At 42.3% G+C, this 66,691-nt stretch overlaps 2 protein-coding genes, 1 non-coding gene and 1 pseudogene across 4 annotated transcripts; 3 read left to right on the top strand and 1 right to left on the bottom strand.

Annotated features, from left to right (window-relative positions):
• The first annotated feature begins 18,215 nt into the window (after nucleotides 1-18,215).
• LOC106910389 (scavenger receptor cysteine-rich domain-containing group B protein-like) lies at nucleotides 18,216-27,085 on the top strand. The gene is made up of 4 exons (XM_088003205.1): nucleotides 18,216-18,262; nucleotides 22,481-22,795; nucleotides 25,624-25,715; nucleotides 26,049-27,085. The coding sequence occupies exons 1-4, from the start codon at nucleotides 18,226-18,228 to the stop codon at nucleotides 26,148-26,150; spliced, it is 546 nt and encodes a 181-aa protein (XP_087859331.1). The 5' UTR covers nucleotides 18,216-18,225; the 3' UTR covers nucleotides 26,151-27,085.
• A 1,350-nt stretch (nucleotides 27,086-28,435) lies between these two features.
• Nucleotides 28,436-32,752, top strand: LOC106910388 (C-type mannose receptor 2-like). The gene is made up of 6 exons (XM_014977003.2): nucleotides 28,436-28,500; nucleotides 28,627-28,811; nucleotides 30,008-30,227; nucleotides 31,060-31,398; nucleotides 31,468-31,562; nucleotides 32,418-32,752. The coding sequence occupies exons 1-6, from the start codon at nucleotides 28,467-28,469 to the stop codon at nucleotides 32,532-32,534; spliced, it is 990 nt and encodes a 329-aa protein (XP_014832489.2). The 5' UTR covers nucleotides 28,436-28,466; the 3' UTR covers nucleotides 32,535-32,752.
• Nucleotides 32,753-41,771: 9,019 nt separating this feature from the next.
• On the bottom strand, nucleotides 41,772-46,570 carry LOC106910386 (uncharacterized; annotated as a pseudogene). Its single transcript, XR_015762159.1, has 5 exons — nucleotides 46,310-46,570; nucleotides 43,285-43,711; nucleotides 42,935-43,219; nucleotides 42,296-42,328; nucleotides 41,772-41,920 (listed from the first exon to the last, which is right to left on the bottom strand). The product of XR_015762159.1 is annotated as an uncharacterized LOC106910386 (transcript).
• A 19,204-nt stretch (nucleotides 46,571-65,774) lies between these two features.
• Nucleotides 65,775-65,956, top strand: LOC148152610 (U2 spliceosomal RNA). Its single transcript, XR_015762254.1, has one exon. It is a non-coding gene; the product is annotated as a U2 spliceosomal RNA (small nuclear RNA).
• Nucleotides 65,957-66,691: the final 735 nt, after the last annotated feature.

Below are 66,691 nucleotides of genomic sequence, written 5' to 3'. Positions count from 1 at the left end.
GAATTTATTTTCATATTTTACTCCCTTCCACCAGATTCTGATCAAAACAAAGACAATATCAGCTGCATGCAATGTGTAATGATAGAAGCTATTTGTTCTCTAATGAAAACTACAGCTGAACTGAAGACTTGGACTTCTGGAATAATGTCATTTAGATTATTCTACAATTTATTTATTGTCTTCATTATTTTGGTCCCATCATGCAAACACTATAAAGCTATTAACAGAGGCAGCTGAGATCCTGTTCAAACTCATATTTTCTACTTTCACCTAAATAAAAAGCTCTGCTGTCTGCAGCAAACAGGTTGGGATGAAATGCAATAAGATACAGCTGAGAAAACCAAAGAGATGGGAGGATAAAGTATTTTAGATTTTAACCCCAAAATATTACCTCAGTATTTACATTTGTCAGTATCTTCAAAATAAAAATAATTTAATATTTAGATCTCAATTAAGGTTCATTAAAGTAATATTTACTAAGCCTCAGAATTACTTTTTAGGGTGAACGTTCTTCCTTTCGCTTTTTAACTTCACTAGCCAAAGGCTTGGCCGCCATCTTTAGTCACCTGTTCCTGCTTTCTCGAGCAGCATTAAAACAGATTTTCAAACTTGAAACTCAGATTCCAACAACATGCTTGTTGCATCAAAGTGACCACAACAGCTCCACAAACAGAAAACCTCAAGACAGATTTTAACCACAGCAGAATCCTTCTGAGCTCATTTAGCTCATCCACTCTCAGCAGAACCAGAACCTCTCAGCACAAACAAGCCAAGCACGTTAGCATGACGGCAGCAGCTCCTACCTGGAGTCTCTTCTCGGTCCGCCGCTCCAGGAATGTTTCCCCTGCCGTTAGATGAGTCCAGCAGATCCACTTAATGTCCATCTTCGACCTGCTGCTGATTCCTGACGCCATTTTGTTTCTCAGACGTTTCAGCACCCAAATAAACTAAACAATTTACAAAAGGTTTCCGAAATATAATTTACAGGAAAATAATCCGGAGATCTCTAAACTTTGCGTTGCCTGAACCTGGAGCAGCCTACTCGCCTTCTCTTCGCCAGCAGGTGGATTAAAGCATAGACATAATATAAGGATAGACCCTCATGGACCGCTCTCGCCTATTGTCGCTGACGAGATTTAGGGCGGCCATCTTGGAGCGGTCCACCACTCCACTCAGCGTTATGTGTTTAGCAGCACAATGACGTATCAGCGCATTTAATCGATCATAACACACTTTCTGTTACTGTAAACCATATTCAAACATCTATCAAAGCAACATTTATAAACAATTGTATTTTTTAAGTATTTTAATACATAGTTCATCATATTTAAATATGCTTAATGGCTATAACAATAGAAGAGGAATGGAATATTCTGATATCGATGTATGAAGAGCATATTACAAAGCACACAGCCGTTCATAGTTTATTTAATACATTATTTAGTAATATCAATACATATTTATATAACTATACAAACACTAATAAATAAAGATTAATACTGAATTTTATATATATATATATATATATATATATATATATATATATATATATATATATATATATATATATATATATATATAAAGATTATATAGAGGGCCTCTGTGCTGTCCTTGAGTCCAGCTTTCTCCAGCCATTGGTAGGATTTCCTGATATCAGCCACTTCAGTTATTTGTCGGTGGTACATCCCATGTAGGGGCTTGTCTTCCCATGATGGTTCCTCCAGCACCTCGTCCTCTGTTCCCCATTGTCTGAGACATTCGCTGAGCACATCGTCCGTTGAGGCTTTGTCCTTGATGTATTTATGGATCTTGGATGTTTCATCCTGGACAGTGGCTCTCACACTCACTAGTCCTCTGCCTCCTTCCTTACGGCTCGTGTACAGTCTCAGGGTGCTGGATTTGGGGTGGAACCCTCCATGCATGGTTAGTAGCTTCCGAGTCTTAACGTCCGTGGCCTTTATCTCTTCCATTGGCCAGCTAATTATTCCGGCAGGGTATCTGATTACTGGTAAGGCATAGCTGTTTATTGCACGGATCTTGTTCTTGCCATTGAGCTGGCTTCTCAGGACTTGCCTTATTCGTTGGAGGTATTTGGCTGTGGCTCCTTTCCTTGTGATCTCATCGAGGTTGCCATTTGCTTGTGGTATTCCCAGGTACTTGTAGCTGTGCTCTATGTCTGCTATTGTTCCCTCTGGGAGTGAGACCCCTTCTGTGTGGATGACCTTCCCTCTCTTTGTAACCATCCGGCCACACTTCTCTAGTCATCCCAATGTCAGTGCTGTAGATCCTGGTGGTGTGGATCAGTGAGTCGATGTCTCGCTCGTTCTTGGCATACAGCTTGATGTCATCCATGTAGAGGAGGTGACTGATTGTGGCCCCATTCTTGAGTCGGTATCCGTAGCCAGTCTTGTTGATGATTTGGCTAAGGGGGTTCAGGCCTATGCAGAACAGCAGTGGGGACAGAGCATCTCCTTGGTATATGCCACATTTGATGGACACTTGTGCAAGTGGTTTGCAGTTGGCTTCAAGGGTGGTTTTCCACAGCCCCATCGAGTTTGCAATGAAGGCTCTTAGAGTCCTATTGATGTTGTACATCTCTAAGCATTCAATGATGCCAATCCAAGTGGTGCACAGGTTGGTGTGTCGGGTTTTGCAGTCTCGGGTGACTGTGTGGTCTACAAGGAGTTGGTGTTTGGCTCCTCTGCTATTTATGCCGATGCCCTTCTGTGCCGTGTTCATGTATTTATCCATGTGCCCGCTTATCTTAGCTGCTATGATGCCTGACATGAGCTTCCATGTTGTAGAGAGACAGGTTATCGGCCGATAGTTGGATGGGACTGAACCCTTTGAGGGATCCTTCTGGATCAGGATCGTCCCATTCTGTAGCAGCTGGTTCAGTTGAACTGCCAGTCGCTCATGGAGGGCAGTGAGTTTCTGTAGCCAGTAGGCATGGATCATGTCAGGCCCTGGTGCTGTCCAGTTTTTCATACCCGAGACTCTTTCTTGGACATCTGCCACAGTGATGGTTACCGGGGCTTGTTCAGGGAGGTTGCTGTGGTCCTCTCGTAGAGAGGTTAGCCACTGTGCATTGCTGTTGTGGGATGCCTCCCTTTCCCATATGCCTTTCCAGTATTGTTCAGTCTCCAGCCTTGGTGGGTCTGCATCTGTATCTCTTTAGGCGGCTGGCCAAGGCTTGGAGCCTTTGTTTGGCAGTTTCGAGTGCTTCAGGTATGGGCATCTGGCTGTACTTCTTAGGTACTGGTCTTTTCATTGCACCTCTTTGGAGCTCTGACAGTTGGCTCACTTCCCTCCTTGTTATCTTGATCTTAGCCTCTAACCGTCTTTTCCATGATGGATATTGGGTCTCATAGTTGCTCTTATAGCCGAGCATTTCAAGGATCACTGATGCTGAGTTGTATATCAGCTCATTGGTTTCTGTTATGGTGTTGGTAGGGATTGTTCTCAATGCTGCATTCACATCTTGAATGAGACTTTCTGATGGTACTTCACTCAGCCGTTGTAATTGGCGTCGGGGTTGCCTGGTGTTCATTCGGGCCACGATTCTCTTTCTCAGGTCAGTTGCTGTCTCGTTCAGCTTTGATAGTTCGTTCATTACTGGGGCTGCATACCCAGTCTCGGGGTGGGGAGTAGTTAACTCCCCCCTGACCTTACCTTTGGGCTCCTCCCTTTTGCCGTAGCATTTGTGTTGTACCTCGTCAATCTCAAGTTGTGATAGCAGTTGCCGTTTGCGGATGTTGGAACACTGAGCTACTAGTTGTTTGGCAGTCATTGTAGACTGTGGGTGTCGAAGTAACCATTCCACCCTCAGTCTTTGCATGTAACCCCTCTGACTAGGGTTACTTGAGTAGTAGCATTCCAACAGATCCATGTTTTCGTCTCTCGCCCATTTCCGTCTTGTTCCAGTAGCCCATTTTTCATCAAGGTGCTCTGGTTCCCCAGCACCTGACGCAGACCTTGTTTGGCCGGGCGACGTCTGAGCCGGCATGTTATGCGTATCAATGTCTCTCATGGTATGAGGTAGGCTATATAGCTCCAAGGGTCTTGCCTAAGGACCCACACTGCATAGCTCAATTGCACTGTTGTAACTCGCCCCAGCCCGGATTCGAACCCCGGTCTCCCGGGTGGTAGACTGGTGTCTAACCACTGAGCTATACAGTCAGCTGTTCCTGGCCACCCAGGAACAGGCACTAAACACCAGAGCAATAGAAGCTCAGATCTACCACACCAGACAAGACCCAAGGTGTAGGTTGTGCAAGGAGGCCTCTGAGACAGTCCAGCACATAACAGCAGGGTGCAAGATGCTGGCAGGGAAAGCGTACATGGAACGACATAACCAAGTGGCGGGCATAGTGTACAGGAACATCTGTGCCGAATATGGACTGGAAGCCCCGAGGTCAAAGTGGGGAACACCCCCAAAGGTGGTGGAGAATGACCGAGCTAAGATCCTGTGGGACTTCCAGATCCAAACAGACAAGATGGTAATGGCGAACCAACCGGACATTGTGGTGGTGGATAAAGAACAGAGGAAAGCCGTTGTGGTGGATGTAGCAATACCAAGTGACCACAACATCAGGAAAAAGGAGCATGAGAAACTGGAGAAATACCAGGGCCTCAGAGAGGAACTGGAGAAGGCCTGGAAGGTGAAGACCACAGTGGTGCCTGTGGTCATAGGGGCCCTCGGGGCAGTCACCCCCAAACTGGAGCAGTGGCTCAAACAGATCCCAGGAACAACATCAGACATCTCAGTCCAGAAATGTGCAGTTCTAGGCACAGCCAAGATACTGCGCAGAACCCTCAAGCTCCCAGGCCTCTGGTAGAGGACCCGAGCTCAGAGGATGAAAGAGACCACCCGCGGAGGGTGAGAAGGGAAATTTTTTTTTTATATATATATATATATATATATATATATATACTTAGCACAGTGGGTAACACACCAGTCTACCACCCGGGAGACCGGGGTTCGAATCCAGGCTGGGGCAAGTTACAACAGTGCAATTGAGCTATGCAGAGCTATGCAGTGTGGGTCCTTAGGCAAGACCCTTGGAGCTATATAGCCTACCTCATACCATGAGAGACATTGATATGCATGACATGCCGGCTCAGACGTCGCCCGGCCAAACAAGGTCTGCGTCAGGTGCTGGGGAACCAGAGCACCTTGATGAAAAATGGGCTACTGGAACAAGACGGAAATGGGCGAGAGACGAAAACATGGATCTGTTGGAATGCTACTACTCAAGTAACCCTAGTCAGAGGGGTTACATGCAAAGACTGAGGGTGGAATGGTTACTTCGACACCCACAGTCTACAATGACTGCCAAACAACTAGTAGCTCAGTGCTCCAACATCCGCAAACGGCAACTGCTATCACAACTTGAGATTGACGAGATACAACACAAATGCTACGGCAAGAGGGAGGAGCCCGGATGTAAGGTCAGCTAAGATAAGCGGGGATAAATAGCAGAGGAGCCAAACACCAACTCAGAGGATGAAAGAGACCACCCACGGAGGGTGAGAAGAGAATTTTTTTTAATATATTTACTCGTCAGCCGACGATCTTTATAGATTTCTCCCTCTTCTTCCTCACATCGTGTCTTTAGGAAACTTTCAAAACAAAAACGGAAGATTTAGGATGTATCTTAAATCCTAAACCCTAAAGAATATAAATCAGTGATTCTTGAGAATATGACAAATAATGTTTAGAAAATATGAAGATGCTAAGGTACAGGCTCCCAGTTGCGAATTTTTTTTTAAAAATTACATTTTTAATCGACCTGACCCAAAACTTTGTCATCACCATCTGACAAAAATAAATCTAAAATGATTTTTAAAATACCCCATTAGTGATATTTTTACTCAATTTACAGACAAATGCTTCTCAAGAAATAAAATAAATATTATTTAAAACAAAAAACAAGAAAAAGTCCATCTGATGGAGTTGACAGTGCATGACGGAGTTGACACAGAACTGAAGGTGGTGACAAACTAGTGAGTAAAATGAAAAACTTGGTACATGTGAAGTAATGCAATTCATGTAAAATACATTAAAATGAATTAGTTGCACATTTAAGTGAGATTTGATAACAATTTCACTGAAAGAGTCAGAAAAACTCTGACGGAGTTGACGAAATGCCAAACTACCTCAATTTATATGATGTTATTCTGAAGGAGGCCATATTGTAGCTCATCAGGTCCATGAAATCTTTACATTATAGCAAAATTAAGCTTTTATTTCGCAAAATTTCATCAAAGTTTTGTAAATTGTCAGTTATGGAGTTGACACATCATGGTTGTGACAAACAACTTAGGAATAAAACAGAAGAAAAAACTAAAGAATAACTTAAGCTAACCGGAGCTAACTAGCCCTCCTAGCAAAGGAAGAGAAAAGACCATAGACATAATATAAGGATAGACCCTCATGGACCGCTCTCGCCTATTGTCGCTGACGAGATTTAGGGCGGCCATCTTGGAGCGGTACACCACTCCACTCAGCGTTATGTGTTTAGCAGCACAATGACGTATCAGCGCATTTAATCCATCATAACACACTTTCTGTTACTGTAAACCATATTCAAACATCTATCAAAGCAACATTTATAAACAATTGTATTTTTAAGTATGTTTTTAATACAAAGTTCATCATATTTAAATATGCTTGTGGCTATAACAATAGAAGAGGAATGGAATATTCTGATATCGATGAATGAAGAGCATATTACAAAGCACACAGCCGTTCATAGTTTATTTAATAAATTATTTAGTAATATCAATACATATTTATATAACTATACAAACACTAATAAATAAAAATTAATAATGGCACAAATAAATAATGATTAATGCTGAATTATATATACACTGCTAAAAAAAATAAAGGGAACACTCAAATAACACATCCTAGATCTGAATGAATGAAATATTCTCATTGAATACTTTGTTCTGTACAAAGCTGAATGTGCTGACAACAAAATCACACAAAAATCATCAATGGAAATCAAATTTATTAACCAATGGAGGCCTGGATTTGGAGCCACACACAAAATTTAAGTGAAATGTTCCCTTTATTTCTTTGAGCAGTATATATATAAACGTGTGTGTGTGTGTGTGTGTGTATATATATATATATATATATATATATATATATATATATATATATATATATATATATATATATATATATATATATAATTTTTTTTTTTTTTTTTTTTTTTTTCAGCCGATGAGTCCAAAATCCGATGTGAGATCCATCCATCCTGCAGTGAATCCGTCTCTCTTTATAGATTTCTCCCTCTTCTTCCTCACATCGTGTCTTTAGGAAACTTTCAAAACAAAAACGGAAGATTTAGGATGTATCTTACTTTTGACAGAGTGAAAGAATATAAATAGTCTTTACCACCTGTGTAAAAACTTTGCTGGTGAATGTTATAACACATAATATAAGTTTTATAATATGTGTTATACTGTTTCATTTCTAATATAGGCCCTTGTGTCAGATAATCTAAGTCAATGTTAGAGAATAATTAATTTTTTTAGATTAACAGAATCTCAGTTAGCCTTCATAGCGGGGCTGAACCCGTATTACACCAAGCACTGTAGCTAATATTAGCTGGTATCTCACCGGTGGACATAAATACAGTAAAGTAATATTCTAATCACAATATATACACAATAATATGTCCATCTTACTTGTGAAATGTTGTGTGTGGAGCCCTCACATCAATAATCCATCGACCAGAACAACAATATCCCCCAGTGCTGAGGCATCTTCTGCTGTTTTGGTTGAGCAAAGTAGGAGGGTATACCGCTCCAAGATGGCCGCCGTATTTCCTGCGCCGGAGCGGTCCATGAGGCGTCTATGCTTATATTATGTCTATGGAAAAGACAACGTCATGGGGTCCTCAGAAGTTCTGGTGCCCCCCAATAATGCCTGATTTTTTTACATTCTTTTCATTTCTGACGGTGTTGACAAAAACTAAGGACAAATTTTAACGGAGTTGGAAAATATCTAAAAATTATTTTTAATTCAATTTATCGATACTTTTATAATTATTTATATGACTACTTATACTTAATTGTCATAATATATAATTTTAGTATTTCTTTAATTGTTTTAAACTATAAGAATGTATTATGTTCTGCTCCTGGACAAGGGCTTTTACAGGCATCATCCACCGACTACAATGTTTAAAATAAAAAAATATTCAGCAAAAAAAAGAAAAATATACATTGTTGTGCTCACATGACCCAGGTTAGTTTAGTTAGATATTTGAAAAAAATATATTTTGTGTATATTTTATTCAAATTTCATGCTTTATCCATAGGACCTGTTTTGTCCCTATTCTCAAGAATCACTAAAATAATAGTCTTTACCACCTGTGTAAACTTTGCCGGTGAATGTTATAACACATAATATAAGTTTTATAATATGTGTTATATTGTTTCATTTCTAATATAGGCCCTTGTGTCAGATAATCTAAGTCAATGTTAGAGAATAATTAATTTATTTAATTTATTTATTCCACATAGGTTGGTTCCGGGTCCTGCTTGCTCCTATTGTTTTTGGCCAAAGCTGCAAGATCTGTACCATGAAAAAGACGCAAAACTTAAAATATCTGTGAGCTGCTGGTACAACGACTGAGTTTTGTTGTGTGTCTGTAATGATCAGAACTGAGGACCCGAAATTTCAGTCAGACACAAAGTACAAAATAATAAGTTCTTTATTGAAGTTCGGGGTAAGGGACAGGCAGCCACCAGCAAAGGAACAGGAACCTCTGAGGACAGAGAGGAAGGTTAGAGGGTTGTATACTTGGGGGAGAGGCCAAAGCTGAACAGAAAAGAACCACTAACCTACTTAGCGTTTGTGGAGGATGAGTGGTCCAGGTAGCACCAAGGCTGGCAACCAGTGGCAGCTCCAGGGAGGGACGGAGCTAGGAGCAGGCAGGACAGAGTAAAACTAGTCTGAGGGTCAGGCAGAGAGCGGTGGTCAGGGCACAGAAAAAGGGTCCAGCACGTTCAGGCAACTACTAGCAGACAAAATCCAAAGGGCGAGGCAGGAGACAGAGGTCAGAGGACAGAAACAGGGTCGTGTCCAGAAAACAGAAGCCAGTGGAGAATCCGACGTGGGCTAGACAAGGCAGGCAAATCCGAGGGGCAGAAAAGAGTTCAGAACGGGGTCAGGTCAGGAAGAAATGCTGGATATCTACTCACTCTGAGGCTTTCAAAAATCTGGCACCGTCTGCCTGCCTGAGAGCTGAATATAACTGCTGTGCACAGGTGGGAAACATGAGCCTGATTGCACTCAGCATGCAGGTGAACCAGATGAGCTTGATGAGAGGTGGGAACTGCGGGGACAAACATAGCAGGCAGACGGGCCAGAAACATGACAGTACCCCCCTCCTAAGGTCCGGCTCCTGACGGACCCTTCGGCTGATCAGGATGGAGGCGGTGAAAGTCCCTCAGGAGAGTCTTGTCAATGACAAAACGACCAGGAATCCAGGTCCGCTCCTCCGGTCCATAGCCCTCCCAATCGACCAGGTAATGGACGCCACGTCCCCTTCTCTTGGACCGGAGGATGCGACGTACGGTGTAGAGTGGGTCCCCATCCAGGAACCGAGTGGGCGGGAGGGGTCTGGAGGCAGGCTCAAGACGAGGTGAGGTGTAGGGCTTGACCCGAGACACATGGAATGTTGGGTGAATCCTCATCGAACGGGGCAGCTGTAGGCGGACCGCCACAGGATTCACAACCTTGGAGATGGGGAAGGGACCAATGAAACGAGGTGCCAATTTCCGACTCTCCACCCGTAGGGGGAGATCCTTGGAAGACAACCAGACTTTCTGGCCAACACGGTAGGTGGGTGCTGGGACTCTGTGGCGATTAGCAGATCTGGATTGCACCTCCGACATCTTGGTCATGGCCCTCCGAGCTCTCCTCCAGATCCGTTGGCACCTCATGGCTGCAGCGTGAGCGGAGGGGACCTTAGCCTCCCTCTCTTGAATAGTGAACACCGGTGGCTGGAACCCATGAACAATGTAGAAGGGCGAAAGACCAGTGGAGCTAGAGGGGAGAGCATTCAAGGCATACTCCACCCATGGTAGGTTGTGTGCCCACCTGGTAGGATCAGTGTCACAAAGGATACGAAGCTTGGTCTCAATCTCCTGGTTAGCCCTCTCAGTCTGCCCATCAGTTTGGGGGTGGAACCCAGATGATAAACTGACGGATATCCCAAGCATGGTGCAGAACTCCTTCCAGAACCGAGAGACGAATTGGGGACCTCTGTCCGAGACTATGTCAGTGGGGAGCCCGTGGAGGCGGAAAACCTCCCGTGCCATGATCTCCCCCATCTCCTTAGCAGAGGGGAGTCTCTTGAGGGGGGCCAGGTGGACCATCTTAGAAAATCTGTCAATGATAGTTAACAAGACAACAAAACCATCGGAACTGGGCAAACCTGTGACGAAGTCCATGGCAATGTGCGACCAAGGGCGTGATGGGATGGGAAGGGGCCGTAGCAACCCTGAGGGTGGGCGACGAGAGGACTTTGCTTGACAGCACTGATGACAGGCTGTAACAAACTCCTTAACATCCTTGGTCATTGAGCCCCACCAGAATTGGGACTGAACAATTTGTAAGGTCTTGCTAATGCCTGGATGACAGAACAGACGGGATTTATGGCAGAACCGGAGTACCTTGGGGACCAGATGTTCTGGGACAAACAGCCTGTCAGGGGGGCACGAGGCTGGGACCCGGAGATCTCGGGTGGCATCCCTGACCTCCTCCTCCAGTTCCAACATGGTCACAGTCAGTCTCACCGAGTCTGGGAGAATAAACTCCTCTGCACCAGCAGCCCCCACCTCAGAGGATTCATGAATCCTTGATAAGGCATCCGGTTTTATGTTCTTGGTTCCAGGTCTGTAAGAGAGCGCAAAATTAAACCGTCCAAAAAACAGAGCCCACCTTGCTTGTCTGGGGTTGAGTCGTTTTGCTGCCTTCAAGTACTCCAGGTTCTTGTGGTCTGTCCATACTAGAAATGGCTCCTTGGCCCCCTCCAGCCAATGCCTCCATTCCTCTAGGGCCAGCTTAACAGCCAAAAGCTCCCTGTCCCCCACATCATAGTTCCGTTCAGCACTGGATAGAGTCCTGGAAAAGAAGGCACACGGATGAATACGACCATCAGTGGTTCTCTGACTGAGGACAGCACCTACCCCAGTGCTAGAGGCGTCAACCTCTACAATGAACTGTCTTGCAGGGTCAGGGGACCGGAGAACTGGAGCGGAGGTGAACAGAGACTTGAGTCTAGAGAAAGCCTCCTCTGCCTGCTTGCTCCAGGTGAACCGGACCTTGGATGAGGTGATGGCATGAAGAGGAGATGCTACTTGGCTATAACTACGGATGAAACGACGGTAAAAGTTTGCAAATCCAAGAAATCTCTGTAGCTGTTTGCGGTCTGTGGGTGTGGGCCATTCGGAGACTGCTGAAATCTTAGCGGGATCCATGATCACCTTGTTAGGGGAGATTATGTAGCCAAGAAAAGAGGTGGTGGTGGTATGGAACTCGCATTTCTCTGCCTTTACAAAAAGATGATTCTGGAGGAGGCGGAGAAGAACCTGCCGAACATGGTACTTGTGGGAATCCAGGTCCTGAGAGTAGATGAGAATGTCATCAAGGTAAACAAATACAAAGTGCCCAACCATGTCCCTCAAGACATCATTGACCAGAGCCTGGAAGACTGCTGGTGCATTGGTTAACCCAAAGGGCATAACCAGGTATTCATAATGACCAGTGGGGGTGTTGAACGCGGTCTTCCACTCGTCCCCTTCCCTGATGCGAACAAGATGGTATGCGTTGCGCAAGTCTAATTTAGTGAAAAACTTGGCTCCTTGGATCTGGTCAAAGGCAGTATTCATGAGGGGAAGGGGATACCGATTCTTAACAGTAATGTCATTAAGACCCCTGTAATCTATACAGGGCCTTAAAGACCCATCCTTCTTGCCTACGAAAAAAAATCCAGCACCAGCAGGAGACGAGGATGGGCGAATGATTCCCGCCTTGAGAGAATCATCAACATATTTCCTCATTGCTTGGTTCTCGGGGGCAGACAGTGGATATAAACGCCCCTTGGGGGGTGACGTACCTGGAAGAAGGTCAATGGCACAATCGTAGGGCCTATGAGGGGGAAGGGCTGTTGCTCGGGACTTATTGAACACCTCCTTCAGATCATGATACTCAGGTGGCACCTTGGACAGATCTGGGTAAGTTTCCTCAATGGCATTGTCTGGAAAGGAAGGGATGCAAGCAGAGAGCAAACAGGTGGCAGAGCAGGACCTTGACCAGCCCAATATCTCCTTGGCCTGCCAGTCAATATGAGGATTATGCTTGTTAAGCCATGAGGCCCCCAAAACAATGGGCAACTGTGGTGAGTCGATAATCACAAAAGTGATCTCCTCCTGATGATTGCCACCGAGCGTCAGACTGACCTTTTCCGTGATGAGGTGGGACCGGCTAATGTGATGTCCATCCAAAGCTAGAACGTTATGGACCGATGAAGTGTGGAGGAGTTTGATGTTGAGGCCCCTGGCAAAAGATTCATCCATGAACTCTGTATCAGCTCCGGAGTCAATGAAAACTGATACCTGGTGGGGAATGGAGGAGACCACAAGGTTAGCAGAGAAAGAACACGGTGAGGAGATGGACAACAAGCTATGGCTCAGTAGAACTCCCCTAACCTCTACTGAGCCTGCCCTTTTAATGGACACTTGGCCGCCATATGACCCTTGCCTCCACAGTAAAAACATAAATTAAACTGCCTTCTACGAGACCGTTCCTCCAGGGAGATCCTTGTTCTCCCCAACTGCATCGGCTCAGGATCTGGTGCCACCACTGGGGGGGAAGAGCAGCTTGTGGCCTTGGACCAAGGGTCTGAGTGGCCAAATGGGGCCGATGAGGCCTCCTTGTGATGTCTCTCCCTTCTCCTTTCAGTGAGACGCAGATCTATCCTAGTCGCCAAATCTTCAAGATCCTTGAGGGATTTAGGATAATCTCGGGTGGCCAACTCATCCTTGATATTTTCATTAAGGCCTTGCATGAACACATCCATTAACGCCTCCTGATTCCACCTACTGTCTGCAGATAACAGGTGAAAATCAATAATATAAGCAGCTACACTCCTACCACCCTGTTTTACGGATAGTAGCCCCCTAGCTGCCTCTCTCTCAGGTAAGATGGGATCAAAAACCCTGATCAGTTCCTTAGAGAACGCAGAATAGGTCAAACAAGAATCCGATTCATTCTGCCATTCTGCTGTGCCCCACTGTTTGGCCTTACCGGACAGAAGTGAGATCACAAATGCCACCTTAGAACGTTCAGTAGGGAAAGAGGAGGGCTGCAACTCAAAGTGGATCTCACACTGAGTGAGGAAAGCACGGCACTGGTCTGGGTCCCCTTTGAACAGCTCGGGAGGGGTCAGACGAGGCTCCTTGACCACAGCAGGCTGAACTGCAGGGGCTGGTTGGTTAGGTGTCTGTGATTGTGCCTGGTCAGGGGGAGAAGACATGTTACGAAGCGTGGTAATGATCTCATTCATGCCAGTATTAAGTCGACTGATCGCACTTTCAACATTGCTGCGCCACTCTTGTGCTGACGAAGGGTCCATTTTTGGCCAGATTTTTCTGTAATGATCAGAACTGAGGACCCGAAATTTCAGTCAGACACAAAGTACAAAATAATAAGTTCTTTATTGAAGTTCGGGGTAAGGGACAGGCAGCCACCAGCAAAGGAACAGGAACCTCTGAGGACAGAGAGGAAGGTTAGAGGGTTGTATACTTGGGGGAGAGGCCAAAGCTGAACAGAAAAGAACCACTAACCTACTTAGCGTTTGTGGAGGATGAGTGGTCCAGGTAGCACCAAGGCTGGCAACCAGTGGCAGCTCCAGGGAGGGACGGAGCTAGGAGCAGGCAGGACAGAGTAAAACTAGTCTGAGGGTCAGGCAGAGAGCGGTGGTCAGGGCACAGAAAAAGGGTCCAGCACGTTCAGGCAACTACTAGCAGACAAAATCCAAAGGGCGAGGCAGGAGACAGAGGTCAGAGGACAGAAACAGGGTCGTGTCCAGAAAACAGAAGCCAGTGGAGAATCCGACGTGGGCTAGACAAGGCAGGCAAATCCGAGGGGCAGAAAAGAGTTCAGAACGGGGTCAGGTCAGGAAGAAATGCTGGATATCTACTCACTCTGAGGCTTTCAAAAATCTGGCACCGTCTGCCTGCCTGAGAGCTGAATATAACTGCTGTGCACAGGTGGGAAACATGAGCCTGATTGCACTCAGCATGCAGGTGAACCAGATGAGCTTGATGAGAGGTGGGAACTGCGGGGACAAACATAGCAGGCAGACGGGCCAGAAACATGACAGTGCCGTTGTGTCCAGTAATTAGCCGGTACCATCCGTTTCTTAGTTTTTTAATTTTCCTGCTGATATCAAGGCGACAGCGGACTGTAGCCAAAACTTAGCCACTACAGCTAACACGCGGTTTGTAGCTGCCTGCTATTTCAAAGCTTGAGGATATTGAAGATCCAGCGTCAGAAATGGGAAGATGGGGGATATAAAGGAAGCTGTACGTGGTTCGTTTAGTGGAATAATTTGTTGGAGGAAAATAATGCCGGAGGAAATTCACTGCTGGGAACAGGCTGAGAACAGAGGCAGCGATTCGGCACAAGGTAAGTCAATATGTGTGTTGATGTGCGTTTATGTTATATGGAGTATGAAATTATTTTTAGGCAGCTCCTTAGCTTTTGTTTCTATGACAATTATATAAAATACATTTAACATCGGAGCGACGAGCCCCTCCGATACCGAGCAGGTAATTTAAGAACAGCCGAGAGCAGCAACGCTTCAGCCCGATCCAAACCACACAGGTAGTCGGTCAGATTAAGGTCCAAAACCTTCGCTTTACAGCCGTTTAACTTTCACCGATCCACATAAAAAACCCACAGAACAAATGGTACAAATCACGTATTTCCCGAATCCCGAACATATGACATCTACCTTTGCTGTTTCATAATTATTATCCACGTTAGAGTGAATTTTTCCACTTGGCTGCTATAATCTGTTCTTGCTTTACCCAACGTAATTTCTCTTTTTTTTCTCTGAGATTCTGCTTAGAAAATGAAGTTATGAAGTTACATCCTCCCGCTGCTTTTTGTTTTCAAAATGGTAAATTTAGGTTTGCCTCGACTTTTATAAACTGCCTCTATGCATCATTTTTTGTATTACTGTTGGTACAGATATCAGGTGAACACTGTGCTTTGCCTGCTAGTAGTTTAAATTAATTTCAGCTGCACACTTTCAAGAGTATTCAGATTTTAACATGCATTTCTAAGTAGTATTTTACTTCACTCTTACTCAGTGACTTCAGTGTTGTTACACCTCTGAAACAGTTTTTGCAGTTTCTTTGTGATACCAGAACTATTTCACTTAAACGTTTAATTTCCTGAAATATTGTCAATTTATTTTCAAGCAAAACTCTCAAAAAGAGCTGAGGATTTATTAGTTTTGATTATGTCGTTCAGCTAAATATGGACGCTTATTGTCTTTTTTGTGTGTTTTTAATTTTTCAGGTTTGCGTCGCAACACCTCGTGTTTCTGAGCCATGATCACAGTGCCGATTACCTTTCCATTGGATCCAAGAACCTGGACCAGCTGATGGCGTCCATCAGTCCACGGATCATCACAACGTGGACTAACTTTTTATTTACTTGGTTAAAATATGATCTTGAAACTGGAGCACCAGATATGCAAAAATCTTCCTGCAGACTTTGTTGGCTACCCTGATGGTCATCCTGGACGGGGCTGAGCCGGGCTTCCTCTCTCCTCTTCCTCTTCCTCTCTCCTCTTCCTCTCTCCTCTTCCTCTCTCCTCTTCCTCTCCTCCAGAGTGACGAGTTTTCATCACCAGTAAAGGCAAACAAGTCTGATGTCTGATTAGCTGCTAGAAAGTATATTATATATTCACTGTTCATTTTGTTATCCTGTTTGTACCTACAATAAAATTGAATATCATTTGTAATACTCTACATTTTACAAACCTTTTTTCCCCATTTCTCAGTTTTTATGTTATATCAAGTTTTTACATGTAGATCAGGAGTGAGATGTTAAAATGCAACACTTTTAGGTAATACCAGCAAAGAAATGTGAATATTAAGTAATATGTAGTTAGTTATATAATTTAATATACTGAATAAGGCTGGATGATATGACTTACAAGATTTTTTTCATACCAGATTTGATTTTAATCGATTCCTCCCATCCTCAATTCCTATAATAAAATCACAGAAAATACTTTCAAAAAGTGCCTTTATTTCAATCATCTGTTCTGTGAGTTGTATAAAGGAGCATAACGGTCAGGATACAAGATTTTTTAATTGCAAGAATGCAGTCATCGTTACAGCAGAATAAAGATGCAATTTTATAACAATGTCTTAAAATTACAAGAAGTCGTTTTAATGAGAAATAAAGATTCAGATTGATCTGACTAACCAGCTCAGTCCATGTGGTTCTGACATTTGTCAGTAATCAACAGGATGTACATTTCCACCTCAACTGACCAGGTAAGGATTAAGGTAAAAATAAAAAATAGAGCAAATACTGTATACAAAATGGAAAAAGCAACTGATAGAAATACTTTCTATATAAAGAAAAACAAAAACGTTAATAGCAGGAGAAAAGTTGTTGGCAACATTAGCTGAGCCGATCTCTCCCTCCAGGAAGCCATCAAACAGAACTCTGTCCAACTCCAACTATGATAAAGATTAAAAAAAGAAATAAAACGGGAAGTTAAAATAACAATGCCAATTTAATAATTCAGATCTAAGGCGTTCTGGAATCTATTATTGATATTTTGCAAATTTCACAAATCAATTAGAAGGTTTCACAAATGTTTTATTTATTCTGTTGTTAGTACAGAATAATCTAGTTAGGTTTGAAATGTCTAGGTGTAGTTTTTAAAGTACAACATATTAAAAAAGCTCAAGATAGTGAAAAATTAAGAGTAATCGCCCTTTAGCTATTTTCTGAATTAGATACTACATTCAGAAGCTAACTTCAGCTTCGACTGATAGCTTGGACACAATATAGACAGATCTATATGTTTATATAGATATATATCTATATCTATAAAGCATAGATATGTAGATTCCACACTGCACAGATAATCAAACCACTGAACGTTTACATAGCACCTTTGTAAGCTTGTCCCTGTTAGCTACGTCAGACATGAGGCATTATGGTGAATACAAACGATTTATTAACTTACCTTTGAAGTTATTGTGAAGTTAGAGCAAATATCAGCATCTGCCCTTTGACCTTTCTGGGAGGTAATTGTGCTTTGATGGGTGATGCTATAGAAAATGCAGACTGTTAAATGTAAATATGTTTGTTTCATACACAAACTACTGTTGTTATAGTTATGGAAACATGTCCAGAAAAGGACAATTAAGAAAATGTCTTCATGTTTTCAACATCAGTTGTGATGCAAATGCAGGCAGCCCATGCAAAAAGATGAGCAGGCAGCAACTAATGCACCAGTTGATGGAAAACGAAGGAAAACAGCCTGAAGACAGAGACAGAAATGCAAACAGAACCGTGACAGCTTGAAGGAAACACGAAAACACAAACTGTCCCTTTAAACTCTCATATTGAAATGTTTTCACAGATGAAACAAAACAGCTTAAAGGTAACTGGGACATTCAAACTGGCGTTTTAACTTGGTGCCAGAATTAAAAGCTCATTTTAATTCTGGCACTAAACTCCTTCCGTAGCTTCTGGATCGTTTCTGTTTGGTTCTTTTTTCAGGTTTCTTCATGTCAAACAGAAAATCAAATAAACTAGTTTTCATCAGTTTGATGTTGATGAAACAATCAGAAAACCAGATAAATGACACAATTTATCTGAATCTGATGATTTTGATTATTATGGGATGAAGCTGCTTGTTTTTCAGCTTCAGGTCAAGAAGAAAATGTTAAAAACTGGATTCTGCTGTTTGTTGTTCTGCTGCTGAAGTCAAATGAGAAATTTGGGATTTAAATAAGATTCACCATGTTTGTACTTTTAAAGCCAAGTGTCAAAATAAACTTTCTCCTGAAATGCAAATAAGTTTGTATAAAATTTTGCATGTTGTTGGTAAAAGTGAAGAAGCTGAAATCCTGCAGTCAGACTGGAGAGGAGCGATGGAGACGATCCTGCTGGTCCTACTGGCTGCAGCAGGTAGGAGATGAGTTCATATCTCAGCTGTGATGGGGGGCTGGTCGTCATGGCGACAGCAGGTAGGAGATGAGTTCATATCTCAGCTGTGATGGGGGGCTGGTCGTCATGGCGACAGCAGGTAGGAGATGAGTTCATATCTCAGCTGTGATGGGGGGCTGGTCGTCATGGCGACAGCAGGTAGGAGATGAGTTCATATCTCAGCTGTGATGGGGGGCTGGTCGTCATGGCGACAGCAGGTAGGAGATGAGTTCATATCTCAGCTGTGATGGGGGGCTGGTCGTCATGGCGACAGCAGGTAGGAGATGAGTTCATATCTCAGCTGTGATGGGGGGCTGGTCGTCATGGCGACAGCAGGTAGGAGATGAGTTCATATCTCAGCTGTGATGGGGGGCTGGTCGTCATGGCGACAGCAGGTAGGAGATGAGTTCATATCTCAGCTGTGATGGGGGCTGGTCGGCATGGCGACAGAGAGCAAACTGTTGGACAGGTGATAAGAAATAAAAGACAAATTCTCTGAAGCCATTCAGGCTGTTTCTGAATGAATCCAAAGGTTTTTGATGTTTATTCTTAAAAAATAAAAGATGGAAAAACAATCTTCCAAATGTACAAGCAGGTTTATCTCCATTAATTTAAATATCATTACAAAGTTTATTTTACTTTAAAAACTGAATAAATTATTTTCCTAGCAGAGTTTCTCTGAAACAACAAAACAGATTTTAATATAGAAATATTCCATGATCACGTTGTCGTACAGGATCAATAACAGGGAAGTCGGTGAAACCTTCCACAAAGAAGTCAAGAACATTCATTAAAAGTTGAGTGGAAGGAAAAAGTGTAGTTGAATAAAAATGTGCCACTGCAGATAAAATGATGCAATGAAATCCATTCATAAGTTTGATTCAAATGTTTGGACCTCAGCTGCAGTCAGAACCTCAAGATCCGCCATGCACAGATGGGTCCATCAGAACCGCTTGGCCTGGGCTGAGCAGAACCAGAAGCAGAAGGTCTCAGAGTCTGGAGGAAGAGAGCAGAGGAACCAGAACCAGGAGTCACCTGCTGGTTCTGGTCCACTGGGTTTTCTGGAGTTCGCTCAGTTCAGCAGGAATCAAATCCTGTTTATTGATCTGATCAAATATTATAAATTTCAAATGATCTTTGTCCACGTCCTCAATATTTGGGCCAATATTCAAATTTTTGTTGATCCTGATTCTGAGTCTCAGAATCAGTTTGCATGAAATTTTCATTGTTGATGATTCTGCCTTCGTTAAAATGAGTTTATTTGGATTAATGTTTTCCTCCAACCAGCAGTCTTCATGTCTCCATTCTTCATGTCTCCAGTTTTCATGTCTCCAGTCTTCATGTCTCCAGTTTTCATGTCTCCAGTCTTCGTGTCTCCAGTTTTCATGTCTCCATTCTTCATGTCTCCAGTTTTCATGTCTCCAGTCTTCGTGTCTCCAGTCTTCATGTCTCCAGTCTTCATGTCTCCAGTCTTCATGTCTCCAGTTTTCATGTCTCCAGTTTTCATGTCTCCAGTCTTCATGTCTCCAGTTTTCATGTCTCCATGTCTCCAGTCTTCATGTCTCCAGTTTTCATGTCTCCAGTCTTCATGTCTCCAGTTTTCATGTCTCCATGTCTCCAGTCTTCATGTCTCCAGTTTTCATGTCTCCATGTCTCCAATCTTCATGTCTCCAGTTTTCATGTCTCCAGTCTTCATGTCTCCAGTTTTCATGTCTCCAGTCTTCATGTCTCCAGTTTTCATGTCTCCAGTCTTCATGTCTCCAGTCTTCATGTCTCCAGTCTTCATGTCTCCAGTTTTCATGTCTCCAGTTTTCATGTCTCCAGTCTTCATGTCTCCAGTTTTCATGTCTCCAGTCTTCATGTCTCCAGTTTTCATGTCTCCAGTCTTCATGTCTCCAGTTTTCATGTCTCCAGTTTTCATGTCTCCAGTCTTCATGTCTCCAGTTTTCTTGTCTCCAGTCTTCATGTCTCCAGTTTTCATGTCTCCAGTCTTCATGTCTCCAGTTTTCATGTCTCCAGTTTTCATGTCTCCAGTCTTCATGTCTCCAGTTTTCATGTCTCCAGTTTTCATGTCTCCAGTTTTCTTGTCTCCAGTCTTCATGTCTCCAGTTTTCATGTCTCCAGTCTTCATGTCTCCAGTTTTCTTGTCTCCAGTTTTCATGTCTCCAGTCTTCATGTCTCCAGTTTTCATGTCTCCAGTTTTCATGTCTCCAGTCTTCATGTCTCCAGTTTTCATGTCTCCAGTTTTCATGTCTCCAGTCTTCATGTCTCCAGTCTTCATGTCTCCAGTTTTCATGTCTCCAGTTTTCATGTCTCCAGTCTTCATGTCTCCAGTCTTCATGTCTCCAGTTTTCATGTCTCCAGTTTTCATGTCTCCAGTTTTCATGTCTCCAGTTTTCTTGTCTCCAGTCTTCATGTCTCCAGTTTTCATGTCTCCAGTCTTCATGTCTCCAGTTTTCATGTCTCCAGTTTTCATGTCTCCAGTCTTCATGTCTCCAGTTTTCATGTCTCCAGTTTTCATGTCTCCAGTCTTCATGTCTCCAGTTTTCATGTCTCCAGTTTTCATGTCTCCAGTCTTCATGTCTCCAGTCTTCATGTCTCCAGTTTTCATGTCTCCAGTTTTCATGTCTCCAGTCTTCATGTCTCCAGTTTTCATGTCTCCAGTCTTCATGTCTCCAGTTTTCATGTCCCCAGCCTTCATGTCTCCAGTTTTCATGTCTCCAGTCTTCATGTCTCCAGTTTTCATGTCTCCAGTTTTCATGTCTCCAGTCTTCATGTCTCCAGTCTTCATGTCTCCAGTTTTCATGTCTCCAGTCTTCATGTCTCCAGTTTTCATGTCTCCAGTTTTCATGTCTCCAGTTTTCATGTCTCCAGTTTTCTTGTCTCCAGTCTTCATGTCTCCAGTTTTCATGTCTCCAGTCTTCATGTCTCCAGTTTTCATGTCTCCAGTTTTCATGTCTCCAGTCTTCATGTCTCCAGTTTTCATGTCTCCAGTTTTCATGTCTCCAGTCTTCATGTCTCCAGTTTTCATGTCTCCAGTCTTCATGTCTCCAGTCTTCATGTCTCCAGTTTTCATGTCTCCAGTTTTCATGTCTCCAGTCTTCATGTCTCCAGTTTTCATGTCTCCAGTTTTCATGTCTCCAGTCTTCATGTCTCCAGTCTTCATGTCTCCAGTTTTCATGTCTCCAGTTTTCATGTCTCCAGTCTTCATGTCTCCAGTTTTCATGTCTCCAGTCTTCATGTCTCCAGTTTTCATGTCCCCAGCCTTCATGTCTCCAGTTTTCATGTCTCCAGTCTTCATGTCTCCAGTTTTCATGTCTCCAGTTTTCATGTCTCCAGTCTTCATGTCTCCAGTTTTCATGTCTCCAGTTTTCATGTCTCCAGTCTTCATGTCTCCAGTCTTCATGTCTCCAGTTTTCATGTCTCCAGTTTTCATGTCTCCAGTCTTCATGTCTCCAGTCTTCATGTCTCCAGTTTTCATGTCTCCAGTTTTCTTGTCTCCAGTCTTCATGTCTCCAGTTTTCATGTCTCCAGTCTTCATGTCTCCAGTTTTCATGTCTCCAGTTTTCATGTCTCCAGTCTTCATGTCTCCAGTTTTCATGTCTCCAGTCTTCATGTCTCCAGTCTTCATGTCTCCAGTTTTCATGTCTCCAGTTTTTATGTCTCCAGTTTTCATGTCTCCAGTCTTCATGTCTCCAGTCTTCATGTCTCCAGTTTTCATGTCTCCAGTTTTCATGTCTCCAGTCTTCATGTCTCCAGTTTTCATGTCTCCAGTCTTCATGTCTCCAGTTTTCATGTCCCCAGCCTTCATGTCTCCAGTTTTCATGTCTCCAGTCTTCATGTCTCCAGTTTTCATGTCTCCAGTTTTCATGTCCCCAGCCTTCATGTCTCCAGTCTTTATGTCTCCAGTCTTCATGTCTCCAGCCTTCATGTCTCCAGTCTTCATGTCTCCAGTTTTCATGTCTCCAGTTTTTATGTCTCCAGTCTTCATGTCTCCAGTCTTCATGTCTCCAGTTTTCATGTCTCCAGTCTTCATGTCTCCAGTTTTCATGTCTCCAGTCTTCATGTCTCCAGTCTTCATGTCTCCAGTTTTCATGTCTCCAGTTTTTATGTCTCCAGTTTTCATGTCTCCAGTCTTCATGTCTCCAGTTTTCATGTCTCCAGTCTTCATGTCTCCAGTTTCTCCTCTGTGTCTCTCAGTCATTGACGCCCAGATCAGGTTAGTCGGGCCGTCTCGGTGTTCTGGGAGGGTGGAGGTCTACCATGATGAAGTCTGGGGGACGGTGTGTGATGACGGCTGGGACCTCAGCGACGCCGCAGTGGTCTGCAGGCAGCTGGGCTGCGGCCCTCCACAGCGCGCCCCCATAATGGCCTACTTTGGTGAAGGAACCGACCCGATCTGGCTGGACGACGTGGTCTGTGCAGGAACCGAGAACAGCTTGGCTGACTGTCTCCACAGAGGATTTGGAAGCCATAACTGTGGACATGCAGAAGACGCTGGCGCCATCTGTGAAGGTAAGACGACATGAATGACTGCAGATAAAAACTTCTGTGAAAACTGGATTCATGTCAGCATCAAACTCAGCAGGTCAGTTTGATTCATGAGATCAGGAGAGATTTACAAAGCTGCGCAGTTCACTCAGCATTTTTCAAACATTATTTGTTTTTCTTCCTGCAGTGAATTCAGTCTGAAAAAAAGACAAAAATGATCTCCTGACTTTAGTTTGGTTTATGTCTGATGCTCTGAATCTGGTAGAAATTTACCTGCATTTACTTTCGGTGCGCTCGTCTATCAGCTCATATTCTGATAGACACTAGGGGGCAGCAGAGAGCGCCTCTTCAACATGTTAAAAGATAGTGATGGGCAAATGAAGCCTCATGAAGCAATGAAGCTTTCCAGCCCTTTGCTTTGCAAAAAGGTTCATTACTCGATGCTTCATTCATTGCTCACTAGTGACATCTGCTGGTGAAACTGTAACAGCCTTGTCACTCAGGTGGATCATACTTCCAAAAATTACGAAATGCAATATTGTCACAAAGTTTTCATCAAACTCATGTTTAGTAACAGGAGAACCAATGAAACCATATTTAATTGTCATATGTTTTAATTATTAAAATTATTTGTAGCCAATCTAATCCTGGTTTATGTTGAACGTTAGTGGTTGTGTTGGGTTTTCTTTTATATCATAGACGGATTTGACAATAAAGAAGTTTGATGTTTTAATGTCTTGAGAGTGCAGTGTCTGTTGGGGCGTTCACTTTTTCTTGGATTTCTAATTGGCTCTGATCCCTCATATTTGGATACATGTTGAATTTTAGTTCTGCAACAGGATTAAATCTGTTTCTGCTGTGCAAGACTGATATATCTTTACTAATTGGACTACAAACAATAGTGGAACTTTGCAGAAGGTGAGAAATTGGGAGGTGGAGGGTTAATTATTGTTATCTAAGAAGAATTTTATTGTGAGGATAATCTCAAAGTATTCTCAGATGTCAGATTTTCCTCTTACTGGCTCCATTTCAGACAATCAAGTTTATTTGTGTAGCAGGTTTCAGCAACAATGCAGTTCATAGAGATTTACATCATAAAATCACAAAAATATAGTTATAAAAAAACAACATAATCTACAATTGAGAAAACCAGTAACAAACAATACATTTTGATGAGTGCCATCATCAATACACATCAAATATGTTGGTCAGTGTTCATTTTATTTGGCCACTGAAGACAAATATCCTCCTCTGATGCGACCAAATGGACAACAACCCATGAAGCAGCACGGCTCACCGCGCTTTTATTTTGAAAACTGACACGCAAAATGAAACAGTCACGTGATCCAAAACGTGACTGAGAACAGCTGATGGAGCAGTGGGGTGCTACATATTGTCAGCGACAATACGCGAGAGCGGTCCATGAGGGTCTTCCTTATATTATGTCTATGGACACAAGCCTCGAAGCGGGGCTTCATCGGACACGCCCCCTTTTTACTCGGTACAAGCCTGGTTCAGAAGGTCCATCACTATTAAAACAAGTAAAACACAGTAGCAACATGGCGGCAGCTGACAGTGTGGTGTTGTTATCACTCTTTTTGGACCGAATCTTCGAGATGTGTGTCTTTTCAAACCGCCACCAGGAGGAGCTCTTGCTTGTCCGCCATGTTTTCATCTAAAATGTTACTAATAACATTTTAGATGTAAAATTTCAGAGTGTGTGGTGTAGATCTGCTTCGCTGCTCTTCAGGTTGAAATGCTGACAGATAATGAAACCAGTTTCATTGGTCTGGACCAGCAGAAGCCCAGTTCAGACTGGCTGGTCCACCCCGGTGTTCTGGGAGGGTGGAGGTCTACCATGATGAAGTCTGGGGGACGGTGTGTGATGGCGGCTGGGTCCTCAGCGATGCTGCGGTGGTCTGCAGGCGGCTGGGCTGCGGCCTCGGCCCACTTTTACCAGGGAACCGGGGAGATCAGGAAGGGAAGTCAGCCTCTCTGAATGCTCCAACCAGGACTGGCGCCATCTGTGGTAGGAAACGCCACATTACAGCCAAACAGATTTAGACTCACTTGTTTATTGATTTCAGTTCAGCTGTAAAGAAGTGAATGTTTGGTGTGTCGTTCAGCTGGAGCCCAGATCCGATTGACCGGTCCAACCCGGTGCTCCGGGCGGGTCGAGGTTCTGTTCAACGGCACCTGGGGGCCGGTGTGAGCGCAGCTTCCAGCTCCGCGTCCGTACTGGGCCCCACCTGAAGCTTCATAGACCCGGTCACGGCCCAGGTCCCTCCAGAAAACCGCGGCGTCGCTCAGGTCCCAGCCGTCATCACACACCGTCCCCCAGGCTGGCTGTGGCTGTGGCAGACCTCAACCCGTCCAGAACACCGGCTCGGACCCGCCAGTCTGACCGGGACGCCTGTTGGACGAAACGTTTCTCTGAGTCCGGAACCAAACAGCCGTTTCCACACCGAGACTGTCCCGCCTGGTGGAAACCGGCTTACCGCAGACCACCGCAGCGGTTCGCCCCAAACCCGCTGTGGCCGTACAAAGTCCGGTCCACTTCGGTTCCGGAGCAGCTCATGTTATCTAACCAGACCGGGCCGGTTCCTTCCCCAAGGCTTGCGGCCTGAGCGGCCCGCAGCCCAGCCGCCGTCACACAACGGGTTTGGGCTGCAGAACTGCGTCCATGATGAGGACGATCTGTGACGGTACCGGCCGCCTGAAGCGGGTCAACCTCTGGCTTACATGAACCGAGCTTATCAGAACCAACCCGGCATGTAGGTCCAAGTTATCAGGGTCAGGCGTCATGAGGCTCTGAGGTCATTATTGGTTGTCGGTTTTGTTCAAATCTTTAGGAATCTTTCGGAAGGTGGTGAGACTGAAGGTTCTGCAGGATTCCCCCCTGGACCTGAGCGACCCGGCGGTGCTGGACGGGTTTCTGAACCAGGTAAACCCTGAGGAGACGATCCGTCTTTAGTTATTAACGGATCTCGGCTCCAGAACATCATGTCAGAGTTTATTTCATGTTTCCTCCAGAACTGATGCAGATTTTATGAGAAATTATGAAAATAACGTTTCAGATGTTCCAGCTTTAACTTCTCCTCCTGTTCAGGTTCTTTGCTCTTTTTGTCTCGGTTCTGTTTCATGTTCATCAGCTGAGTGATTTTCTAACTCTTCGGTTCTCTGCTGCTCCCAGGAAAACATGCAGACATTTAGTTTCCTGAACACTGATGTGTCCGTTGATGAACAAACTAAACTTTAGTTTATTTTATTGTTTCAGCTGAAACAGAATCTGCAGGATCAGGAGCTGGACGGAAACGTCAAACTGAGCTGGATGACTTTAGACGGAAAAATCTTCAAAAAGGACGAAGGACAAAACTGAAGAGCAGAATAAAGTCTCAGTTCGTTTCCTGTGTGATTTGTTTATAATAGCATAGAGGAGAGAATAAAAGTTCCTCCCAACCTGAACTTCACATGAAAACAATATTAAAACATGAAATAATCAAATATTGAATGTTTTAAGAGTGAAGCTCTGAAATGTAATGATTAAGATCCAATTGAAGGCTGTAAACCAATGAATGAGTCCCACACAACATGGCGCTGTGACGTCGCCCCCCGGTGGCTATGAGCAGGAACAGCAGGTTGACTTCTTCCTCTAAATCTTCTCCCTGCAACGCAAACATCAAACTGGGGTTTATATTACAATAAAAAGTAATTATTTACCATTTAAGCAATATTGAGAATGCCACAAAGAACAGGCGAAGAGGAGTTCCAGGAGAAGATCAGTCCGTTTGGGTTTGAATATATTTCAATAAACTAATGATGAGATCTCCTGGTTCTGTTTGCATTAAGACCCGGTTCTGATCCATCTGAACACCAACCAGGCTCTTAATATCATAAACATAACGGACATTTTATCACTTCATTACTTTAAGTTCAGTTATTTCCTGTTACATGATGCCGACCTGAGGAAGCTGGTTCAGATTCATAAGCAGTAATTTATCACGAAGGTTATTAATAACATGTAAACAGTTTCCATAAACATTTGCATGTTTCCATGGAAACGAACTGAGCTCTGATCTTCATCACTACAGTTTAACGTTTTCACCTGGAAAATGAATTATGATTTTAGATTCACTGAAATATTTTCCATGAAAAAATGTTTATGAAATAAAAAATTGTTTCAAAACGTTTTTATTGGGATGAATTTAATGTGTTTAAATGAAAGTTGATTCATTTTTTAAAGGGACAGTTTCATGTAAAATCAGCAGTTTTGATCTTTACATATTTTAATATTTAATAAAAATCAAACCTGCAGTTTTGCTTTGATCCTTTCATGTTTCAGAAGTAATTTCATTTCCATGGCAACCATTCAGCTGTAAATGCCTGGGTGGACTTAGCCCCGCCTTCCAGCCACAGCTCCTCCCCCACTCAGCTCCTTCAGACTAGCCAGCAGCAATTAGCATCAGCTGAGCTCCTGACAGGAGCTGCTGCTCAGAGCAACGCTGGTAAAAACGTTAAAGGGTTAATTGAGGAGCCATGTTGGGGTGACTTTCTGGAGGCGGAGCTCCAGAAACAGCAGGAGCTTCTTAAAGAGACAGAGGCCCAATTTCAAGGCGTTAATTCAGGAAGTTTCTTTTCAAGTTAATTTTAATATTTATAGCATTTTTATAACAACTAAAGGTAACATAGGTGCTGAATTAAGCTGTAAAATGTGATCATGTGACTACGTCTCCTCCAGATCCTCCATCCTGTCCTCGGCAAACACCGGATCTCATTTTAATATGAATGAATCGGCGGCAACTCGGGTTCCTCCACAGGTTTGAATATAATTTGTTTAGCTTGCTAAGTGACGAGGATTGTGGTGATTTTTAATCTCCAAAAGGAAAAACATTTTGTGTGAGGCTTTGGTTTCCTCTGACTGAAACCCAATAAGAGTTTTAACTTCCAAGAAATACCAAAAGGCTTTTATGTGACTTATTATGATTATCTGATTGAACTTTGTGTATTTATAACCAAACCATAAAGTTACAACGTTTATCCTCCGCCTGTTGTTCTGCTTTGCATCTCCAGGATGATTTGAGCTGAAAACAGAGCAGAAGATCATAAATGCAGATTCATGTTTGATTATTCAGATTCAGGAAGTTCAGCTTTAAAAAACATCAGCCTGAGAAAATCACAGCTTCAGACTAACATCTGAGTTTAAACCAGGACTAAAGCTGAATAACAGAATCTGATGTTTCTGTTTTCACGTCGATTCTCCCTCAGCACTGCTTTAACTCCCTGACCGTTTTATGTTTCTGCAGCAGAAATAAAAACCAGAACCTTCTGAAGAATTCTCAAGCAGTTTGTTTCTCTAAAAGATCATTTTGGGGATTTTTATTTTAACAGACTTTAATATAAATTTTGCAACTGAATAAAATCTGGTTAATAAGAGGTCAAAGTTCAGACTGTTTCTGTAGACGCTGAACAAACTAGAAGTTTTTTCTGTGGAGTTTTATACCCGTTTATTTTCACTTAAAGCAACAGCAGGACTTTAACAGAGATCCGGAGGAAGAGGAGAAACCTTCGCTGTGACCTTTTCTGACCTTCTTCATGGAAATGCAGCTGATTTGAATGGTTTTGACTTGCCAATAATTCAGGATGTTTGAGCCGAGAGGCAGAGTTTCTGATGAAAGCAGAGACCAGATGAGGAAGGATGGAGGCGCTCCTCTTCATCACCGCTGCAGCAGGCAAGTTTCACTCAGAAATATTCATTTGATTTGTATTTTAATGAGTTTTTCTGTTGTTTTGATTTGGAAACGTTTGAAAAGTTTTTGTTTCGGTGAAGAGGATTAATCTCTGCCTGCGTCTCTCAGGCGTCGTTTCTTCTCCTTCGTCTCATGAATATCGTTTCGTTTATGAGCCGATGACCTGGGCCGACGCTCAGAGTTACTGCAGGAGGATGAACTCAGACCTGGCTACCATAGCAACCATGGAGGACATGAAGACACTGAACAAGATGGCGGTCATGAACAACATGGTCTACACTTCTTACAGCTACGTATGACGGCTTTCACTTCCTCTAAAGTCACAGCAGAAACAGGAAGCAGATCATGGAGAAAATATCCAAAAACACCTTCAACGTTACTGCAGAGAAATACAGACGGGAGCTACAAACCACAGGGAGCCAGAGCAGAACAAAAACCATCAAACCGAGAAAAATCCAACAGAGAAGAAACAGAAAATAACAGAGAAAAGACAGGAGGAACACTGAGACGGAGAAAAGTTTAAATACTGAACAAAAAGCTGAACTGATGAACTGAGAGGACAGAGAGAGAGAGAGGACAGGGGGGCGAGCGAGAGGACAGAGAGAGAGAGGACAGGGGGTGAGCGAGAGGACAGAGAGAGAGAGAGGACAGGGGAGGAGAGAGAGGACAGAGAGAGAGAGGACAGGGGAGGAGAGAGAGAGGACAGAGAGAGAGAGGACAGGGGGGCGAGCGAGAGGACAGAGAGAGAGAGAGGACAGGGCGTGAGCGAGAGGACAGAGAGAGAGAGGACAGGGGGTGAGCGAGAGGACAGAGAGAGAGAGAGGACAGGGGAGGAGAGAGAGGACAGAGAGAGAGAGGACAGGGGAGGAGAGAGAGAGGACAGAGAGAGAGAGGACAGGGGAGGAGAGAGAGAGGACAGAGAGAGAGAGGACAGAGAGAGAGAGGACAGGGGAGGAGAGAGAGAGGACAGAGAGAGAGAGGACAGGGAGAGAGAGGACAGAGAGAGAGAGGACAGGGAGAGAGAGGACAGAGAGAGAGAGGACAGAGAGAGAGAGGACAGGGAGAGAGAGGACAGAGAGAGAGAGGACAGAGAGAGAGAGGACAGAGAGAGAGAGGACAGGGAGAGAGAGGACAGAGAGAGAGAGGACAGGGGGACAGGAAATGATCTGTTAAAGAATAACTAGAGTTAATTAAACTAGAGTAAGAAGGAATAAGAAATAAACATAAACAAGAATAAAGAACTGAACTAAAGTAAAACTAGACTGGTGTAATCAAAGAAAGACTAAAGAGCACAGAAAAATGAAATGATCAAAACTCCAAAAACATTACAACATGATCACCTTTAATTTATTGGAAAAGTTGCAAAAAAGAAAAAAAAGAAAAATGAAACCATGAGACGATTCTCAGTTTTGATTTTTATTCATAGAATCTCAAAGAAATCAAAGAGCCGGTTCTCTCTGCGTGAATCAGAACGTTCCTGTTGTTTCAGAGAGCCTGGATCGGACTGTATGACGACGTGGACAGCTGGCGCTGGTCCCTGTCGGACTCTGGGTTCTACAGAACCGGGGAGGATTCGTTCAGGAAGTGGCAGAGCGGAGAGCCGAACAACTGGATGAGCACCGAGCGCTGCGGCATGATGACCGGGGAAGGCCTGTGGCAGGACGGGCCGTGTTCCTCCGCCCGGCGGCCCGTCTGCGCCAACATCACCGGTACGATCCGCGACACGTTTCAGACTAAAATATGGACATTTCTGAGATACAAAGGTCAAACATTTCTCTTGGGAAAAAAAAAACAAACTTTGAGGATAATCTAAAAAAAAAAAATCCTTGAAAAAACTTATAAATGTCCAAACTTGATAGGTTGAAAAATTGTAAGAAAGATACTCAGAAAATTTGAGATTCATTTCAGAAATTTTCTAGAAAAAACGCAGAAATTTCCAGATTTATAAGTTGAAAATTTGCAAGAAAAAAATGTTGAGATTAACATTTTTTGGCTAATGAGGGGAACATGAGGCAGACGTCACCAGGCCGGGACTCGAACCTGTGACGTCCACGTGAGGGCTGGGCTTTAACCCTCAGCAACCTTTCCATGTTTTATTAAAACATATGCGGACATTTTATGAACTTGAAAAGTAAAAAAAAAAAAAATTCAAGCACAAACTAAGAAATTTTTAGATAAATGTCAAACATTTTTCTAGACAAAACTTGGATATTTTCTGAACTCATAATGTTGAAAATATTAAACTTTTAGAGTCTCAAAAGTAAAAAAATTTTTACTACTTTTCAAGATCAAAAATTTCCAAACTTTTCATAGAAATTTTCTGAGATTAATCTAAAAATTTCTGAGTTTTCTTGCTAAGTTTTAAACTTTTTGAGCTCAAAAATTTTTTTGCTATAAAATATGTGAAATAAATCTACAAAAAAAATATTTTTTGTCGCAAATTTTCATGTCATCAGGTTCAGAAATTTCCACAGGTTTTTTTCTGTCTCCCAGCCGTCAGACTTGAGTTTCTGTGTTTCTGCTCCTTGGTTCTGCTTTCAGGGCCCGGTGTGAGTTTCGTTCTGGTCCAGTCTGGGATGAACTGGACGGAGGCCCAGAGCTTCTGCAGGAAGCAGTACTCGGACTTGGCCAGCATCAGGAACGAGTCCGAGAACCAGCAGGTCCAGCAGCTGGTGCCGGCAGGAACCAAAGTCTGGACCGGACTGTACCGAGACGGCTGGAAGTGGTCGGCTGGGAGCCGCTCCTCCTTCAGCTACTGGAAGAGCACCGAGCCCAACAACAGCAACGGGAATGAGAAGTGTGTGTTGGCGACGTTTGACGCTCTGGGGAAATGGGAGGACTGGCGGTGTGACGTAGAGAAAGCCTTCATCTGCTCCAGCAGTGAGTCTTCCTCAGCCTCTTCCTCCTGATCTTTCTGCCTGCCGCTCATCAACCATTTTGCTGTCAAAGCTGTTGTTTTTCAGAAGGTTGTGTCTGTGAAGCTGGAGAAAACCTCCGGCCTGGATCTGAACTCTGCAGCAGTCATGGAAGAGCTGCTGAGTCAGGTACGTGGATCTCACTTCCTACCAGCAGGTGGAGCTGCAGCGCCAACAAAACGGGTTCAAAATGTTGTTTTCTTCTTCATTTCCACCAGCAGTAACTTCCGGTTACTGATCATGTGACTCATGATGCTAAACAAGTATTTCTATTGAAATACACTAATTTCAATATGGCTGAAAAATGACAACAAAAACTTTTTTAAATGTCCATGTTCCCATTAAAGCTGCAGTAACTTTTATAAAATGTTTATTCGTTAAATCTGTCAGCATGTTGTAACAGTTTGTTCTGTGAATAGATCAACCTCCTCTCTGAGCTGCTACTGTCTGAAGAAATGCACCAAAACCAACCAATCAGAGCCAGGAGGAGGGGCTTAGTGCTGTTAATCAATCTCATGTACTCGCTGCTAAATGTGCTAATGGCGGAGAAACAACTTACTGTTACAGGAAAACCATTTATCTGCTGTCATTGGCTATGCTAACTAGTCTGAGCATTCATGACAAGCTATGCTAGCTGCAGAGAAGCAGAGACCAAGAAAGGGAAAGCAGGAACAGAAGGTGATTGACAGCAGTAAGCCCCGCCTCCTGGCTCTGATTGGTTGTTTGTAGTTAATAATGGGAGAAAACAGAGGAGATTGATTTTTTTTACAGATTATGTCTCATAACAAACAGTGAGGACATTCTGCAGCTTTAAGTGTGTTTGTTTTCATAACTCTAATTTGTGCAGCTTCATGGTGAATAGAAACGCAGCTGATGGGTCCAGCTGAGAGTTTTCCAGATTATTTCCATCAGTCAGAGGTTTTCCTCCTGCAGAAAGAGCCTGAACATGAATCTGCATAAATGTGATCATTCTTCCTCTTCCAGCTGCTGCTGAAGCTGAAACAGGAAGGACTGCATGCAGACGTGGAGCTGAGCTGGAGGAAACAGTCGGACGGAAACGTTTTCCACAAACTGAAGGAGAAAAATCCGACGTCAGTCTGAGAGAAGAAGATCTGCTGCTTTCTTTATGAAGTTAATAATCTGATTATATAATGTTCAGGCATTCAGCAGTTACATTTATTACATTCCTGTAGAATTAATAAAACTTTCATTCAGGCATTAAAACAAACGTATTTAGTTCCTAGATGTTGGTTTGTTGTATTTATTATTAATTTTACTCCTAATGTAAGAAAAGCAATAAAGACAATAAAGACAATAAACATGTGCCTCTGATTCAGAAAAAAAAATCCTAAAATCATGAAAATATTTTTTCAAATAATAAAAATGAAGCTGAGTAAAAACAGGCTCTGATTGGCCAGCCTCGGTCTGATGTCATTCATCTCATTTCTGATCTCTAAGGGTTTTTTTAATGTTTCACTTTAATTTAGTTTGTTAAATGAAACAAACATCAGCCTTCATTAAACATTAGATCTTTTTCGGGAAAATAATTTAATTAATTGATCTTATTTTATGACTCATTGATGTAAAAAATGTTCCTGGACGTCTGAATATCTGGTTGCAGGTAAAAGTCGTGTTTCCAAATAACTACAGACCTCAAACACAACGCAAACTTTTTCAGTGACTTTATGAACCTTCTGTCTGTTTTACAGCTTCCTGACGCCTGGTGTTGGACTCATTTCATCCGGAACCGCTCTGGTCTGGTCTCACTCAGAGAGTTTAAACCTGACAAACGGATGGTATAAATGAGTCTCCAGAATTCGACCATGAAATCTTTTATTCTGGGGGAGAAGAGTAAAAAAACAAACCAATCTCCTCTTCAACTCTCCCTGCACTCCAGCCTAAATGTAAGAATAAAACAATGTTCAACCGAACTGCTGGCTTAGCACCGGTTGTTCGCGTCAAAATAAAAAAAAAGAAAATTATAATAAAACTGATTATAAAACCCACAATGATGCTCAAAACTGCAAAATAACACATTAACAAACAACAATAATCATCATATGGTAAAACTTCAACATAACCAACAACATCCGTACAGAAAACAAACGTATATCGCAGCAGCGAACTTCCCTCTGACTTACAGGCAGAACCATAGACATAATATAAGGGTAGACGCCGCATTGGCTGCTCCGGCGCAGGAAATACGGCGGCCATCTTAGAGCGGTATAAACTCCTACTTTCCTCAATCAAAACAATAGACGATGCCTCAGCTCTGAGGGATATTATTGTTCGGATCTATGGATTATTGATGTGAGGGCTCCACAGACAGCATTTCACAAGTAAGATGGACATATTATTGTGTATATATTGTGATTATATTATATATTAGAATATTACTTTACTGTATTTATGTCCACCGGCGAGATACCAGCTAATATTAGCTACAGTGCTTGGTGTAATACGGGTTCAGCCCCGCTATGAAGGCTAACTGAGATTCTGTACATCTAAAAATATTAATTATTCTCTAACATTGACTTAGATTATATGACACAAGGGCATTAGAAATGAAACAATATATATTATAAAACTTATGTGTTATAACATTCACCAGCAAAGTTTACACAGGTGGTAAAGACTATTATTTATATGTAATTCTTTCACTAGTAAGATACATCCCAAATCTTCCGTTTTTGTTTTGAAAGTTTCATAAAGACACGATGTGAGGAAGAAGAGGGAGAAATCTATAAAGAGAGACGAATTCACTGCAGCAGGATGGATCTCATCAGATTTTGGACTTAATCTCAACTGCTGAATCTCTGAAGCTAGAAGTCGGCAAAAAAAAAAAAAAAAAAAAAATATATATATATATATATATATATATATATATATATATATATATATTATTCAGTATTAATTATTTATTTGTGCCATTATGAATCTTTATTTGTGTTGTATAGTTATTTAAATATGTGTTGATATTACTAAATAATTTATTAAATAAATTATGAACGGCTGTGTGCTTTGTAATATGCTCTTTATACATCAATATCAGAATATTCCATTCCTATTCTATTGTTTTAGCCACTAAGCATATTTAAATACTTAAATAACTTAAATAACATACTTAAATAATACAATTGTTTATAAATGTAGCTTTGATAGATGTTTGAATATGGTTTCCAGTAACAAAAAAGCGTGTTATGATCGATTAAATGCGCTGATCCGTCACTGTGCCTGTTAAACACATAGGACCGAGTGGAGTGGTATACCGCTCCAAGATGGCCGCCCTAAATCTCGTCAGCGACAATAGGCGACAGCGGGGCATGAGGCGTCTATCCTTATATTATGTCTATGGGCAGAACAAGCTGAGGGCTGGACGGAGCTACGGAAGCCCAGGAGACGCAAACGAGGCAGAGTGCAGAAAGGCGACCCCCGCAGGCAAAAACAACAAATAAAAATAACTGAAGATAAAATTCACAAATTCTCAAGGCTATTGCTTTAGTTTAAGTCCACGTGCAGCTGTTGTTTCATGGAAAACAAAGAAACAGCAGACGGTTTCATTGTCAACATGTGAGGCTGAGTATGTAGCATCAGCAGCTACCATCCAAGAAGCGCTCTATCTATCTCAGGACATGGACCACAGTTTTGAGCAAACTGCAAAGGTGTTTGAGGATAACCAAGGGACAATACGCCTGGCAAAGAACCCTGTGAATCGCCAGAGGAGCAAGCATGTGGACATTAAATACTACTAAAGGTCCAATGTTTTGCAGGGTAAAATTGTTTCGGCCTGCTGTCCGACAGAAAATATGGATGTGTTCACAAAATCTGTCACAAGAGCCAAGATTTAAAAAATTTGTTCTTATATGTTTGGAAATAGTGCTACGGCTAGAATGTGTGGCATCATCAAGTGGGGGTGTTGAATACGATGCTTGTCACTATTTGTATTGGCACTATTTTGTGAAGCGGAAGGTTACGCGCTTATAAAGACAATAAAGGTGGAGCCTCCTTGCTTCTTTTCGTCCTGTGTGTTCGGCCACAGAGCAGGGCAGCGTGGCTCCCAGTTAAATTGATAATGTCCTGTCTCCTATTTATTTTCATAAGTAAGTTGATACTTCTGCAAAGATGCATTCACGAGGTACAGATTCTGCAATGACGAAGAGTCCAGAGACTCCCGTGGAAATAATAGGAGATCCGCTGCAGAAGTACAACACTGTCCACCGGATTGTGATGAAACAGTAAGTATGCTACCCACTATGAAGAAATATTATTGAAACGGTATAAAAATATTAATGACTTTTTCTACATTTAATTTGAAACGGTGGATGTGTTGAACGTCGAAGTATCATCAGTTATTTGCTTTGAACACATTTGCTAGTTGTAGTTAGCTGCGCTATTCGGCGGGCTTCAAATGTCAGCATATTTGAACTTAACTAGTCTGTGAGTGAGTGAACGTTTATTTTGTGTGTGTACTTTTAATTTGACCCTAAAGAACCTAAAGAGCTGGAAGCCTGTATGTAGTGGAAAAACATGAAATGTGATTTAGACGGGAGACGTTCAGGGCTGGTGCTGGTGGACCGAGCACTGCTAATTGAATAAAATTTAACAGCATCGATAATCTCAATAAATAAGTGTTACATTTATGTATCTGTGGTCTGTTTTAAAATATTAGTGTTTATGGGGCCCCTGAAGCTCTTGGTTAAATAATATTTTATTTCTTAACAGAACCTGAGGCTCTCAGGCCTCAAAGAGCAAGAAGGAGAAAACAACTTCTCTCAAGAATCTTACCACAATGGGAAGAAAGGAAGGAAGAGGGGCGACCCGTCAGGTCATCCTGCAGTTCACTAGGAGGCGCCATCGAGACACAGTCTGGAAAGTGACGAAGGATTAAGTGGTATGCAAAGAACAAGGTCTGCGTTTTGCTCAAGATTTTACTAAGGAAGACTGGCTGGCAAGGAAAACACTGAATTAAAACTTATTTTCTCTCAGATAATCAGTAAAAATCATCAGAAATGAATGGAGTGTTATTCTGACTCTTTTCTGCAGCGCCCCCTGCTGTGGCAGAGTGAGAACTGCAGGTTCATTTCTGAGAAATTCCCTATTTAACAATAATTGTTCAAATAATCTAAACTCTCTACAGACGTTGGTCAAAATATGATGAGTTAAATGAGTTTTTATCTGTGGTTGGTTCCTCCAGCTGACCAATCAGACGTCTGATGTGGTTTGGATCCTGTTTTCTGTTTTAATATAAATCTGTCAGAAATAACTTCCTGTTAGTCTGGCTGTGAAGATGATGATCAAAAACTTTCTGACGGGTTCTGTCTCCCATCTTGCCACCTCAGCTACAATCATTGTGATTTTTACTCACAATGTTTTATTTGAGAGAGAAGTGTCCTGCACCTGCAGGCATCAGACTTGTGGCTGCAGGATCTACATCACTCTTCCAGTTTTTACCATCATGTTTTTGTTACTTTGGATGAACAAAGTCTTCATCGGTTCCTGCAGGATGTGCAGCTGCTTCACGTTGTGTCCGCTGACGTGTGCCTGTAAATGTAGAGGAAAATGTGTTCGTGTGGTTGTTCTTCAGACTGTGAAGGTTTTCCTGATCGCTCTGCTGTGGGTCGTCTCTGTGTTGCTGGATGGAGATTGGTCTGTCAGAACGGCCTGTCTGGACCGCAGGCTCTGATTCCCTGCAAGGCAAACAGAACCATAGAGGAGCAAATCATCATCGATAAACTGAAAAACAAGTCAAAGGTGAGCGCTGTCATGATTACTTATGAACATAAATGACTTTTTATTATTTAGATGGATTAAATTGTGTGTTCCTGCTAGGGGTTGCACCAATTAGTCGACTCGTCGATTCTTTTCTCTGCACTGACTTTTTTCTGGGCCAGTCGACTAGTCGCAATTACATGACTAAACAGATTTTTCCCAAAAAATGAAAGAAGGTGGACTAGGTGAGTTCGTCAGAAAGCTCAAATTGTATAAAAATGTAAATAATTTAATAATTACAAACTGTAAATTACAGCTTAGGCTACCGTGCGCGTCGCGGAGGTTAGCGCGGCGCCCCGCATACAGAGACTTTAGCCCGCGGTAATCAGGAGTCCGACTCCCGTCCTCCATTCGCTGGGCCCAGGCCTCTCTCCGCTCTCTCTGCCCCCTTACAGTCAGGTTGTTGTCAAATAAACTAGTGCCGAAAAAATCCTTTAAAAAAAAAATAAATAAAAAAGACTACCGCAGTAATGTGTTACAACGCGTCATGATGTCAGGCTTTTTTATCCATCCAACTGATCAGCGTCACCCTGCGTATTGAAGCTTTTAACCTGGCAGCTTTACGCTCTTATAAAGATGGTTTGACTACATCTGGAAACTAAGTCCAAGCTTCATCCTGAGGATCTGACAGAGGCGATCTCGGCCGCCGTCCGCATGTCGGTTCAGAGAGCCGCTGCTGAGTCAGCAGAGCCTCCTGCTGCGCATCGGGCGGAGGAGCAGCAGGAGGAGCAGCAGGAGGAGCAGCAGGAGGAGCAGCAGGAGGAGGAGCAGGAGGAGCAGCAGGAGGAGCAGCAGGAGGAGCAGCAGGAGGAGCAGCAGGAGGAGGAGCAGGAGGAGCAGCAGGAGGAGGAGCAGGAGGAGGAGCAGGAGGAGCAGCAGGAGGAGGAGCAGGAGGAGGAGCAGGAGGAGGAGCAGGAGGAGCAGCAGGAGGAGCAGCAGGAGGAGCAGCAGGAGGAGCAGCAGGAGGAGCAGCAGGAGGAGCAGCAGGAGGTTTCGTTAAATTCAACTGTAACCAAACGGGATCCGTTCATAATAAGTTTAGTTATGTTCCAAAAGCACCATTGTGGTCAGTGTGATCATTTGACTCCTATACGAGTAACTATCCAGAGGTCATCAGCATCAGCAGGTGTTTGGAAAAAAAAAAAAAAAAAAAAAAAAAAAAGTCAGACCCAACTTTGTACAACGAACTTTTCTCCCTGCTCACGAAGAATGATCTGTTTATTGCTCTTTAATTCTGCATAATAGACTTAGTAAAAGCAGGAGAAGGGAAGTGTGTGTGTGTGTGTGTGTGTGTGTGTGGGGAGGGTCCATACTTGCCGTGAAAATAGCTGATAAAGCCTCCAAGTAGTTGTGAAGGGTTTTGCGCTTACGTCACTATGACGTCACCGCGACTAGTCGACATCGACTCGACTATTATCATGATGTAGTCGACCTTAAAACATGTGGTCGTTCAGCCCCTAGTTCCTGGTAACATTACTAAACGTCTACCATCGTTTCCTTCAGGTCATTGGCCTGGGAACGCTGTCGGCCATCCTCTTCCTGGCTGTTTGCTTCTCAGCAGTGAGCTGGAGGAAATGCTCTGCAGAGGGAGACGGGAAATACTGCAATCGTTTTACAACAGACTGCAGGACCTGCTGTGAGAACTGCCTCTGCAGCTGTGATGGATTTGCTCCCTATGAGCTGATCATTGTAAAAGAAGGAGAAAATATCATTGACCAGATTCTGAAAGAAAAAGCCAAAGAAGCTCTGACCCAAAACGTTGAAGAAATCCTGAATCGGAACAACAAGAACAGATTTATTGAAGGTTTTGATGCAGCTGAAGAACTGATGAAAGAACTGTGGCCTGAGGAGAACCAGGTAACTATTAAACATCTGAGTTATTAAACTAATGAGACCAGAAACCTCTGAGCTCAAAGCAGATATTTACACCAAAACCTCTTGATTCTGTCTGTGAAAGAGAATAAATGACTTTAAATCAGAGGAAACTTCAGTTCAACTAAATCATTTAGAACAAGGAGTCAAACATTTAAATTCAGAGATCGCTGCAAAGAACCTGGCAAAAGCCAGAGGATGATGTCATGGCTTTGGAAGCTTCTGATTGGTTAATTCCCAGCAGCTGGGCGTGTTGGTTCCTGTTCTGCCTCTGCTCTGGCCCAGAGGTCGGTTCTGCTGGGAGAACCGATCCAATCCGGCCCAGCAGATTTCTCTCCAGTTGGTTTCAAAGCCGGTAAATCCACCAATGTCCTACAAACATTAGGTTCATGTTAAAATCCACATGTCTGGATTCAGTCTTCAGTGGAGAACCTGTAAGAGCTGCAGAGAAGTTATGATAACCTGATAAATTCCTCATTTATGAAATTCAGCTCTGCAGAAACTTTTATTATTTTTGTTCTGTTAGGAGAAGAAAGATGGAGGAGCTTCCCAGGATGAGGCAGGAGGGGTAAGCCTGTCTCCTGTCAAGACTTCATCCATTCATCACTGTGAAGGTGAATGAATGTAAACCACATGCAGAAAGTCTGAGGCGTAAAGTCGGCACTGAAGTATTTAGTAAAAAATGATCTAGAACAAAAACTTCTATGTATCCAGAAGAACCAGGAGACAGATTACACACCTGTCACCTGATTGGCCAACAGGCTGCAGGTGTGAGGAGAGAGAGGGAAACGCACAGTGGGCGAGGGAGAGCAGGGACCAGAATCAAGTTTATCAGTAAAACACAGAAATATAAAATCAGAAGACACAGCAAGTTTCATCGATACATCAGGTTGTCGATCAATGTCTCATTGATTCAGTTTCTAAATCATCTCTAACCAGCTGGTTTCAGTCTGGAGGTCAGAGTTCATCACTACACCCACAAGATGAATCCAAGGGTAACAAAGAAAAACTGGACACAAGGAATACATAGACATAATTAAACTAGAATCACTAAGATCTGAACTAAGGAGGAAACTCAAAATAATGATAAAACTTTAAAACCAACCAGAACCTGATAAGTAGGCGACCTGCTGACATTCAAAGCAGAAACTAAAACTATTCATGATTTAAACTTTGTTCTTCCAACAAACTCAGCTCTGATTTAACTTCCTGTTCTGTTTAGGTTACAGTTCAGGTGGAAACCAGAACAATCCTCCACCATCCGACCCGGTAACCTCTGACACTCCTCCATGCTCCTGTTTACTTGAACTAGACCAGCAGGTTTCCTGATGTGGAGGCAGAAAAACTCCAGATGAGCAGAGATCTGGGATTTGTGTCATCAACCTGGTTGCTATGGCAACAGTTGTACCAACTGTGTCACTGACGTCAGGAAAAACTCAACATCTGATTTCTGGTTTCTATGAAGTTTCTTGACATGATTTATTATTTTTCAGGATCTTCACAGGATCAGGAGAGTTCATAGACCCTCAGCAACATGTTCAACTTTTATTTTTATTTTCCTGATACCAGAAAGCAAATCAAATTAGGAAAATATCAGCAAAACAAAGTTTTTAGTGTAAAAATATAAATTTCCAGACTGAATGTGAAAACAGATTTTAAAACATGAATATTATTTTACATTTTATTAGTTAATAATGGTTTATATGTAATATTTGATATTAATATGTTATAAATACTTTAATTTTGCAGCATATTAGGCCACATATAGTTAAAACCAGATAAAAGACACTATAAAAAGACATTAAATCAAATTAAACTTTTCCTGTTTAAATAAATTAGCGTTATTAAAATTATTTGTTTGTTAAATATTTGAATAATAAAAGAGATTAATATTCATCTTCTATGAAATCAAATGTTTAGATGCAGAAACCAGGTTTCAGTTTCTGTCGTCCTTCTGTCCTCTGAGCTGATTGGACTAAACCGATGGTTACTTCTTAGACTACCTGGGTTAGCATTAGCGTTAGCATTAGCATTAGTGTTAGGTGTAGCATTAGCTTCAGTTTTAAGGTTAAGGTTACGACCCTGGGAGTCCTTCTAGTGGTTTCTTACATTTTGTTTGGTCTTTTCTGGCCACATGTCCTAGTTAAAGCCTGAAGCCAGGCTCTCTTGGCATAGGTCATTCATGTGATCCTGAAGGCTGCTCGTTGATAACCGTCATGTCAGGGTGACCTTTGACCTCCAGGTTATTGAAGAGTTTATAAGTAATTCTGCAGCAGCTGGAGCTTTAAATATTTATTTAGATCATTTTCTGTGAAGTCACAGGATGGAGCGGCTCAACCCGTTGACTCTGTGACCTTTGACCTCAGGCTGTGTTTCCACATGTTGAAGACACGTTTGACCTGCTACAGGACGCTCAGAGGGACACAGATCTGTCCTCACATGGACAGCGTCCCTCAGCATGACGTTTCCTCTGGTTATTGAAATGATTTCAGTAGGAAACAGAAAATAAGATTTACTGAGAGGAACTGAGAAAAAGTTTATATTTACTGAGTCGATCAGTGAAGAAGAAGCAGATGATTAGAAACCAGGGGAGAAAAATGATACAAGAGTAAAAATCAAACAAATAACTAAACATGAGAAACAATAAAACTAAAGTAACTAAAGAGCTGAACTAAAATAAAACGGAAACAAAACTGATCCAGTAAAAGAGAAAGGAACAGAAAAATATTTTTATTTAAGAGCCGAGATCAGTAAAATAAAAATGAAGTATAGAAATGAACTGGAGTCGAAGTTTAACTTGATCAGGGTTTCGTGTTTTTCTCTTTATCCACCAAACGTGACGCTTCCTGAAAAATGAAAACAGAAAATTTAAAAGAAACATCAGAAACCAGGAAACAGACAGATTTATTTCCTGTGATGTCACAGGTTGTGATGTCATAGTTATTTCCTGTGATGTCACAGGTTGTGATGTCATAGTTATTTCCTGTGATGTCACAGGTTGTGATGTCATAGTTATTTCCTGTGATGTCACAGGTTGTGATGTCAGTTATTTCCTGTGATGTCACAGGTTGTGATGTCATAGTTATTTCCTGTGATGTCACAGGTTGTGATGTCATAGTTATTTCCTGTGATGTCACAGGTTGTGATGTCAGTTATTTCCTGTGATGTCACAGGTTGTGATGTCAGTTATTTCCTGTGATGCGTGAAGCCGATGGATTTACCTCTGATATTTCATCCAGTTCAACGTTTTTGTCCTGAAAAAATCAGAAACATTTCAGATAAAATCTTTGAACACAATTTAACTCTTTTTTTCCTGACAGACGCATCACTTCCTGCTGCTAACTAAGCTAAGCTAAACTAGCGTCTGTCTGACCTTTGAACCTTCGCTAAACACATCATGGCTCCTCGCTTTCGGAACATTTTGATGTCAGATCACTTCCTGCTCTACTTGATAAACTTTGGTTCTGGTCCGGTTCTGGTTCCAGACAGATTCTCATTCTGGTTACATCATTGTTCTAACCAGAACCAGAACTAGAACCAGACCAGAATCAAACCGGACTGAACCAAAATGATTCCTGAAGTACATGCCATGGAAACATTTAGTTCAGTTCTGGTTCTGGTCCGGTTCTGGTTCTGGTCCGGTTCGAATCATTTCCTTTCAGTTTAAATAAAATCAGGAAAACGAATCAAAACCAAATGAAAGTTTTGAACTTTAAACAGTAAAAATTAGACGTTCCAGTTAAATCTGCTTCATCTGAATCTTTTCTTTGTCGACTGAATTTTAAACGTTGGATTGTTTGTTCAGAAAAACCTGAATTTGTTTCATATTTTAATAAACGTTTCATGAACTGACTGGTCACCTTCTGCTCTGGTTGCTTTATCTGGTTCTTCATGACCTCTTCAGCCACGTTGAAGCATTCCTTCCAGTTGTCCTCACATTTGGTCCGGATCTGCTGGGTCAGCTTGGTTCTGATGGACTCCCTCAGAACCTCTTTCAGAACCGCCTCCTCCTCCTCCAGAACCAGCTTGTAATAAAGCGTTTCTTCGTACTGAGTCGCTCCTTTGCTGCAGCTGCTCCTCCATCGGGTCCAGGAACTCATGGCTCCGGAGAAAACGATGAGGAAGAGCAGCCAGCAGCCGCTCACCTGCAGCAGAGACAGGCTGTCACCTGGAGCTGCTCCCCCTGCTGGCCGGGGCAGACGTGACTCACCCTGGACGTGGTTTTGATGGCAGCCATGGTTTCTCTCTCCTCGTCGCTCCGGTTGCCTTGCAGGGCAGGCCCGCCTGCTGCTCAGAGAGCTTGTTGAAGCAACAGGCCCACCAGTCGCCGTCGATGAGGAGAAACGCCACCCAGAGCAGGCCGACCAGAGCCGCCTTCAACACCTGGCGGCAGATGAAGCTCTTGAACCTGGAGCGGTAGCTGCAGGTCCTCTGGAACAGCCGGTTGGACCACAGCATCAGGACGGTTGCTATGAGACCAGGTGTGACGGCGTAGATGATGCAGTAGTACAGCTGGCGCTTGCAGGTGCATTCAAAGTCGCTCCTGAGCAGAATGCTGTAGGTGAAGATTACCACGATGGCGAAGTAGGACTGCAGCTTCTGCAGCGCCAGGTTGGTGACGACCGTCTGCATCTCTGCTGCTGGAGGTCAGAAACATCCAGCATGAAGCATGGAGGCGATCGGAGCCGAAACATGGCTGCCAACGAAAAACTAAAGCTGCTGCTGCGGAAATATTTACATGTCAGTTTCCACTAACAAAGGATTGTTTATGAATACTACAATGAAACAAATGGCAGCGATGATCCTGAGGTTGGGAGAATCCAACGTCGTTTAGTTTAAAAGCTCCAGGAAACATTTAAAGACAAACAGGATCCGTTTCTACAAACCTGAACTTCTACAAACCTGAACTTCTATCAACCTGAACTTCTACCAACCTGAACTTCTACCAACCTGAACTTCTATCAACCTGAACTTCTACCAACCTGAACTTCTACCAACCTGAACTTCTACCAACCTGAACTTCTATCAACCTGAACTTCTACCAACCTGAACTTCTACCAACCTGAACTTCTACCAACCTGAACTTCTATCAACCTGAACTTCTACCAACCTGAACTTCTACCAACCTGAACTTCTACCAACCTGAACTTCTACCAACCTGAACTTCTACCAACCTGAACTTCTATCAACCTGAACTTCTACCAACCTGAACTTCTACCAACCTGAACTTCTACAAACCTGAACTTCTACCAACCTGAACTTCTACCAACCTGAACTTCTACCAACCTGAACTTCTACCAACCTGAACTTCTACCAACCTGAACTTCTACAAACCTGAACTTCTATCAACCTGAACTTCTACCAACCTGAACTTCTACCAACCTGAACTTCTACCAACCTGAACTTCTATCAACCTGAACTTCTACCAACCTGAACTTCTATCAACCTGAACTTCTACCAACCTGAACTTCTACCAACCTGAACTTCTACAAACCTGAACTTCTATCAACCTGAACTTCTACAAACCTGAACTTCTATCAACCTGAACTTCTACAAACCTGAACTTCTATCAACCTGAACTTCTACAAACCTGAACTTCTACAAACCTGAACTTCTACCAACCTGAACTTCTATCAACCTGAACTTCTATCAACCTGAACTTCTATCAACCTGAACTTCTACCAACCTGAACTTCTATCAACCTGAACTTCTACCAACCTGAACTTCTACCAACCTGAACTTCTACCAACCTGAACTTCTACCAACCTGAACTTCTACCAACCTGAACTTCTACAAACCTGAACTTCTATCAACCTGAACTTCTACAAACCTGAACTTCTACAAACCTGAACTTCTACAAACCTGAACTTCTATCAACCTGAACTTCTACCAACCTGAACTTCTATCAACCTGAACTTCTACCAACCTGAACTTCTACCAACCTGAACTTCTACAAACCTGAACTTCTATCAACCTGAACTTCTACAAACCTGAACTTCTACAAACCTGAACTTCTACAAACCTGAACTTCTACAAACCTGAACTTCTATCAACCTGAACTTCTACCAACCTGAACTTCTATCAACCTGAACTTCTACCAACCTGAACTTCTATCAACCTGAACTTCTATCAACCTGAACTTCTACCAACCTGAACTTCTATCAACCTGAACTTCTATCAACCTGAACTTCTATCAACCTGAACTTCTATCAACCTGAACTTCTATCAACCTGAACTTCTACCAACCTGAACTTCTATCAACCTGAACTTCTATCAACCTGAACTTCTACAAACCTGAACTTCTACAAACCTGAACTTCAAGAGTTAATTTTCCAGCAGCTGCTTCGTCTGAACTTGTTTAGTCAGACAGAAAGTGAAACAGGAACGTTTTGAACGGCCGACCGTTGAGTTCCTGCAAACAGGATGTGGTTTCATGCGAAACGTGTGAAAGCAGCAGCTTCGCATGAAGGTTCGGTTCTGTTTGGGTCAGAACCGGCCCAGAGGAACACCAGCAGCATCAGTGAACCGATCAGAGAAAAATACTCAGATTTCACTGCAGAATCTCATAATTAATGGAAACAAAAACCTTCGACAGGAAAAGGAAACGACTCTGATGAAAGAAATCAGGAAGAAACACTTAAGAAATTCAGGCTTATATTTAATATTATAAATATTTATTAGTAAGATATTAATAAGAGCAGATTCAGGTTGTTTCCCACTACATTTCCCCTAAACGCTGCATGTGAACATCTGAAAGCAGGTCGTCAGGAACCAGACCAGCCTCAGAGTTTCCTTCAGTTCTGGACAGGAAACTCATTTCACCGTTAGACGGAGAGCTGGGGCAGATCTCACCCTGAGAGAAGGGGGGAGTGTTGCACAACAACACAGGTGGGCGGGGCTTGTCACCTGAGTCAGACCCTGCTGTCTCCTCTGATTGGCTGACAGTGCTGACTGAGTTATGAATAAATCTCATGTTTTCATTTGTTACTGCTGTGAGTTTTAATGAGCCTCTATAAAACCAACCGCGATACGGTGAAAACATCCTAACATGGAACAGATCAGCTGAAGCTTTTATGGAGCAATAATCATGACTAAAACCAAGAACAACAGAAAAAGAGCCCAAAATACCAGATCATGTAAAACATCCACCTTTCTGGAGAATCAGCAGCTGAACCCAGAAAAACTCCAGAAACAGAGAAACCTGTGCATGCGGCTGACAGGCTGAAAGGTTTTACCCTGAACGAAGCTCCAGATGTTCCACCAGGATGATCAGTAGATCCCAGAGCTGCAGACGATCTGCAGGTTCAATCCAGAGGAGAATCTGACAGCAGAGAGAAAAGTGAAAGTAAGGAAAGGCTGAGAGCCGCATGGTGAAGCTGTTACATCACTTCCTGTTGCTTTTTCAGGACCTGTTGCTGTTCAGACTAGTTTTTTTTTTTTTTTTTTACATATTTATTAAACTTATTTTACAAAGTAGCTGTGACAGAATAAAGTTTGTTTTTCTACCAATAGATAAATCCTGAGCAGCAGGGAATCAGAAACCAGGATGAAACCATCCAGAAAGTTTTTCTAGGAGTCGATTCTTTAGTTTCTCAGACGTCGGTCCAGATTAAACCACCTGCAGATTCATGTTTTCATCGCTGGCAGTGAGTTCACAGATGAAACTGCAAAGTTTGGTGAAAGACGGGGAGAAGAAACTTTGACTGGAGCCGACGGTCAGTCTGCCTGGTCGCCAGATAAACTCCCTGAAACCTGCGGCTGTAGTTGCTTCCTGGACCAAAGAAAACCAGACGCTGATTCATTTCCGTTTAATGAACCAATGAATCCGTTTCCCATCATGAACCTCAGCTGTAACAGAAAGAGGAAAACTCCAGATAAAGTCCCAGACCTCCAGGCTGCAGGTAGTTCAGGACCTGATGAGGCGTCAGTGATCAGAGCGGCTCTGGAAGCTCTACATCTATAAAACATTAAACCGTCAGGATTCACGGAGGAGCGGTTCTGGTCTCTGCCTGGATCCAAACGGGTCGGTGTTTCCAGAGATGAAGGAGAACAAACTGCAGAGTCCAGAAACTGACAGCGGCTTGAGACTAATGATGATAGTTCATGTGTTCATTGGTGACCTTTTGACCTTCTGCCTCTCAGAGGAGCGTCAGGCGGGTTCTGGTTCTGGACCTTGCTGACCAGGAGCAGAATCAGAGCCAGAAAACATTTCGAGTTCTTATGCAGACGGTGCTGAGCTACATCGTAGCCATGGCTACCCTCTGTTAGCCGTTTCCATGGCAACCGGGGCGTCCAGCCACAGAGACAGGAAGTGATGCTGCTTCCTGTCTCTGTGGCGCCTCGTCATGTTCAGGGTAACATACTGACGGCTCTCTGTCTCTCCTGCGGCCGCAGCGCCCCCGGTGGGCGGCTGCTGTAACTGCAGGCCACCGCCGGGCGGCTCGGTCCGTTTCCACACTAACTATTAATCTGACAGAACCGAGTCGCTCAGATTATTCTGCTGGAAAGTTTCCTCAGAGCAGGCAGAAATAAATCTGTTGGTGTGCGATCAAAAATCAGACAGGATCCAGAAATTAAAGAGCTCTGAATGTTTTCTATATGCAGACCTTTAAGAAGCCCTTCAATAACTAATCATTAAAATACACAGATTTACAGGACAATCGGATCATTAGTGAGGATGAGAGCAAGACGAGCCGCTTGTCTCTAAGTTAATCAATACTTCAGGGAAGAGTGATCACCGATCTGACAAACTCTTCATCGCTGAGCCTGAAGCTGAACCCGGTGATGGTCAGTTCGCTGGCGGACAGCGGACCGCTCCGGCTAACGGGCCGGTGTACCCAACCCCCACCAGGCAGAAAGGGCTGACGGTAAGTTTATTTAATTTTCAACCTGTAAAAGAATAATATGCCATTACCACTATATGTAACAAGAATGTTACTTTTTTTCTTTTTCTTACAGCCTTTAGGCGCAAATCTCCATGAGCGCAGGGCAGAGCTTCCCTCGCTGATGAATTAATTTCAGGTATTCTACCTTATTTTTTTTCTTCAACTTCTTTATCACCTATAGATGTTCATTTTTTTCTCGGTTTTCTATCTTTTTCAGAGGCTTTGCTGTTCATGAATCAGGTCCCTGCCAGAGGCAGCATTCACTCCAGGAGTGGAAGAAGAATCGGACACGTCGTTTGGATCGGATTAATAAAGCGAGAGCCACAACTCTTCTTGAGCCAAGCCAGATTCTGATTTCCTACGATGTAAAGGTGATTGTCTGTATTTCTTCAGGTGTTTTTTCTACTCTCTATCTGTATAAATATGGATCAACAAGCTGACAGCGGTGATTCCCAGGGAATAAACTTTGTACAAGAATTAAGAGGATCATCATCAGATTATGTAACTCTAATTCAGAATTCAATCTGTTTTGAACAGACTCATGTCTGCATTGCAACCTCTACAAAATACAAACAGTCCTGTACATAGTCCTCCTCACAGTCCTTTAAGGTCACCGATGATGCAATAAAACGATGACCTCTGTCTCCAAGAAATACTCAGACTTCTTCTGCATCAGATGAAGCTATTCCTTCCACATCAGCTGCTGTTCCTGCAGCAGGTACCAGTGATCACATTGATCAGCAGGGTGGTAATGTGAGCGGTGAAATTTCTCCTAACTGCTCAGAATGGGTCAGATCTGCCACCACCAGTTGAGCGTGAACGTTTCAACAACATAGAGTTTAGAGTTCCTCCTCCAAGCCCAGGATCTGTACCAGACTTTGCTTCGTTCTATCAGATGTTATGCATGTTGTTATTGAACTAGCAGATGTTGCAGGATCGTTAGCCAGACGTAACAATGTTGGACAGTTAGAACTGGTTGGGGATAATGTTGCTCGGTATGTAAATATTCATGTTACTGGTGATGATGTAATAGAACCAGCAGTGGCTGATTTTTTAGATCGTTCAGTCAATGCAGAGCTGCCTTCATTTGGAAACCTTGAATTTGTTCCTCAGGTTGTGAGGGATCCTTCTGGTGGTGTGCAATGCAAAGTGGTGAAAACGTTAGATTGTGGACTGATTAGTGAGACGCCATCTGTATATTGTAGACAAAAGTGATAATCAACTTTGTTCAGCCATCAGTCTAGCACATGTGTATAACCATAGCTGTACAGATAGACAGGCTCTAGAACAGGGGAGAGGATTTCAGCGGCAAGCCGGTCTAACTGAACAGATTCCTGTTACATTCAGTGATGTTGCTACATTTGAAAACATTTTACAAAGAAAAATTGTAGTCTTTCACAAAACCTCAAAGAATCCTGTTCTGTCTGAATTTGAGACTGGGTTCCAAGATCGTTCAAATATCTGCTTCTTTCTGAATGATAATCATTATTATGGAATTAAAAACGTGACGGGTTTCATGGCGTGAGGCATTTGTGTGATTATTGCTTTAAAGGTTATGACAGTCTTACATCCCTGTAAGGGGTCTTGCTATATCTGTTGCAAATCCCCTTGTGTTAGTCAGGAGTACATCCTGTACACTGCCGCGATTGTAACAGGACTTGAGCTCTTCATGCCCCGTTTCAAACCTCATGCTGCCGTTTGCATAAGTGAATGTGAGGCGACCAAAATGTGTAAAAGAGTGTACCACGTCGTCATAAGCAAGCAGAAACCAGCATGTCTGTGGAACAAATTGTGCCATATAAAGAACCTCCTGGCTTGGATGTAACTCTCAGTGAACACCTCTTATATTCAACCTGCCACTAAAAGTGGTGAACTTGATGACACGTTGTTATTCTATGATTTTGAGACGTACTTTGATAAGAAAGGTGTCCATGTTCCCTTTCTAGTCTGAACTAAAACTCTGAAAGGTGACCAGTGGTTTTCATACGGTCTTGATTGCGCCCGGAAATTTCTTCTCCATTTCAGAAGGCCGAAGTACAAAGGCTGTACCTTTGTAGCACACAATGCTGGAGGGTACCACAGCTACCTTATCCTGAATGCCATGGTGCCTCATCTCATCATGCAGGGGGTAAAATTCTTTGTTTTACTGACCCTGATTACAGTTTGAAATTCATCGACAGCCTTTCATTTCTTACTATGAAGTTGTAGTAAAGCTTTAGGTTTCACTGACCATACCGAAGGTTTTCTTCCCACTTACTCTCCTCAAAGGAGCATCTGCAGTGGAGCTCCCTCCACCAGATTGCTGTGGTGTGGCTTTCATGAACCCTCTGAACAGCAAGAGTTTTCCGACTGGTACAGAGAAGCATCCAAAGAGGTCTTTGAGTTTGCAAAAGAAGCTCTTCATTATTGCAAAAATTATGTTGACATTCTTTATCAAGGTTGTGTTAAATTCAGAGATGAATTTTTTAAGGAGACCCATGTTGTCAGGATTTAGATTTTTCTGAGTTGTCAGTATGTTTAGTTTAGGTTTCTCTCTTATTTTGATCCTGTTCCCTGAGTCCTGTCTCCTCCCTAATTGTTTCCCAGGTGTGTCTAGTTCCCTAATTACTCCCTGTGTATTTAAGTCCACCTGTTGTCTGTTGTCGGATCGTAGTCGTGTCATCCTGTCTTGTCTTTGTTGTCTCGTCGTCTCAGTTGAACTGGTTAAATCCTGTGACGGCGTCAGCTCCCTTCGTCAGTTTTTCCTGTACTGTTGCTACCGGTGCCGAGCCTCTGCTCTACCGCGCTGCATATTCCTTGGACTGTATGAGCTGCCGATTCGCTATTAAAGTCATCTTCATCCTACTTCCTGGCTCCTCTTCGCCATTTGGGTCCAAATTCACATCACATCATGACCCATGTAGATCCCTTTAGATCCGTGACGATCTCCTCTGCGTGTATGAAGGCATTTGTAACCAATTTCCTTCCACCTAAAACGTTAGCGATCCCATCACCAACCGACTACCGACGCAGCTCAAAGACTTTCTCAAACGCATCCATTCAGTGGTTGGAATGGATGATGTCCGATAAAAACATACATATAGAATATGCTTTAAACACGGGAGAAAGGAAAAGGCTTTGCTGCTGTAGGGAACAACGTGGCACGGTTGTTCTGAGTGTTTTGCTCTTCATGATACGTCCTTTGAGAAATATCACCTTTGAACAGATTCATGCAGCTAGTGTTGAGAAAGACAGGATCCTGCAGTCCAAGTTTGGTGTTCGTCTCGTGATTCTGTGGGAGCATGAATGGACTGAAATGAAGCGATCTGATCCAGGGGTTATAACTTTCTCAAAATATTTAATCCACCAGAGCCTCTGGCACCGCGACAGGCTCTTTTTGGTGGGAGAACTTCTGCTCTCAAGTTGAGACACACGGCAGGTCCTGACGAAACTGTGCACTGGATTTCACCTCCCTGTATCCCTATGTCAACTGCAGCTTCCCCTGGGACATCCTAAAATAATACACTGAGATTTTGGTCATCCCAACCCTCACCTTGGGTTCATTAGAGCTGTTGCCTACCCTCCTAGAGGTCTCTATTTCCCAGTTCTACCCTAAAGACGGCTCACGGTAAACTAATGTTCACACTTTGTCGTACTTGTGCTGAAAAAAAAATCAGACAAGTTCCTGTTCCCACAGCGACCAGGAAAGGCTCTCACAGGAGTCTGGGTGAGTGTTGAGTTTCATTACGGTCTGGTGAAAATCAGAGGTGTGGCATTTTGAAAGATGGTGTAATAGAGGTACCTCAGCACACCATCAGCTGGGATGAAAAGGGTTTCAGGTTAAAAAATGTGACGTTTCAGACAAAGTTTCAGGTGGTTTATGACAAACGAAGGTTTTTTCCTGACGGGACACCCTTACCTTTGGGATGCTAATTGTTCATCCATATGCACAGAGGGAGTAAAATTATTTACCCTTTTTTGGTTTGTTTTCTATTCCGTTATTAGATTTTCTCTGTTATTTGATTTTTAAAAGAAGAAGAAATAATTTTTCTGTTATGATTTTTTTTTTTAAAAGTCACATTCAGGCGATGTACAAGAGACTTTATTCGACATTCGATTCCTGACGCCTCTATCATGCTTGATGGTCCTAGCGGCTGTGGGAAAACATACTTTGTACAGAAAGTGTTGATGGATTGTACTCATGTAATGGATCGTGAACCTGGAGCCATAATTCTTTCCAGCCTATGTATCCTGAACTGCAAAAAATGAACAAAAAGATCAAGGTTTTACCTGACTCTTTAGAGGATGAAGACTTGTTTCCAGTGAACCAAAACCTCTTATTAATCCTGGACGATGTCATTTTTCAAGCCTTGGACCTGAAGTGGTAAAATGGTTCACAGACATCAGAATGTAATAACGTTGACCCAGAATGCATTTCACCACGGGAAATACAGCCGCACTGTAAGTTTGAACAGTAATTATATGGTATTGTTTAAGAATCCAAGAGACAGATTACAAGTAAATATACTTGCTGACCAAGTCTTCCCATCAGCAAAGGGGCTTAGAAAGTTTTGCAGATGCGACCAGAGAGGCTCATGGTTATTTAACCTTTGACCTTACGCCTGCCTGTCCAGAACACTTCAGATTCAGATCTGGCCACTGATAAGTTTTACTACCTCAGCAGTGGCCAGTTGTGTATGTACCTAAAACAAAGTAAGTCATGTCTGCAAGAATAAAAAGGAATGCCCCCTACTTTCGGGCTCTGCATCCCTCCCCTCCTCAGAAGCACAAAGATATTCTCGGGCACTGCTCACCTGACTTTCTAAAGACTTTGTTGCTCTGAACATATTAGAAGGTAACGAAACTTCCACCTTCTCAACACCTGGTGGTGGAATTGTGAAGAGATCAAATGTCTCAGAAGATGTATCTGATCTCACCACATCAGTTCAAACATTTGAATCAGCCAGACGTCTGTCAGACAAACGGCTGAAGAGGATTTGGATTCTAAGATGAGATATTAAATGAATCAGGACTAACTTCATATGAGAAAATTAAAAAATATGATGCTTTGCTACAGAGATATTTGACTCTAATCAAACAATGGACTTTTGATAGAAAATACTGATTCTTTTTTCATTTTAAATAATGTCAAATTTATTTCTATAGCACCTTAAAACAGGTATAAACTGCACCAAAGTGCTGTAAAGAACGACAACACAAATGACAAAACAGAGTAAAAACAAAACATCAATGAAATGCCAAAGAGTAAAAATGAGTTTTAAGAAGCGATTTAAAGTGATCCAGGCTGTGGGCAGATCTAACCTGGACAGGTAAGTTACTCCATAAACAGGAGCGGCAACAGAAAAAGCTCCATCTGCTTTCTGAGGAACTGTAGTAATAACTGATTATTGGATCGTAAAGTTCTGGACACAGACTGGAAATTTAAAAGGTCCTGAAGATAAGGGGGGCTAACCCACTTAAAACTTTAAAAGTTAACAAAAGGATCTTAAAATCTGTTCGATAAAAGACGGGCAGCCAGTGTAAGGATGCCAGAGTCGGCCTTATATGGTCACACTTCCTGGTTCCTGTGAGAAGCCATGCTGCTGCGTTCTGGATCATTTGAAGTCGCTGAATCTGTGATTTTTCCATCCCTCTGTATAAAGAGTTGCAGTAATCCAGTCGAGTTGTTATGAAGGCATGGATGAGTCCATCAAAGTCCTGGAAACAGAAGTAAGATTTAACTTTTGCTAAAAGCCGAAGGTGGTAAAAACTCGATTTAACGACAGAACTAACTTGTTTATCTGGCTTTAAAAAGCTGTCAAAAGTGAAACCAGATTCCCAGCAGAGGTCTGATAAGACCGAGCTAAAGAACCAAGAACCTGATCTGGATTCTGAAGTTTCTGACCAAATATTAGAACCTGAGTTTTGCTTTCATTGAGGTGAAGAAAGTTTTTTTCCACCCATAATTTAACTTCAGTTTAGCAACAGCTGAAGAGATTCATTTGTACCATTTTGCAATTTAAGGGTCTGGATGTCATCTGCAAAGCAATGAAAGGAAATATTAAATCTTTTTGGGAAATCTTACCAAGAGGCAGTAAATACAAGAGAAACAAAATGGGCCCTAAAATTGACCCTTGGGGAACACCATACTTTAAAGGTTTAGCCCCAGAACAGGATTGGTCCAGATGAACAGAAAAGGTTCTGTTTTCTAAGTAAGATTTGAACCATTCGAATTCTGAGCCTCGCAGGCCAACACAGTGTTTTAATCTATGTAAGAGAATCTGATGAGTGTCAAATGCAGAGCTCAAATCTAGAAGTAAAACTGCAACGTTGCCTGAATCAACCGTTAAGAGGAGATCATTACACACTCGGAGCAAAGCAGATTCAGTGCTATGAGCAACTTTAAACCCAGACTGAAACTTCTCAGTTATATTATTGTCTTTTAAAAACATTTCAAGCTCAATAAAAACTAATTTTTCAAGAATTTTAGATAAAAAAAGGAAATTTAGAAATGGGCCTGAAATTTGGTCACTGGGGTCTAGATTGGATGTTTTAAGAAGAGGTTTGACCACAGCATGTTTAAGAGTAGATGGGACACAACCTGACTGCAATGAGGTATTTATCACCGTAAGAATATAGCTGCCAAAAATCAGAAAAATGTCTTTTATCAGACGAGTAGGAAGACAGTCCAATGGATCATTTGAAGGCCGCAGATGCTTAATAACCAAAGTCAGTTCATCTATAGAAACTGGCTGAAAATGCTCTAGAATAGCTGCGCATTGTGGCAAATCTACCAGCTTATTCGAGCCTCTAAGAGCTTCAATCTTTTCTATAAAGAACATAGAAAAAGCCTCACAACGTTCAGAGCCTAAAGGACGAGATGTAATCGAGGGATTGACAATCCTACCAGGACATGAAAAAGGACCTGCGGCCTATTTGAAGCTACAAAAGTAATAAAATATTTCGATTTTGCTAATTTGACAGCATTCTGATAATTAATTAAACTGCCTTTCAAAATTTCAAAGGAAACCTGCAGTTTGTCTTTTTTCCACCTCCTCTCAGCGCGCCTACATTCCCGTCTGAGGAAACGAGTGGTTTCATGAAGCCACGGCTCCAAAACTTTCTTTCTTGTAGTGGATTTAATTTTCAAAGGAGCTACAGTATGTAGAGCATTAGAACAGACGTTGAAGTTTTTAATAAGAGCTTCAATATCAAGGTTATCAGTAGGGAATGTAGTAGGAGCTAAGACTGCATTCAGTTGAAGAGCAGCATCAGAGTTAATGGGCCGACAAAGTAAAGGTTTAGCATTGCTTGTAACCACAGGAGGTGAAATCTTAATAGAGAATAAAACAGGGAAATGATCTGAATCTGAAAGATTTCAATGATATCCAAACGAAGCCTGTGAGATGACACCAAATCCAGAGTATGGCCCTTTGAATGTGTTGGTCCAACCACAGATGGTGTAAAACCAAATGAGTCAATCAAGTCCAAACAGTCCTTCCCCAGAGGATATTAAAATCACCTGTAATTAAAGTACGATCCAGGGCAATCCCTGCAAAAGTTCAGAGTTCATGAATAAAGTCCTTGTTGAACTTTGGCGGACGGTAGATCACCACACAGACCTGGTTCAGTTAATTTCAGTTCAAAAGCTTGGAGTTCAAAACTGAGAAATGATTTTATGTGTGATTGATGACGGTGAAAACTGGATTTAAAAGTTGTAGCCAGACCTCCACCGTTTCCAGTCAATCGGGGAGTTTATAAAAGGACAGTTCTGAGGTAGAAGTTCAGAGAACGGGACAACTGACCTGTAGCCAAGTTTCTGTGATGAATAAAAAATCCACATCCCAAGAAGTGAACAGATGGTGTAGCATGAAGGTCTTGTTAGCTAATGACCTAGCATTGATGACCCAGCTTCACAAATCTGTTCAATAAAACATTTATTGAACAGATTTCATGCGTACATTTTTTTTTCTCACACAAACTACAATGAAAATATATATACATATATATATTACACAAACAACTTTTAACAATCTTTAAAGATCTGCATGGAACATGTTCCATGATTAAAGAAGCAAGTTTCTGATACACCGTTTATACTTTTTCACTAAATTTGATACATCATTTTTACAAATCATTGTGTAAGAATCTCCAATGACAACCTGTAGTGTGGGGCCAAGGAAAATAGGAATAAAGATGAATTATGAGTAATTAAAATTGTACTTTATTAGCAGTAAACTAAAAATTAAGTGTAATTTAAATACATTACTTATATATTAGTATATTTAAAATATATTTAAAGTATATTTTTAATATAATTCTATGACAGAATTAGTAGACTCAAAATATATAAATAGTACATAAAAAGTATGTAAGTATACAAAGTATACTAAAGTATACGTTTTTTTGTTTGTTTGTTTTCACCAGGGAAACTAAAGTAAATACAGAGGAATAAATAACTGATCACTTATTCATGTTTTTATTAGATTTGATTTATTTCTTCAACATAATTTTTCAGTCAGTGTTAATGTGATGAGGCTGTTCAGTGACTCCATGACACTTTCAGTTTGACTCATTAGGATTTAAGAACCAGATTTGTTCTTTGTCATTTCTGTCCAGTAAAACTATTAATCTATAATCAATAGACAGGTCTATATGAAGATATAATCCATGTTTCTGTCTCATATTTCTATGGCATTAAAAGGACCTTTAGTTTTTCCACTGAAAGCTCTGGTTTGCACAGTAAATTTTTTTTATTTAACCAGGTGAACCCCGTTGAGATCCAGATCTCATTTTCAAGGGGGACCTGGGCAGAAGTCTGCAGGACACAGCAACCTGGTTACAAAACAAAATAGAATTATTACATATACACAATTATAAAACAGAATAAAACAATTTAAAACCAGTGACACTGTTTAAAAGATTCTCGTTGCCTGTTTTTAAGAATCGCTCGAAATAAATCCAGTGAAATCAATTCTGACATCCTGATTCCAGGCTGAAGGAGCATCACACTGAAAGCTTGCTTTCCTTTTTCAGTTCGGCAGTGTGGAACATGAAGAAGAAAAATGTTGGAACGTAAAGAATGGGAACTAACAGATCTATGTAAAAGAGAGTTTAAATATGCTGGAGCCAAACCGAGTAGAGATTTATATCCGTTCGCTTAAAGGAGGCCATTCAGCTTCTGCATACAATGATGTATGAAACGTCTGCTACCAGTTACAAACCTCAAAGCACAATGATAAACAGTATTTAATGACTGAAGGCATTTAGTCGAAGCATTCATATATAAAACATCACCATAATCCAGGAGTGGCAGGAACGTTGCAGCTACCAATTTACTTCTAGCTTTAAGCGAAAAACAAGAACCATTTCGGTAATAAAACCCAATCTTCATTTTCAGTGTTCGTAGCAAATTTGCTATGTGATTTTTAAAGGAAAGTTCTTTATCTAAAATGAAGCCCAAATATTTATAAGTACTGACAAACTCAATTTGTGTCCCTACAGCAGTGGTAAGCAGTAGAGGGACGTCTGGTAGTTTTCTAGAGTTTGAAAAAGCCATCGCCTTCGTCTTATCCACATTTAGAACTAATTTCAGAGTTTGTAAGCGGGTTTGAACTACATTAAAAGCTGCAGATACTGAATTGCCTGTACAAGTGATGAAGAATAGCAGTAAATCACTAAATCATCTGCATAGAAATGATAAAAAGCATTTGACAGATTTTCACACAAGTTATTTATATAAATAGAAAATAAAAGTGGTCCAAGAACTGAGCCCTGTGGGATACCATTTAAAATCGTACGAATAGAAGAAGTGAAGCCAGCCAGTTGAACTCTCTGGGTTCTGTTTGACAGGTAATCGGCTATCCACAGGGTAGCTGGATGTGAGAGCCCAATCCTGGGTAAAATATCAATTAAACGAGTGTGATTTACTGTGTCAAATGCCTTTGATAAATCAATAAACAGAGCAACACAATGCTTTTTGTTATCAAGAGCCTGAATAAGATCATTAATAACCTTTAAAGTGGCAGTAACAGTACTATGTTTTTCCTAAAACCAGACTATACATTTTGTAAGACACAATTAGAATCTAAAAAATTCTTCAATTGATCTGCCACTAATTTTTCAAATATTTTTGCTAGGATACATAGTTTAGAAATTGGTCTGTAATTGTTTGCCTGTGATGCTTCTCCACTTTTAAATAGAGGTAAAACAAATGCTGATTTCCAGACACTAGGAATTTTATTAGAACTTAAACTTAGATTAAAAATATGAGACAATGGCTCTGCTATAAACTCTGCAGCTAATTTTAGAAAAAAAGGATCCAAGTTATCAGGCCCTGCCGATTTTTTGGTGTCTATATTGTTCAATTCTCTGAGAACCTCAGCTGTACAAATAGGGGAAAAATCAAAAGTGGTGAAGTTACAATCATTATTTAGAAACTGCTCATCAGTATTTTGGCCAGAGGAAATTAAATCATCAAATAGAGCCAACAGAAATAAAATGCTCATTAAAATAATTTAAAATTTCTAATTTATCAGACAGCATTTTACTTTTATTCCAAATAAAATTCGGAAAGTCACTCAGTGGCGCCTGCTCAGTAGCTGATTTCACTGTTTTCCAAAATTTATTCGGATCATTTAAATTTTTTGTCATCTCAGCAAGGAAATAGTCTGACTTTGCTTTCCTAATTAATAAGGTACACCTATTCCTCAATTTCCTATAGCAAAGCCAGCTGTCTCCAGTTTTATTTTTCCTTTCCCAAGCTGCATCTCTTTGTTTAAGCAGAGCCCTAATATCTGAGGAAAACCATGGATTATTTTGCCCCTTTACCCTAATTTTACGTACAGGAGCATGTTTATTTATTAGTCTTAAAATCTCGTCATGAAAATACTGCCAAGCAAGGTCAACATTATCAAAGAGAGAGACCCTACTCCAGTTAAAATGTAGCAAGTCATGGACAAAAGCTTGATCATTTAGGTGTTTTAAATCTCTTTTGATCAAGATACGTGGCTTAGGTTTTGGTAACTTGAGATTTCTAACTGTACCTACAGCACAATGGTCACTAAGGTCGCTTGCAAAAACTCCTATTCCTGTATATTTATGCGGAGCGTTTGTCATAATTAAATCTAGGAGTGATGATTTTAGAGGGCATTTGTTGTTAAGTCGAGTGGGGTAATTAATTAACTGGGTGATATTTAAAGAATCACAGACAGTTTTTAAGCTATCTGAGGATGCTGTCAACCAGTCTAGATTTAAATCTCCTAGCAAAACAAATTCATTGTTATTTAGGTCGGCTAGATATTTAGACAAATTAGGGAGTGCATCAGATACAGCAGAGGGTGGTTGATAACACCCTATAACTGTGATATGCTGAGCCTTAGTGAATTCAATTTTCAAAGCTAATAACTCAAATTGTTTTGGAATGGATACAGAAGATAGAAGTGTAACATGGAAGTTGTTCACTTACATCGTCTGTATCCATTCCAAAACAATTTGAGTAGGTGAAGTTTTATGGATGATACTCTGATGTCCCATTCTCCTGAAGGCAGCACAGAGCTCCACCACCAGAAACAGAAACACTGAAGAGAAGAAGATCTATGATTAATGTAGTTCCAGTTCTATCCATGTTTTAATGCTGCAGAGCTCAGTCGGTTTGGAAATAGATCAAAGTTTAAACTGGCATGTTGTTCATCTTTTATCTGGTCATTTTGTGGAATATTTAACAACTAGGAAATGACAAAGAATAAGAATATTGTTTCCACTCTGACTGGCTGCTGATAGGTCTACCAATTTTAAGTTGAATGTTCATTGCATTTTTCATAGACGCCTGTGAAAATCATTTCTATTCCCATGGCTTCTGTGTTCTCTGGGAAATTATTTTTGATGATAAATACAGATTTTTATGCTTGTTTCTATGTTTCTATGCTTTTTCTAATAATTATAATAAAATAATAGTGCAAAATAGCCTACAAATTATTTGGTGGGGCGGTGAGGAACCTGGATGAAGGCTAGGGGGCGCTGGCCCGAAAAAGGTTGAGAAACACTGGCACAGGTTGAGAACAGGCCCTTAATGTCCACTAGAGGGCGGTGTAGGCCAGTGCGTAGAATCGGCAACCGGGAAATGTTTCATTAGTTTCAACCATACGGCTGCATACAATGTAATTAACTGTAAATCCAGTGACTTTTACTCATAACATGTAATAGCTGCGTTCATATTCAAACCTCTAATTAAGGATAAAACTTTTCTAAACGTGTTTTAACCTCCAGGCTTTCCATTGGAGCTCAGTGAGTCACGTGACCAGAAAAGAACAAATCGGTTTCTTTTCCACATAAGCTTTTGGTCTGATTTGGCTCATTTTTCTTTATTTTCCGATGTAAAAAAAAAACATAAGTGATTTGCAAACTAGATTTTCTATTTACCGTGTCTGTTTTTTGAGTGATAAAGTGTAAAATTTTCCGAACCGTGAGTCAAAATGGGATGGTCGAGGTTGAAATGGTTACCTCCCCAGTTAAATAGGTTATCGCTTCTCGGCCTTTTGGCTAAGACAGCGGTCGCCTCCACTGGGTGGTGATAGTGTTAGTCTTTGTGACTTGGCTGTTACCACTGCTTCAAGAGGTTCATTAATCTTTGTCCCTGGTTGAGATTTTGACCACAAATAGTGGAAAAAATCTCTTCCTTTTAGTTTGTTTTTTATTGTTGTGTATTTGTTTTAACCTTTTATTGTTGTTTTAGTAAAGGTTTTAACCTTTAGCGGGTGGTGCCTCCACCATGGCGGCTACTCATGCCGGCATGCGGAGGCACCACAGCGTTCGCTTCTTATTTAATGAAAAAGGTAAATTAACTGGAATGTCACGTTTAGACTTCTCACGGAAATTGATCCAGCAGGCTTTGAAGTTTCGGCCAGATGACCTGAACTGTATCCTTACCCTGCCCTTCAACAAGGGATACGATGTGAGCTTTACCAACGGTGACCTGTTAAAAGAGTTTTGGACACGGTATGAAAATGTAAAGACCCAGTTTTCAGTATTTGACGTTGAGAAACTGACTGACAACTCCCTGAAAACGGTGATTGTCAGGATGTTCAATGAGACTGTCAGTGCTGAAGACATCTGTATGTGGCTGGGTAGATACTGCACGGTGAAGGGCCAGGCTATGAAGGTGCGGGATGTGGACGGCATCTGGAATTGCGCTTGGCGGGTCCCCATTAAACAGTGGGAAGACCCCCAAGGCTTCCAGGGCCTGAAACATCTCCCATCCATGATAGTCCTGGGGGAGAACCGAGGCTACATTCACTATCAGGGCCAGCCAAAACTCTGCCGTAAGTGTGGTGAGCACGGTCATCTGGCCGAGGGTTGTGAAAAAGTATTTTGCGGTAAATGTAGAGAAGTGGGACACACTTTTGATGAATGCACAAATGGGCGGAAATGTAATTTATGTGGTGAGCAGGACCATCTTTTCAGAGACTGTCCAAAATCATTTGCAAATAAGTTGAAAAAGGTAAAAGAAGCAGAACAAGCGGACCGGGTAAGTGAGCAAGTTGAAGCCGTTGGGCCGGAAAATTCAAATCTCCTGTCGCCGCCTCTGATTGGTGGAGAGGAGGAGGAGGAAGCGACAGGAGAGGGGGAGGGGAAGGAAGCAGCCCCCCCAATCGAAACATCCAGTGGGGGGGAAATGCAGACCGATGGCGGAGCTAGCGTTGATTCTCAAGAAATTGAGTCCGACAGCAGCGAGGATGCCCCCCTCCCCGACGCCCAACTGGCTAAGAGGCCGGCACCGGAGTCTCCTTGCGAACAGAACACCACGGTGGAGAAGAGAGGGAGACTTGATAACCTCTTCGGTTCCCTCGGGGAGGGGACCAAGTTCTTCCTCTCTGATCCAGCCGATGAGGCCTCTTTTCAACATGTTGCTCAGCAATCAACCCCGGAGGACCCATCGAAGGTAACGGCTTTAGAAAAACGCCCGAAACCGAGAGTCCGAAAGGGGAACGGAGCTCAGTCCCGACCTGCACCACCATGCTGGGAATCGGTAGAGCTCCGTTCACAGGACAGTCTCTGAGCCCATTTTTAACTTGGTTTTAAACCGGTTTTTACTGTTTTAATCCTTTAAAATGTCTTACCTGTTTTTAGTCATTTTAATCATGACTCTCACCTTCTCAACAATAAATGTTAGAAGTGTGAAGTCACGAGTTAGAGCCCAGAGTGTTTTATCCTTTTTAAGTTCTGTACAGTCTGATTTGTTTTTATTACAAGAATGTGCAATCCCGTTTTTAAAGACTTACACCCGGTGGCAGGATCTGTGGCCACGACCGTCCATCTGGAGCGGATCAAATGAGAATAAAAATGACGGCGTGGCCATTTTAATAAACAACCCGCACATCTTGGTGAAGGGGAGCACCGTGGTGAGAGAGGGACGAGCACTTTTAGCGAATCTGACTTTTAACGGACAGGATTTTAACCTCTTAAATATTTATGGTTTTAATGACAAACATGACAGGTTTGACTTTTTAGAGGAACTGCAGCCCCACATGCTGGGAAGAAAACCTTTTATTATGGGGGGGGATTTTAATTGTGTTTTAAATAGAAAAGACAGAAAAGGAGCAGGACAAGATTTTAAGGTAGACAAGACATCGCTTTTATTACAGAGAATCGTTAGAGATTTTAAACTAGTGGACTGTTTTAAAGGCATGCATCCTGGAGAGGAGGGCTACACCTGGGTCAGTGATGATAGCTCTAAGGCCTCTCGCATCGATTATTTCTTCACCAGGGACTGCGCCCTAACCGATGCTAGATTGTCACCGGCTTTCTTTTCTGATCACCTCCTTCTATCCTGCACGCTTTCACTCCCTTCAGGTGCGACGACCGGGAGAGGTCTGTGGAAGCTCAACCGCTCCCTGCTGGAGGACCAGGCTCTGGTCAGCCAGTACAGGGAGCGGTACCGCGAGTGGCAGACCCTCCAAGACCTGTACGAAACACGAGCACAGTGGTGGGAGATGGTGAAAGGTAGGACCCAGACTTTCTTCCGACAAGCAGGAAAAAAGAAAAAGAAGAAAGAACAGAGATGCATGATGGGGCTGCAGAAACGTTTACAAAGATATTATATTTTAAACCAACAAGGAATAAATTTTAATAAAGAAATAAGAGAAGTAAAAAAAGAAATGAGCATTTTAGCAGAAATAAAGAGTAAGGGAGTTATTTTAAGAAGTAGAGAAAGAGAAATAGAAGAAGGAGAAAAATGTACAAGATACTTTTTTAAAAAAATAATAAATAACCCGAGTTTTATTACTGAACTAAAGTCAGAGAATGGAGATATAGTGTCAAACATAGAAGAAAAGAAAAAAGTAATCGAAAAATATTATAGCGCACTATATACAGAAAAAACAGTGAAAGAAAATATAAATGAAATTTTAGACTTTCTCGAAAATAGTTTAAAAGAAACTAGTTTTTTAGAGCAGGATTTTACTCTTTTAGAGCTTTTTAATTCTTTGAAGAGTTTTAAAAGAGGAAAATCTCCTGGTTCAGATGGACTCCCTTTAGAATTTTATTTGGCATTTTGGGACATTTTAGCACCAGATTTAATTGCTGTTTTTACCGATTTTAGCAAACTAGACACACTCCCTGACAGTTTTAGAGTAGGAATAGTTACACTTTTATACAAAGACAAAGATAAAAAAGACCTTAAAAACTGGCGACCCATCACCCTTTTAAACGTTGACTGTAAACTTTTTAGTAAACTTTTAGCAGCCAGGATGCGCCGAGTGTTGGGGGATTTAATCCACCCGGATCAAGCCTGCGCGGTGCCGGGAAGGAGGATCACGGACAGCCTCGTACTGATCCGAGACACCATCTGTTTGGCGAGAGACAGAAACATTCGGCTGATAGTCCTAAGTCTAGATTTTGAAAAAGCTTTTGATCGGGTCTCGCACCAGTACCTCTTCCAGGTACTGCAAAAAATGGGGTTTCCTGGGAGGTTCATAGCGTGGGTGGGACTGCTGTACCGAGACATCTCCAGCAGATTCATGGTTAACGGGTTTCTGACAAAAGCAGTGAAGGTGAACTGCGGTGTCCGTCAGGGTTGTCCGTTATCCGCCCTTCTCTACGTGACCTGCATCGAGCCGCTCGCGCAGATCTTGAGAAGGGACCCACTGATCTCAGGTGTGTTTTTACCGGGGAGTGGAGGGCAGGTGGCCAAATGTCTTTTATATATGGATGATTTTAATATTTTATGTACAGATCTTTTATCAGTAGACAGAGTTTTTAAATTAACGGAATGGTTCGGTAAAGCGTCAGGCTCAAAATTAAACAGAGAAAAAACAAAAGCACAATTCTACGGACCATGGAAAGAAAATGAAAAAACAGGACTACAGTTTCAGGTGACTCAAGAACAGAAAATTTTAGGTGTTAGATTTGATGAAAATGGCGAAGGGAAAATAAATTGGACAGAAATAACACGGAAAGTAAAACAAAAACTAGGATATTGGTCAATGAGAAATTTAACTATAGAAGGAAAGATTTTAATAGTGAAAGCAGTGATTTTACCCGTGTTTTTACTAACCAGTTCTGTTTTTATTCCTTCTAGGAGAGTGTTTTTAGAGCTGCAAAGAGACATTTTTTATTTTATCTGGGACTCCAAATGGGAAAGATTAAAGCGTGATATTATGATGAAACCCAAAGAAAAAGGAGGAAAAGGAGTCCCAGACCTGTACCTGTTTTTAGGCAGCTTTTATATTAGCACTCATTTTAAACAAGCCATGAACATTTTTAACAACCCTAAAACAAATGCAATAAATAGATTCTGGTTCGGGTCATACCTACGAAAACTGAAACTTTTAAAGAGTGATTTTAGAACCCCAGTAGCTTTTAACCTCCCACCAGCATACGCTTTTATACAGAAATTTTTACAGCATTTTAAACTGGAAGGAGAGGAGATCGGGATTTTAACCAACCATCGTTTTATTATCTCTGTTGTGCAGGACCGGGAACCAGTGACTCCAGTGCGCGGCCTCCTGCGTGGAGACGCCACCGCGGTTTGGCGCAATGTGGGCCATCCCGTCCTTCCGAACAGACTCCAGGACCTGTCCTGGATGGTGGCCCATGAGATCCTCCCGGTCAGAGCCGTTATGCACTCCCGCGGCATGTCGGCGACCTCCATCTGCCCCCGACCCGGTTGTGGCGCGCCGGAGTCGGTGAGGCACCTGCTGTGGGAGTGCAGCGCTGCCAGGGACCTGTGGGCAGAGGCCGGCTCCTTGCAATTCCCATACTTACCAGCAAGGGGGGTCCTCGATCTACAGCTCGTGCTGTACGGGGTGAGCCACCAGAAAATGGAGAAGAAAGACTTCACAGAGACGTGGCTCACCCTTGCCACCATCAAAGACGCCATATGGACCTCCAGAAACTTGCTGGTAAGTAGGCGCAGGCAGATTCCCCCCGTGGCTGTGATCCGAATGGCGGCAGCAAGAAGAAGTACCATCAGAGCTGCAGGTGGCGCGCCAAGGACACAGCCACAAAGAAGCATCGCCTGCGCCTTCATGGACGAAGGAGCCGGCGCTCCACGGACAGAGGTCCCGGCAGCGGCGGCCTGGCCCTCCGGGTGAGGAAGGAGGGAAGGAGCAGCAGGGGAGGTTTTCTCCTCTGGGCCTCTGCTTGGAAGGACGGGATGGCTCAGAAATTTTTAAGGAGTCACCCCGGTCCTGCTCAACCTTTTAGCATGGAGTCTGGTTTTAATATCCTTGTTCTTATCTTCTTTTAGTTGTAAATGATGTGATAAATTGTATTTTAGTCCTTGAAAAGATAATTTCTGTATAAATGTGAAATGCCATGTAAACTGTCCAAAGTGCCAATAAATTTTTTTCGAAAGAAGAAAAAAAATCTGTTCTTATCAGTTTAATATCTGATACGTCCCCTACCCGGGGACCATATATTAAATTGATTTTTGGAGCAGGGAGATGGAATAGGGGCTTGCTCCGTCCACTCCACGCATCGACCTGGTATTGCAGTACCTCCAGGAACGGTGCACCCCCTCAACTGTTACATGGAAATTAGTTCACATTACATTAGGAGACTATTAGTTTGCAGACTATTAGAAGACAGTTGTCAGCATGTGAGGAGGACCTGCAGAAGGCGAACAGGAGCATAAACTGTGGTGCAGGAAGCGATGAAACTCTCCTGGATTATAAAAACTCACCAGAACAAAGTATAAAGTCACAATTTCACACATTTTCAGATGTGAACCGAACATTAGCGCTGGCTCCTTGGCTGAAGTGCCGCGTCATGTTTCTGGCTTCAGGAATGAGGTAAGAGCTGTAAACGGGGCTGCTGCACTACTCCCCCAGAGCCACAGAGGGCGCTGGTGTTCACAATACAGCAGAGCTCTAGAGACAGATAACGGCTTCTTCTAAGGAAAAAATGGGTTTATAGGGTATATGCCACGGACTTCCGTTTTAGCACTTCCGCATTTTTTTCCACATAGCCTGCTTCTGGTGCACAGGTCACTCTGTGTTAGAGATGGAGTTTTTCACTTGGTCCTTGCTGGGTTTGTCCACAGTAACCGTTAACCATTTTAAAAACAAAAAGCAGCAGGAGGATGTAACTTCATAACCTCATTTTCTAAGCAGAATCTCAGAGGGAAAAAAAGAGAAATTACGTTGTGTAACGCAAGAACAGATGATAGCAGTCAAGTGGAAAAATTCACTCTAACGTGGATAATAATTATGAAACAGCAAAGGTAGATAATCATATATTCGGGATTCGGGAAAT

Source organism: Poecilia mexicana, unplaced genomic scaffold, assembly GCF_051168715.1.
Source record: "Poecilia mexicana isolate PSO_F unplaced genomic scaffold, ASM5116871v1 scaffold_23, whole genome shotgun sequence".
Lineage (NCBI taxonomy): Eukaryota > Metazoa > Chordata > Actinopteri > Cyprinodontiformes > Poeciliidae > Poecilia > Poecilia mexicana.
This window is presented reverse-complemented; position numbering and strand designations above follow the sequence as displayed.

Bases quoted from the DNA above. Each gene is read 5' to 3' on its own strand.
- LOC106910388 (XM_014977003.2), top strand. From the start codon at position 28,467: ATGGAGGCGCTCCTCTTCATCACCGCTGCAGCAG. The intron at 28,501-28,626 runs GCAAGTTTCACT...TGCGTCTCTCAG, and splicing joins CTTCATCACCGCTGCAGCAG to GCGTCGTTTCTTCTCCTTCG. The intron at 30,228-31,059 runs GTACGATCCGCG...TTCTGCTTTCAG, and splicing joins CGTCTGCGCCAACATCACCG to GGCCCGGTGTGAGTTTCGTT.
- LOC106910389 (XM_088003205.1), top strand. From the start codon at position 18,226: ATGGAGACGATCCTGCTGGTCCTACTGGCTGCAGCAG. The intron at 22,796-25,623 runs GTAAGACGACAT...TCAAATCTTTAG, and splicing joins CGCTGGCGCCATCTGTGAAG to GAATCTTTCGGAAGGTGGTG. The intron at 25,716-26,048 runs GTAAACCCTGAG...TTATTGTTTCAG, and splicing joins TGGACGGGTTTCTGAACCAG to CTGAAACAGAATCTGCAGGA.